At 35.5% G+C, this 71,513-nt stretch overlaps 7 protein-coding genes and 1 non-coding gene across 8 annotated transcripts; 5 read left to right on the top strand and 3 right to left on the bottom strand.

Moving 5' to 3' along the window:
- The first annotated feature begins 16,155 nt into the window (after positions 1-16,155).
- LOC116188271 (auxin response factor 23-like) lies at positions 16,156-21,251 on the top strand. Its single transcript, XM_031517515.1, has 14 exons — positions 16,156-16,416; positions 17,417-17,532; positions 17,687-17,782; positions 17,883-17,939; positions 18,079-18,231; positions 18,570-18,654; positions 19,001-19,091; positions 19,192-19,353; positions 19,436-19,555; positions 19,649-19,724; positions 19,821-19,995; positions 20,074-20,501; positions 20,608-20,798; positions 20,912-21,251. Exons 1-14 carry the CDS (start codon positions 16,353-16,355, stop codon positions 20,988-20,990), a joined length of 1,893 nt encoding a protein of 630 aa, XP_031373375.1. The 5' UTR covers positions 16,156-16,352; the 3' UTR covers positions 20,991-21,251.
- Positions 21,252-21,521: 270 nt separating this feature from the next.
- On the top strand, positions 21,522-22,807 carry LOC116188273. The gene is made up of 2 exons (XM_031517517.1): positions 21,522-21,904; positions 22,392-22,807. The coding sequence occupies exons 1-2, from the start codon at positions 21,608-21,610 to the stop codon at positions 22,650-22,652; spliced, it is 558 nt and encodes a 185-aa protein (XP_031373377.1). The 5' UTR covers positions 21,522-21,607; the 3' UTR covers positions 22,653-22,807.
- Positions 22,808-22,879: 72 nt separating this feature from the next.
- LOC116188272 (secoisolariciresinol dehydrogenase-like) lies at positions 22,880-26,718 on the bottom strand. Its single transcript, XM_031517516.1, has 3 exons — positions 26,366-26,718; positions 26,182-26,262; positions 22,880-23,817 (listed from the first exon to the last, which is right to left on the bottom strand). The coding sequence occupies exons 1-3, from the start codon at positions 26,410-26,412 to the stop codon at positions 23,013-23,015; spliced, it is 933 nt and encodes a 310-aa protein (XP_031373376.1). The 5' UTR covers positions 26,413-26,718; the 3' UTR covers positions 22,880-23,012.
- Positions 26,719-34,216: 7,498 nt separating this feature from the next.
- On the bottom strand, positions 34,217-34,288 carry TRNAP-UGG. The gene has a single exon. It is a non-coding gene; the product is annotated as a tRNA-Pro (tRNA).
- A 412-nt stretch (positions 34,289-34,700) lies between these two features.
- Positions 34,701-38,906, top strand: LOC116187196. The gene is made up of 8 exons (XM_031515830.1): positions 34,701-35,007; positions 35,433-37,037; positions 37,128-37,240; positions 37,323-37,592; positions 37,734-37,814; positions 37,921-38,032; positions 38,122-38,188; positions 38,333-38,906. The coding sequence occupies exons 1-8, from the start codon at positions 34,956-34,958 to the stop codon at positions 38,376-38,378; spliced, it is 2,346 nt and encodes a 781-aa protein (XP_031371690.1). The 5' UTR covers positions 34,701-34,955; the 3' UTR covers positions 38,379-38,906.
- Positions 38,907-42,099: 3,193 nt separating this feature from the next.
- LOC116188834 lies at positions 42,100-42,549 on the top strand. The gene has a single exon (XM_031518298.1). The coding sequence runs from the start codon at positions 42,100-42,102 to the stop codon at positions 42,547-42,549; it is 450 nt and encodes a 149-aa protein (XP_031374158.1).
- Positions 42,550-43,609: 1,060 nt separating this feature from the next.
- On the bottom strand, positions 43,610-47,256 carry LOC116189485 (rho GTPase-activating protein 2). The gene is made up of 4 exons (XM_031519166.1): positions 46,616-47,256; positions 45,540-45,660; positions 45,093-45,443; positions 43,610-44,649 (listed from the first exon to the last, which is right to left on the bottom strand). Exons 1-4 carry the CDS (start codon positions 46,954-46,956, stop codon positions 44,017-44,019), a joined length of 1,446 nt encoding a protein of 481 aa, XP_031375026.1. The 5' UTR covers positions 46,957-47,256; the 3' UTR covers positions 43,610-44,016.
- A 19,931-nt stretch (positions 47,257-67,187) lies between these two features.
- LOC116188936 (peroxidase 39-like) lies at positions 67,188-69,150 on the top strand. Its single transcript, XM_031518389.1, has 4 exons — positions 67,188-67,510; positions 67,603-67,794; positions 67,909-68,074; positions 68,477-69,150. The coding sequence occupies exons 1-4, from the start codon at positions 67,298-67,300 to the stop codon at positions 68,875-68,877; spliced, it is 972 nt and encodes a 323-aa protein (XP_031374249.1). The 5' UTR covers positions 67,188-67,297; the 3' UTR covers positions 68,878-69,150.
- The last annotated feature ends 2,363 nt before the right edge of the window (positions 69,151-71,513 follow it).

Below are 71,513 nucleotides of genomic sequence, written 5' to 3'. Positions count from 1 at the left end.
AGTCCTGAAACTTTTCCGATGATTTAAAATCACCCTTCACTTAGATCTTATTCAAAGATTCAAAGGTAACCGTTTTCCTTGCTTCTCTAATTTTAGCGCTTGCTGCCTTCCGGACCTTTTATTGGTATTTACGAATATCAATATCCGCTTCTCATAGGAGGGCATGTTATGCTTGAGAACTGGATGGATTTCACGCTTCGGAATTTGCAGGATATTAATATGGTGCTCCAAAATTGCTTGAAGGGTTTTCAGCTTTTCGAGCCGCTCAGGCGTCAGCTGTTGGGGAAGGGAATCATCCTGCCAGGAGCATAACGATAGAAGGCAATAAACATCACAAACAAAAAACGCGACCGATCGAGTAAAATATATAATATCTCGTGGAAACTATGTCGGCTTATGTTGTTAGCTACGTTGTAATTTTCGTTTCAATCGTAATTTGTAATTTCTATTTTAATCGAACGGTGTATCATTGTAATCTTATCTATTTAATGAAATTTAAATTTCACTAATAACATGTCTTATTGAAAATTATTAATTAATTTAAATTTGAAAAAAACTAGCCATTGAGAACTAAATGTTGGAAACTAGCCATTTCTATCACTTCCTATCTATAAAATGCTATCAAACTCGTATCATATTCACCCACTTACATCCTCTCATTTCTACTCATTCACATCCTCTAAAACCACTTCAAGAACATCCATCCTCTAAACATGACCGGAAGCCCTGATGAATCTAACTTCTCTTTGGATCCCTCTTATTGGATGGAAGAGGACTTCTTCAACGATACGGTAGAGCAATGCCTTGAAATACTGAAGATGATCCAGCGGGGGGAGTATGGAAGCTCTTCCTCGAGACCTAAAAAGAATATAGTAAATAGAAGACGCGTTGCAGGTCACAATCAACTTGTAAAGACTACTTCCCTGAGGAGCCTATGTTCTCTCTTCAGTAATTCCGACGAAGATTCCGAATGGGACGGCCTTTGTTCCTTTGCATTGTCAAGGGCCTCTCAAATCATGATCCATATTTCCAACAGAGGTCTGATGCGGTAGGCAACAAGGCTTTCTCCCGCTGCAAAAGTGCACGACCGCCATGTGTATGTTGGCGTATGGAGTTGGAGCTGACGTCGTTGACGAGTATCTCCAGATGGCTCACTGCAACTGAATGCTTGGAAAAGTTCGTCTTCAACGTCGTTGCGATTTTTGGGGATGAATACTTGCGAAGGCCTAACACAGCTGATGTCCAATGCCTAAGGCCGGCATCTTCCTCTGTATGATGGGCATCATTGACTACATGCACTGGAAGTTGAGAAATTGCCCAAAACCTTGGCACGGTACGTATTCGAATGGTTTTCATGGTGATCCAAGCTTAATACTTGAAGCAATTGCAAGACCTGACTTGTGGATATGGCATGCCTTTTTTGGAGTAGTCGGGTCCAACAACAACATCAACGTTTTAGATCAGTCACTGGTCTTTGATGATGTGCTACAAGGTCGTGCTCTTGAGGTAAATTTCACTATCAATGGCAACAACTATAACATGGGATATTATTTAGCGAATGATATATCCCTCAATGGGCAACATTCGTCAAAACAATCCCCTCACCACAGTTAGAAAAGAGCAAGTTGTTTGCCAAAACTCAAGAATCAGCATGGAAAAGACATAGAGCATGCATTCGGAGTGTTGAAGACTCACTTTACAATTATACGTGTCCCTGCTCAATCGTGGTCCCAAGAGAAGCTCAGAGTGATTATGAGAGCTTGCATCATATTGCATAATATGATTGTTGAGGATGAGCAGGAAACGTATGATGTGAATGTCGATCTGGCAACCTTGTATAATGAGCCCCCCAGTGGCGGGTTACCACTACCAAAGCTAGGAGAGTAAAATTTTGCTTAGTCACAGGAATTTTTCCAAAATAATATCAACTTTCAGGATAGAGAAATACATCATCAACTATAGACGGACTTGGAGGAACATATATGGAAACTAGGGCAAAACCACAACGGGGTGTAATTTTTTTTAAAAAAAATTGTAGTCTGTCATGTATTTTTTTTTTAGCAAGTGTGTTTTTCTTATTATGTCATGTATTTTTTTTAATGTTAGGTAATATTATTCTATTTTAATTAGTTAACATATATTTTATTATTAATTTAAATATTTTTTTTGTATTTTTAATTATGTTTAATTAATTAAATTAATTAAAACTATTAAGAATATATATTAATTATATAGAATAGTAGTTATATTCATTTAATTAATATAATATATCTGTGGGACTGGATCAGAGACACCAAAATCAAAGACACGATTAGAGTAGGTGTCTCTCTTTTTCTTAAGAGTTTGTCTATGTCTGATGTGATATCTATGTGGCAATGTGTGGAGCCCAGTTCAAAAACAAGGGAGAGAGAAATCCATTAGAGATAGGCTTACCATGAGCAACGAAATGTGGAATGTAATTGTTTCTGAGCCCCGATATCAAAATTTTCACAGAATACTCTCACCCTTGTGGGATCATATATGATCTTATTATATAAAGAGAAGTGAATTATAAATTCCATAGGAAAAAAAAATTCAGCCGAGCAAGGAAATAAAAGGTCGGCCAAATCTGATTCTAATTAGCAAGATCTCAGGAATTCTGCGTCTTTCTATAGCGGACTGCCCGCGGTATTGCACTTGGTTGTCTGTAGTCTTGCTCTTTCTAGTTGCTCGTCCATTGGGTCAGCAAGTCCCCTGGTCCCAATTCGAGCCAAACTAAACAGTTCTTTTGATCATCTGATGTTTCATTGCTGCTGCAGAACGTGAGAATTCGGAGCATATACAATACAATTTCATGCAAAAATTAGGACAAAGCCCTTTCAATTTCATTCATTTAGCTATCATACATTATCGCTTAATTTCAAGAAGCATTTGCTACTATATGTTTTCCTCGTCAATCAGTTTGTTGGTCACAATCATTGTTAACATTAGACTGAGTGTCTGCTCTAAAGTTTCCACCCAGCTGCTCCATTTTCGACTGCAAATCCACAATTCGCTGTTTATCATAAATCAAGCTGGAAATTGGCAGGTGGAAATAAAAGAAACCAAGAAGAGCACATTAGATCCTCGTCTATGATATACCTGTGCAGGAGGTCCAAATGCCTCCAGTCAAATTCCAGAATCTGATTTGGATCAAGAAACCCCATACATCACCCAACCCGGCAGCGCCTAGGGTTGTAAGTTTAATTTCGTTGAATTTATTACTTTCCTTTCATTTTTCTAATTCTTTTTAAGAAATAGGTTGTTCAGTCCATGCATTGCACGGATTTTGTTTAGAAAATTCCATAATAGGAAATTAAGTATGAAAATAATAATTAATATAGTTTGTGAGGTTTGTATTACATTACAATCCCATTTTATCCTACGAATTTGGATATGGCAAATTTTATATTACAATGATAAATATTTAATTCAAGAATTGTGAGAGAAGATTCATGCATGTTCATCATTTCACTTGTCAAAGAAATTTCTAATAGAATAATTTTAAAATTCTGTTAAGTCAAAATCCTTAATTTTCTTCGGTAAAAGAATAATAATTACAAAGTCTGTAAACTTTTAAACGTCTATATTCCCTAATGAATTTTTCTTACTTATAAATTATAATTTATATAGTAACTGTTTGTGAATTTGAATAGATTTAAGTAATTTCTGATAATTTTTTATGAGTAATTTTTTATAATTTTTTACAATCTATATATATATATATATATGAAAATAAGGTAAAACTCAATTCTCACGCTGCCACATCATTAAAAATAAGAAACAGAGCTCTCTTATTTTGTCACGTATCACTTATGTATTAAGGAAATTTTTATCATTAATTACATAGTAGGATATATATATATATATATATTAATTATTTGCATATAACCCAACAAAATATATACAAGAGAACAAAATATGCAGTAGACTATATAATTTAACTATTATTCAAGAATTTTTTATACTGCAGCAATTTATATATATACCCTACATGAGTTGAACAAAGGGAGGCAATGCTATATTAATCAATGAAATGCTATATATTATGGTGATCACATTATATCAAATATATATATATATATAGATCGCATATTCTATATAAAAAAATGGGGTTAATAATCAAATAAAGCACAAATTTTTCTCATTTTAACAATTCTAGCATGAACTTTTTCTTTATCCTAAAAATACATAAACGTTCAATCTGATAACAATTCTAACACAGCATCAAGTTTTCCATTAATTTGGATGGAATTGAGGTCATAGAGGGCACTGACGACCCCAATAAGGGGGGATAGCACTGGCGACCCCAATCTGGGAGGCGATGGCCGAAATCGAGGCCCCCATCCCCCCGGAATCGGGAGAATCGGATTCTCCCGATTCCAGCAGGTGGAGCCACGACCCCGGTCATCACCCTCCCCCCCCCCCCCCCCCCCGATTAGGGTCGTCGTCACTCTTTTTGACTTCGATTCCGTTCAAATTAACAAAAAAATTGACGACGTACTAGAATTATTATCAAATGGAAAGTTTATGCATTTTTAAGTTAAGGAAAAAAGTTCGTACTAGAATTGTTAAAATGTGAAAGGTTTTTTTTTTTTTTGTTATTAACCCTAAGAAATATATTGCAATGCTATATTAGTCCGTGAGTCTAAGTGTATTTTTATTACGTTATAAGGTAAACCATAGAATTGGAAATTGTGCGTCTATTTAATTATAAAATCCCAACTCCAAGTGGCCCTACATTCACCCCAAAATAAATCCCTACAACATTCAAATATTCTTGCCTCTCCTCCAAGCTTTATGCAAACGATCCTCTTTGCCTTGTAAGCTTTATTAGTTATTTATTATACACAATCTTATTAATTTTATTTTGATGAGTATTACCATATTTACATTAAAGAGTAGTTAAGTAGGTTTAAATGTTTTAGATAATATATGTTGTTCGATTGAAAATTTATGTGGTTAGCTTTATACTATTTGATGAACAAATTAGGGAAGATTGATGGAGGTTAGCATTAGCTAATCATAAGAAGAAGGCCAAGTCCATCACGGTATATATCAATTTTTATATTTTCAATTTTCTTTTTTATATTTTTAAGAATATTTCTCTCAATATTAACAAATTTTTGCCCAGTTTATATAGTTTTATGATTTCTCTAGAAAATTCTTGGAACAAAGAATTCATAATACAACTTAAGCCTTTTACATCACTCTCCATTGTAGATTGTGCCTTTGAAATAGTTTAGATGTCAATAAATCTTTTCCTCTAAAGTTTCAATTAAAAAATGATATACAATATAAACTTTGTATAATTAATCTAATCTTACATGATTAATTTTTAATATTATTTTTTCCTATTACTATATATTATGTCTTTTTATAATTTTATATTAGGTATTATTTATTAGACAGATCTTCGAATTATTATATTGCCATAGTATTTTATCTTCACCACATGTTAGTTATACATGGAAATTATATGCTAATTCATCTATGAGAAAAGTATACTTTCTAATCATTTTTCTCTCCTAAGATAATTATCTTAAATAATATGTATGCCTTTAATATTGAGAAAAGATATATTCATGTATATGTGACTTAAATATAATCTATATGTATGTCAATGAGTATTTAGAAAATATACTTTGTATCTCATATTCTATATCTATATATGTAAGAATTAAACTTAATAATCATAGATTATAAATATATATATATATATATATTAGGTCGATTTTTCATTAAATTTTTAGATTATTATAATAAAAATTTAAATTGAAAGAAATAGTACAGAATTACTTTTACGCTTTCAATTCTTTTTCCGATTTTTCAACTTATATAAATCTCAATAAACTATTTACGTGTAATAACCATTTCATTACTTGAAGATTTCTCTTTATAATCAAAACTTGTAAAAATAATATCGTCGAAAGATTTTATTTTTGTACAGACAAACTTCAGATATATATATATATATATTATAAAAATATCAAGAATATCGGTTTTCTTTTTCGATAGGAAGAAAATCCTTTTTTATAGATATTACAATATTTCCTTATTATTTTTATGAATATAATATATATGGCTAATAGATGTAAAGGAAAGTGAAGTTTCCCTCACTCAAAAAATTCCTAATTTTCTTTCTCTAATAAAATTTGATTTTATCTACATTTTTTCGCTTTATTTGTTTATTTATAGCATAGGAAATTTTGAGGTGTTATTTTTCTACTCGATCGTCTATAATTGTAAGTATATTTTCCATCTTCTCTTTTCCTTACTTTTCAATTTTGCATTAAAATTTTACTTTTATTTAAAAATCAGTGATCCTCCAATAATTTCATTTAATTTTCAATTAAAACAATTTCTAAATCGATATTTTTAAAAATTTTATGATATATTTATTTTAAATATTACTTTCTATCAAAAAATATTAATCATTCTAGTGCAACGTGCGGATTTTCATCTAGGATATTATAAAAAGCAAACGATTTGTCCGTATCTAACGCAGCCACCTTCCAAAGTTGAAACGTCGAGAAGCCACGTCATCAAATTACAACCTCTCAATGTCATCAAATTACAATCTCTTGCGAAGTCACATAGGTCCCTCTCACGAAGCCATGTCGTTGTTTTAATTATGTAAATATTATATATAGTGGAATATTCGATACTCAATAAAATATATAAATGTATTGATTGCTTTTGATAACGTAAAAAAATTATATTGTAGAAAGAAATATATTTCATTGTATTCATAAATATATTCTATTAGCATTTTTTTGATAGTATACATAACAGATTAAAGTACCACCTTTCTTATTAAAGAGAAAAGAATATTTCATTATTAGCCTCGTTAGGAAGATAATAAAAGTATTCTTTAATTAATAGAAATGGAATGACAAAACGACAATCAAAATATATTAGTAACATTCTTCCGATCGTATATATACAATGACAGGCCAACCACTTTTCTTATATATATTTGATATATATGAATCATATAATAGAATCTAAAGATAACATGTAATCTTGCATCATAGGAAAACATATATATTTTGATACAGTGAAATATGTATTGTAATTTTTATTTTGGCAGCTATATAATATATATATATATAGTTGCTTGATGTATTACAGGAACATGTATATGTATAGTTGAAGATATATATTGCACATACAAAGTTACATTATATATTGGAGCTATATATAGACGTTGTGTACACAAAACCTTTATTATTATATTTTCGTTTGCAAATACATATCGGTGTCTTTGCAGACTTTATGTGTATATTGTGTTGTACGCTCATCCACAACCAACACCAATCATTCTATGTTAATTTAATCATTTCAAAAAGAATTCGTCAAGTTTTCTATTCACTTACTTTATTATGATATTTTGCTTGAAGAAATTATTATTTTCTATCGTTGATATATTTGCTAGCATATTTTCATTCAATTCATCTTTTCACACATTTGTATGATAATTTTTTATTTTCTTTTGATTGATATATTTGCTCGCAGATTTTAATTCAATTCTATTCTTTTCGTGTATGTCTTAATTTTCTTTAATGATTTTTAAATTCATGTATATATTTATAAAAATTTTCTCTACCAAAATACTTAAGAGATTATTTGTATAGACCTTGTGCAATGCATAGGTATTCAACTAGTTTACATAATGAAACTTTACTTTCCTTTTTCTCTTGAAATTTGAACGAATAATTATCTTCGCTGTGGTCATTACCCAAGTCATATTCATTTTAACTATCTTTGCTTAAAAAAGGTCATTGTATTCGTAATATTGAACAAAAATTCAGATGCTACATAATTACAGAAAAAAAATTAACATTTTTAATTACGAATATTTATTTACAAATAGAATAAGTGATTGAAATCATTCTTCTTCGACCATTTTATTATATTATTATTACTTATTATAATAAACTATTATCATATAGTTTCTTTATAATATATTAATATATGAACTAATGAGACTTTTACTATTTTACCCCCATTTATTATGTTGGTAGTCAAGTTATATATTATATAGATTTGTGTCACGTCAGCTAGAAGGAAAAAAACTGCCCTGTGAGATAGAAGACCGAAAAATTGAAGTCACGATAAATCTAAGACTAAAATTAAAGTTCACGATTTTATGTTTAAATACTATTTTTTTATAGATCGGATAAAAAGTGAAAGTTCAAGTTTTTTTCAGTTATAAGAGAGGATTATAGGTCCAGTGCAGTGAAATAAAAATGCTTATAAATAATAGAGCATGGACAATTCCAAAGCAAATATCGAATCTAGAATCTTTTGAGTACCAAACGAAGATGTTTTGATAAAGTTTATGTTTTTAGACATAAATGTACCCTTTCGTTTTTAAATGATTCAATAAATGCAGCTGTTGTGATCTTGGCTTATTTGTCTTCTGTCATCATGCACATTATTCATGCAACAACTTCTCGTTCACATTATAAATGTTCAGAGAAACCGTTGGATTATAGGACGAGGCATCCATAGTTACTTGACAAGAAAAAATATAACTATATGTTGGCCAACGCGTTGCACGAGTGTGAAAAAGTTAATTAAATTTCATTTTTTGATATTTGTGGAGAAATTGTTGTTAATAAGGTAATCGGAAAAAAATGTTTTATGTTTAAAGAAATTATTTAATATTTATTAGCGAATTAAGAAGTCTTTTACATTTTTAAATACTAGTAAATATACACGTGCATTACATGTGAAATGTTTCTCGATTAAGTAATAAGATGTAATAATTATAAAATGCTAGAAAATATTAAAGAAAAACTTAAATTTCATTTGAAAAATATATAGTTAATTATATAACATTATTAATTATCTTATTGGTCAATTTAGAAATACCAAATTAAAATTATGGAATTATAATATCACTAAAGTATATTGATATTTAAAAAGAACATAATTCAAGTTAAAAAATTGTAAATAATTAAATCAATTTTTTTCCAGAGTCAAGTCGATTTTCCTAAAAAAGATAAGGTCAACATTGAAGTGAAGGTATGATCATTATAAGTGAAGGTATGATCTTTATGCACATTAACAAACTATTATATATATTTGTTGGACTTTTGAAGTAGTTAATCAAAACAAAAGAAAAAAAAAGAACTTCAATTCTAATATTCAATCAAAAAGAAATTGTAAGAAATATTCATTTTTGGTACATTAGTAATTTAATATTCTTATTGTATAGCACATACAATGATTTCTAAAATGCTCAAAAATAAAAAGTAAGCAATAAATTAATTAATATAAAAAAAGGCCTGGCAAAAGGTAGGAATAAAATCATGATAATCAAAAGTGAAAAGAGTGAACACTACTAAAAAAAATGAGAAAAAAAAAGCTTAATAAGAAAAACAATCGTCTCATTGTTTATAATGTAATTCTTCATAAAAGTTTGTCTCGAAAGTAACGAATAATTATTGCTAATCTCTTTTGTCTTTAACTCACATATAAATTTAATTTTCCGGTCAATTTTTTTGAGATTAGTATTAGATAAGGTCAAAACATTAAGATAATTAACACTTTCTCTTTCAAACTAAAACGTTTATTTTTGTGTAAATGGTTCATAACATTTGTTAATATTTAAATAAACTATTTTGAATGCTTTGAGTATTTTTAAGTTACAAAGTTAAACCTAAAATTTGTAAATTGTAAAAAAGTAGAAAAATTATATATGCACACATACAGAGAAAACTTGTAAGATTGAAAATGAAAGAGAAAGGCAAATCAAGCCAGTGGTCACTCATTAGAGGGCACTACTACCCAAGCTAGGTCATTGATGGGTGGTGGTTGCCGGCCAAAGGCCCCCACCCCTTAATTTCCTATTTCCTATGAAAATATGATCAAGAGTACAGAGAAAAAGTCAGAGAAAATGACAAGAGAAAATCAAATAAGATATTTGGAAACATAGAGAGAAATCTATGATATCCCAAAACGAGTAAAATCTATGAAGAACAATAGATAAAATGATCATCAAGAACTGTACATAAATATTCTATGTTAAAGAGCTATAAAGAATCTACAATTTAAAAGGGGATATATATCTTAGAAAAGATGAAATACCTTTTTGGAATATAAGAATACGACTATTGAGATTTTAGAGTAGTAACATCGAGAATCGTCTAAGACTTCTTAATGAACTATCTGGGAGAAGAGTTTTAGTTTGATAAAGAAGTTCAAATAATTTTTCATATGTCAGTTTGGAAACTGAAAGATATATATATATATATATATATATTTCTCAAATAAATGTAGCTCTTTGAATACTCACATGCCTTTACATTACAATCACATCCTTTCACCAGAAAATCATATTTTCTCAAATATGAAATAATATTGATGATTAAATTTAAATACTGATTTAACTATTAAATTATAGTTTTCTCTTTATTTATCGATACAATCTTTATAATTTTTTCTTGTTATACTTTAAAAAATAAAATTTTCTAATAAAAATGAAAAATTAAGTTATGTGCATTTTTCATTTAGCCCTAGGGGATGCAAGAGCCCCTTGAAAAATTGTCTGAAAAGTTGTTTTATTTGTATTATCAGAGTGAAGGGATATTAACCAAAAAAAATGATAATTCAAGAATTATTTTAATTTTATCAATTATGTAAAGGAGCAAATTTGTAATATCATTATTTAAGTAAGGGCAAAATGGGAAGAAATATTGGAGAAACACCTACTTTTATATATAGTACAAAAGCATTAATATAGATATAGATATAGATATAAATAATAATTAAATGCTATCATAATTTCGTTAATGTATTAATTATTCGAGCAGCCGAAAAGACAATGAAACTATAAGCTGAGGGTTGTAAAATTTGGATAACGTGGCTCAATGTCGCATTTTGGTCTTGATCTTTATCTATCATAATTGATTGATTTATCCTTTTCATTCATAAGAGAGATCTTTGGCTTTGTGCGACATAAAAGAAAGAGGACTCTAATTCTTTTCATGAATGTACACTACAATCACCATTCGATGTACCCAGACTAATTTTAATTCCGACTTCACTCTCTCAACATATCCAAATAAATTTTAATTTTATTATTGTGCATATGTAAGAAATTTATCTGTGTATAGTATAAATACTTATAGTTATCACCTAGATAAAAATCTACAACATTATATATACATGGACAAACTCATTATTCTAATATATCAGTAATTTCCATCCCTTTAAACTATTCATCGTTTTCATTTCCTACGCTAAGTTCCCTTATTAAATAAGAGATAACAGAAACAGTAATGATATGTAAAAGTTGAAGCGCGAAGTAGGACGCATCTATTTCAGAAACCCTCATCTCTTTGAATCTTCTCAATTTATAAAGTATTTTAACTGTTACGAAATTATAGCCATTAATTATTATACTGAAAATCACAAATAAATATATAAAATTTTTCAAAAAAATAAAAAAATTTCCCCATTAACACTGGGACATCTAAAGTTTTTTCAAACAATTTCTCAATAAATATCAAATCGTTATATTTTATTATTTTTCATGCACACTAGGGCAATGGTCGGCCTCTAATACATGAAATTCCCAACTTTTCAGACGTCGAATTCTTCTTCCTCGTTACCTAAGGACCACCTACATGATCTCATTTTCTTTAGTACACAAATAAAGACAATCTCCAAATTAATACTCGTCTAATACACAGGTATGGAATGGAGCGGAATGAAAATCCCATCCTTTCATTTCATTTGTTTATGTGGTGACATTTCATGAGTTCGAATAATCACTCTGCTAGCTTTGTAGCCCGCACAGTTCATATATTTATTTTTAGTTAATATTTTGTAATCTAGTTTTAGAGAATACATTTGATTCAGTACATGTACTATATTATTGAAATAGCATAGTTAAGTACATGAGTGATAATTTTTTATTTAATATTTTGTAATTTAGTTTTAGAGAGTACATTTGATTCAGTACATGTACTATATTATTGAAATAGCATAGTTAAGTACATGATTGAGAATTTTTTAGTTAATATTTTGTAATGTAGTTTTAGAGAGTACATTTGATTCAGTGCATGTACTATATGATTGAAATAGCATAGTTAAGTACATGAGTGAGAATTGCTGTGCACTGAGAAAGGATAAATTATATAGTCTTGCTTTATTTGTTACAAAGAAAATGCTACATGTATTTGAAGGAAATCATTTCAGATGAAAATGATTTCTGGATTTTTCGATGATCGGAAACATAAAAGACCTTATTCAATTGGAAAATGATTTCAATCAAATTGCAATCCAAGCTGAAGTAGAAGGAAGAGGCGGACAAAGTAAATGATTCTACTTTAAGTCATATATGGTGAAAAATACATGCAGCTAGTATTTCTATCCCGTGTATTGTACGGGTTTGTTATCACATATGTATTATCATTTTTATGGAAATTACTCACATTTTTAACAAAATATTTCTTATTAACAAAAATAATGTTTAATTTGAATTCAAAACAATTATTTTCAATAACATTGGACTAACTATAAGTAATCCAATCATAATGTTGCAACTAATTGTCTTATTCGATATGAATTATATATCCATTAAATCATTAATAGATTACAATGATTTCTCATGAATAATCCATTCATGCATTTATTGATTTGCGATTTCACTTATGCTCTAAAAACATTGATTTGTCGGCTTTTAATTTCCAAATGTTAGTTATATAATTTTTATTTTTATTAATCATAATTTCATGAAATTAGTAATTTTATTTTCAAAAGACCATAGTATCATTAAATTAGTTTGCTCAAAATAATCCTTTTATTTTAAAATTACATTAATAGTAAACTAATTGTTTCTTTTAGCGTGCTATCTATTGCAATGCAGCCTATCATTATCACAAAGTTATATAGCTTATTTAGATTTTTGAAAAGCAAACTTGCTTTAAGTCATTTAGAATTACCCATTCTGTTGATAATTTAACAATATTAATTAAAAATTATTGTATTTATGAAATTATGCATTGTCATTGATATAAATTAATTTTTAACTAATTATATATATATATATCTACATATAATATTCCATATATAATTGATTTCTACATTTATTATCACTTATTAATAATTTTCTAAATTATATTAGTTAGAAAGAGCTTGCTCTTATATACATTAAATAACGTATTTTACTATATGAATGTAGATATATGGATACTATTATTAATATGTAATTTGTAATTATCTAAGTAATTTACAATTATATATTGTATCTCGGACGTTTATTATATCTAATATAGTGGCTAAAATAATAGAGAAATATAAACTTCTCTCAAATTCTATAATAACATAAGAAAGTTTTACAAAAATTATTTATCGATAAAGCAAATTGATGATTCTAACCCCATTAAATATAATTATATTAATTGCTTTTAGGAGTCAATTTTACTTATATATATATATAGATTTTTAATGTAAATAATTACCTTGAGTTTTCACATTATCGTTCATTTATTATTTTAGAAAAACATAATTAATTAGTTTTGATCCAACCAGCTTCCTCCAGATTTATCAATTGGAAAGAGACTCTGAAGATGGCGAAGGGAGATGAATGGGAGAACCTGATGGTGAATAATTACTAGGACGTTAATATAATTTAATTGAGTTTTGTGTATCTATCTCCATAGTTAGTGAAGGAAACATGAAGAGACGCTTCACCGAGAGCAAAGAGTCTCTGAAAAATGCTAATGTCGTGCATCCTCATCAATCCAACGGGAGACTCTAATGAAAGTACTTTGAATTACTTAATATATGATAGATAAATTTGGAATATATGTTCCCTTCAATTTGATAGAATGATCCATTCCTTTGGAAAACTTAAAGAATGCTCATTCCATCATTTTTACAAAATTTTATATGCATAATAACAATTTTATATATTTAAAAATATAATGTATAAAATGGTATTTTAAAAGATAAGTTCATTCAATTAAATACTCGATATTGTTTAGCTTAACCTAAAAATCACAATTTTTCTCTCAATACAATTACATTTCATTATATGAAATTCATTCCATTATATTCCCGTGTGTCAAAATGGGACCTAAGGATAACTAATGATAAAACACTCTAGAAGTCATTTAACATTTTAAACAAAATCAATACATTGAAAGGGATAGACAACAATGAAATATGCAGATTTACTAGTTGTATTCCTACCAATGTTATTATGTACTCTAAGAATATGGACACTGGTTTAGTAAATGAGGTGCCTCTTCTATTTTTGTCGCGTCATGCATGCATGCGTTCAACGTTTACACAACATGAGGTTCCTTGCTCCACATAATGGCTAAGAAAAGTTATGACCCCTCTCGTTAATGATCCAAGAGAAATTTTTCGTTGCTCGTAACTAAAGGGCCGAGAAAGGGAACAAATTGAAGTTTCACTTCACAGTAATCATCCACACGGCACCTATTTGTCATGTTTAGCGGGTTATGCGGTAAGATTCCATGCACAATCTTCTCTTATCGGGTAGCTAGTAAAATACAAATAAACATTCAATTAAAAACCGATTAATGAAATAAGCTGAAACTAGCGCTTATGTGCAAAGAAGGCGTCGGAAAATAGAGAAGCCTTACATTCGTTAGTCGTTCCTTCTCTAACTGCATAAAATCTAGTGTACGTTGTATATCCTTGTGCATTTTATTTTAGTTCCAAAAATTTTCAAATCTTTTGTCATATATTTTCACCAGAAAAGGAATAATAATTTCTCATATTCCGACGAGGCATCATATCCCAAGGGCCCACATGTGCTATAATTAGTAAAGAAACATTTCGCAAAAACCATCTTAAACAAAAAAATGGGCTACAACATTTTGAAATTAGATCATCAATATATTCAAAATTTATTAATTTTACTGACGTGAATTGATTTAAATGGTTTGATATTTGTTTTCTTTAAAAAAAAGTCTCAGGTTCAAAGTTTGTAAATGAAAAAAATTCACGGCGAGATAATTTTACTTATCAGTAGACCGACCCACCTCGTGCTGGATCAATCGAACCCTTTGACTTTCAAGATGACCATTCAAAAAAATTATTAATTTCCCTTAGGGACCTTCTCATAATTTATTTTCCTATTTTGGGGGAGGAGACAAGTGTCTCTGTGACCTGAAATGGGGACAAAAGGAGACAAAATCAGTTGGGGTAGAGAGAGAAGGGGGCGGAGAAGCCAAAAATGTTGCCGCCAGCTACAACTGACAAATATTGCATCGACGGTAATGAAGACAATAATGCATGCATGCAATTTCCCCCTCCCTGTCTACATACTTTATCCACCAACATTGTATTTATCGGCCCCAATCACCAAACATCCTACACAAAATAGCGAAAAATTAATTATACAGACCGATTATTATCCATAGAATCGTTCATTTTAGCGTGAAATTATGTGAGATCTGTGTGTAATATAATTGTATTTTAGAACTATGTTGTAACAATAAACGAATGGGAGGAAGAGATAGAAATAGAGAAGAAGAACGCTTTCATCTATATATAAACACAGAAATAGAAAAGAACGCTTAATGAGTGAGTAAACTTCTTTCTTCTAGAAACAAGCGGTTTAGTTTGGCACATTGGTATGTATGATTGATTCTTTTCATCTACTTCTCTCATACATGATTACAGATTATCAAAGGAGTCCTGAGGATACTAGGAGAGACATAATTCTATTTAATCTTCCTATAATTTGGTCCACATTGTTGTTGGTTGTGAAAAAGTCCAATAATCTTAGAACATCGTGAGAAATATAAGCAGGAAAAACCAATGGATCCGAGGTCCAAAGAATAGATTATACACTTCGTGATGAATTTTTAATCACATTTTGATGCCTTGGCCATTGTATAATTAATCTGTATGGTTGATAGCCTCTTCTCTTGCATATGTGCTAACATGTCACATATATAAGCAGTTCCTGTAATTTTTTCCTTACGAGTATACAGTCATTTAATGTATCGAAAACACCCGGTTATAAGATAAATACAAGACCCGGAAAAACTTGCGGCTACTCGCGGAGAGAAAGCACGTGATGACAAAAATCCTTTAGTATTTATCACACCACTGCCACCCCCCATTGCATATCACGCCATAAACACCACCACCATACCCAGCAAGAGCTTCCCCCTTTTCCCTTATTTTTTTGTCCTTGCCATGGATGCTTTCACGCCCTCCTGAGCTCTCTCCCACCCCCGATATATTACGTGCATTGCCGACAGCACTGCTGTTCCTTGGTTGACGCACACTCTCTTTGCTCTCTGGTCTAGTGCTCCATTCGTGCAGGCTGCAAGATGAGCACTCGTGGGGCTGCAGAGAGCAGCAGAAGCAGAAGCCATATCAACAACAGCAGCACAGGTACCGGGTCTTTGTGGGATGAACATGTGAAATTGAAGACAAGAACTAGGTCTTTGCATAGGAGTGTAGCTTTGTTTTGTTCGTTTTAGTTTATTATCTTTCTGAACTTTCAATGAACATTGTCACTTTATTCATCAAATAGAACAAAAAAAAATCAGGTTCATCTCTTTCAACGATCATTTTCACATGAAAATGGCTGGACGCAGCTGAGATATTTTTCTATTTTCTTTTTCCCCCCCTTTTTTTGAGTGATCAAGAATGCCGTTGTCGATGTTGGCGCATTTCATTATTTATTCTACTCTGTTCAATTGTCGGCCCAAAGGAACATGGGATCCTAAAGAAACACATTCACTAGGAGTCGAACTCTTTGTTTCGCTCATAATGGAACCAAGGTCGGAACCTGAACTTGGAATGAGGCGCTGGAAATCCAAGAGCAGTTCAGAAGTTTTACGGGTGGTGATGCTACCACCAGGCCTTTTTGTCGTTCATCCTACTGTAGACGCAGTTAACCTGTTTTCTCGGTTCGGAAATTATTTTTAGATTTACTCCAAGAGATAGCTTCATAGCCCATGGAAAATGTGGGATTTTCACACCGTCATGGAAAATTTCGACCATATTTTGATGGATTTGGCATTTATTGTTATCATGACGGATGGCCGGTCCCATTCCATATACGATCCTGAGGAATTTTAGAAGAAAAAATCGGCTGCAATTGTTTTGTACAACTGATTAGCTTCTGATAGAAAATTTTTGAGGATTTTGGATCCTTCCCCGGTTCTTTTTGGACCACCAATTCCTTTTTTTCTCCTATTCGGGCAAGATTATGGATTTCGAGTTTAGTGTCTCCGTTTCGGTTCTCCACCTGTACTTGTCACTTATTTTCTGTATTTCCCTACTACGTAATTGCATATTCCACAGAATTCCCGCTTTTCTTCTCTTTTTGTCTCATTCAAATTAATCCTCCGGTCTCTGAAATTGATATTTCTCTTCTTCTGTGCAGATCTGATCAATGATGAATTGTCCAATGAACTATGGAAGTTATGTGCAGGCCGACTGTTCTACGTGCCTAAAGTCGGGGAAAAAGTTTTCTACTTCCCTCAGGGGCATATTGAGCAGGTTCTGTCCTCCCCTTCTTGTACAGAAGATTGTTTGGAGCCTAATCTAGTACCAATCCTAGTTTTCTTTTGTTTTACCACTAACTGTTTTACGGAATTTTCAATCGGTTAAATTAGTTCTGAATGCTATTTTTTTGAACTGGAACCTGGAATAGGTTCAAGCTTATACAAATCAGGTCGGCAAAATGGAAATGCCGAGATACAATGTGCCCTCGATGATACTCTGTGAAGTCATGCATGTTCTGCTCGAGGTTCGTTTTCTTTCGCACAAAACACATTAGTATGTGCCTAATCATTATTTGTGTAACCACATCTCTAAGTCTGTGTTCGATAATTTGACATGTCCTATAGGTTGAAGCCAACACAGATGAGGTCTTTGCTCAAATAACATTAGTTCCTGCGCGAACGGTCAGCAACTACCGGGATAAAGTTCTCCACAAAGTTTTAAGATATAATTTCTTTATGTTTCGAGAAAACAGGATACATCTGCTTGAGGAGCTGAATCATGATGGAGTCTTTGGCTTAACGTTCAGTATATTTGCTGCAGGATGAGCCGATTTGGATTGATGGAAACAACCCGCCTGGGCGTCCAAGGTTCCGAGGAAGCTTCTTTAGCAAGACTTTGACTCCATCAGACACAAGTACTCATGGAGGCTTCTCCATCCCCAAGCGCCACGCTGATGAGTGCTTCCCTACCTTGGTCAGACCCCTTTTCTATTAACTTATGATTTAGAAAGTTTGCTAAATGTTGATTACTTTTTTTCAAGTGTTATGCTTCAATCTTTTTTTTTTTTTTCTCTTTTTTCTTATTTTGTTATAATTGCTAACTGTTAATAGTTCATTAACTCTCAACTTACATTCGAAACAGAACAATAAAAACCACCTAAATATAGATAATTAAATTACAAGCTTGCTAAGTCTCAAACATCTGGTAAGACAGCAGGAATTGAGCTCCGCATTCAGTTCCGTTACGGAGCAATCATGGCTTGAAGTTCAGCTTGCTCTGTTTTTACTGGTGATATTTGTTATGTTTTGCAGGATATGTCTATGGAAATTCCGGCGCAATCGCTGGTCATGAAGGACTTGCAAGGGTGCAGATGGCATTTTCGTCAGATATATCGCGGTAGATTCAGCTCGCCTGTCAACATCTTTCAGATGCATAAATTCACCATCTGATATAGGCCCAAGCATTCTAATCTGAAGGCAATGTTCATTTGAAAAAAAACGTATTTTGTCTACACTACAGCCGCTCTTCCAAGACCAAACTATCATGTGCTATTCAAGCAAAAAGTTCTCTATTTTCCTTCGTCATTCTTCTGGAAAAACAAAGAAGAGGAGGAAAAATGCATTGGAAAGTGGATACAGATATCTCATGATCCAACATACCTTCAAATAAATTTTCTCCGAATCCGGACAGAGCTATGTTCTTAGTTAGTACTAATCTGCATGTTTCTGAATACCCCCTGCAGGTCAGCCCAGAAGGCACTTGCTTACTACCGGTTGGAGTGCATTCGTGACAGCAAAGAAGCTCGTCCCCGGGGACACATGCATCTTCATTAGGTCTAATCTCTCTCTCTCTCTCTCTCTCTCTCTCTCTCTCTCTCTCGTATGTTCACACTTTGGCTTTTCTACTTCGGTAGTAAGAGACTTCTTTCTGCAGGGGAGAGAACGGGGAACTTCGAGTCAGTGTCCGCCGCTCGAAGAGTCAAAAAATCATATCAACTTCTGTAATCTCAGGGGACAATATGCACCATGGAGTACTTGGCAGTGCCTTTCACGCGATTTCCGCCAGATCGATATTTACCGTCTACTGTCGTCCATGGTAAGTTCAACTTGTGATTACAACAGTGATTAAGAAGAACAACAAGAAATTAATAGGTCTACTTTGTGAACTTTGTTCTCAGGACAAGTTCCATGCCGTTCATTATTCCTGTTAGTCAATACATGAAGTCACTCGAAAATGAGATTTCAGTTGGCTTGAGGTTCCGGATGCTGTTTGAGAGTGAAGAGTGCGTAGAACAGAGGTGAGAGTCATCCTAGGTGTCTCTTCATTCAACGGCCTTATGGAGTTTTTTTCCATTATTCTTTTAATTAATATGGTTCATCGATTTTAACAGATTCACGGGTACTGTGGTTGGAGTCGAAGATTTAGATCACATCAGGTGGCCTGGTTCGAAATGGCGGTGTCTCAAGGTAATGATAATTTTCAATCTGTCCTTTCTCTGCTAAAGTTCCAGCCCTGTAAATTCTATCCGCTTTTTCATGCTTTCCTTCGCCGCATTTGTTTAGGTTCAATGGGATTCCCGATCGGATATAACTAAGCATCCTGAAAGAGTCTCTCCCTGGAGCATTGAGCTTATCGAACCTGCCAAGAGAAAACAAGATTCAGAAGTTCTACCTGCTGAGAAGAGGGCTCGCCCGCCTGATGCATCATTGCCCGGGACTTCTAATTCTGTCAAGAATGGTTAGCAGTTAGGAAGTCCCGATCCATCCTTGAGATTTTTGGCACAATCGATTCAAGTAATGTTTCGTTCTCTTGCAGGGCTTTGGTGGTTCTTGGATGGGCACCAACCCAAGCAGACAGGGGTCTTACAAGGTCAAGAAGCAAAAGGAAAAGCTGTTATAGAGCCGATACTGCAAAATTCGGTCTATAAGCTGGGTTCTGATGGAACCCTCCCGATATCAGAATCGAGGAAACAAGTTAGCTACTCAATGCATGAGATGTTTCAAGTACTGAATCCTTATAACGGGAAATATGTTAACCATGGAACCACTGGGAAGCCAAGTTGCAACAAGCTGAGGACATTCAGGCTTTTTGGCATCGACCTGTTCGAGTATAACCCAGTGGAGCTCCCTTCACTACAACTTGCCAATTCTAATGGAACTCCAAGCCCTTCATCTTCTTTGGTCCACCCAGGATCTCTGTCCAGCGTTTCCGATCTTCCCCCAAAGTCTAAGAGCTGCATAAAGGTATTATCTTCCTAAAACCGTTCTGCATAACAATTTGCATTCGAGATGACAAAATGTCTTAGGAGATAGCTGATCAAGAGGTTAAATCATAATTCTCTTTTCAAAGGTGTTCAAGCGTGGAACTAGTCCTGGAAGGTCAGTCGATCTCACAAGAATGAATGGGTACAATGAGCTGGTCCGAGAGCTGGACGGGCTGTTTGGTTTCAAAGGAAGTTTAATCGATGGAAACAGCGGGTGGCATGTGACTTACACAGACAATGAAGGGGACGTGATGCTGATCGGAGATGACCCATGGCAGTTAAGTACCGTTAGACCTTATGTTATTAGCACCATGGCTTATACAGGCAACCGATGAATGGGCATTTTTTCGATGTAGTCTTGACTAATCACTCACCATTATACATTTGCAGTGAGTTTGTGGCCTTGGTACAGAGGTTGCTGATCTGCCCTAATGAAGAGCCCCTGAGGACTGCATCCGGGCCGCCGTGACTTAACTGCTGCATTACTCATAGTTTTGCCGCTAGTATTGTCCCGCATAATTATCTGGAGACAAACTCATTGTCTTTCCTGTGTGGATGTGTACGTCTATGTGTCCGTCCGTGTCTGTATGCGCTGAGACTTTTGTAATCGAACTTCATTATGGAGTTGTCGAAGTACGTCTTATGTACGACTTCTATGTCTTACTAGTGGCAATGCCCGCTCGATGCGCGGGTTTTAGTAACTTATTAATGAGAATATGAGTCTTATATATGGTGCTTGTGCTTCACTGTCTTCTTTCACTTTCTCAGGTTTTGGAGCTAATATAATCAAACTGATTCATTTACAACTTGAATTCAAAATTCAGCATAAGATTTACGCTGTAATTATTCTCTATACATAATATGACTAATATTGAATGAATCCAACTAATGTAAATTCATTTTTTTTTTCATGGAATTTCTTTTTTAAATAAATAAAAGATAAAGAAAGAAATCTCAACCTACCAGCTGAACGACGTCGCTCCTTGTTCCTCCTTATCCAGTGCGCGTCCCTGCATCAGTTCGTCGGGTTCTCATCATCATCGTCTCATCTCCTACCATCTCTGTCCTCAGCTGTTCCCGCCATTGATGGGTTCTGCAACTCTCCACTCCTCAAGGATCATACTTCCCCAAAGAAGACCCAATGGCTTCCCTCCTCCTAATTTCTCCGCCAACGCTTCTCTTCTCCCAATTGGCACCCGCAACCCTTCCCTTTCTTTAGCTTTTCTCTCTCGGTTTTCTCCTGGAAAGTCTCCCAATCCCTTCTCCCCTGTATACTCTCTGCCTCCATTGAACCCCCACAGCAGCGAAGAACAAGACGAAGAAGAAGAAATTCAAGGCCTTCGGGTTCCCGACAGCTGGTCGGTCCCCTCCAAGGCTCTAGAGGTGTAACGTCGCTTCCATTCCTCAGTCTGATTATTTGGCTTTCTCGATTCGTGGTAAAAGGGGCTTCCTTTTCAGTGCAGTTGAATGATTGATGAGATTAACATTTCTTAATCTCCTCGGAACTGCAAAATTTTTCCTTGTTAAAGTTTCAGTGCTGTCGGTCGGTGTAGTTGTCCGACGTTCTGCAGTTGTTGTCGACAGCTAATTCTTAATGTTGCGCAGCAGTCAATTCATGAGATGCTTGTGCTATGTCACCTTAGAATGTTGAGGTTCTTTCTAAATCGAGACAGGCTTAATTCGGTTTCAGATTCTTGGGAATGTTCCTCACCCGACTTCCGGTAAAATTGGAAATTCAGGGATGTTTATGTATGCATACTCGTCATATGGAATTCGGAAGCTTTTTGTATCAGAAAGAAAAATGCCGTTCGCCTTCATGATTATTCGGGTTTCCGGTAATATGAGCTTCGTTGTTTGGTCCGATCATCAGGAATCTGAGTGGCTGAGACTTTCTCTGCACAAATGGTTGGACGATGAGTACTGCCCCGAGGAAACCAATGTAGAGGTCAGCAAGGTCGCAGCGACCTCGTACTACAAGTCGTTGCTGGAGAAACGAACCGACTTGGGGGAGATCTTGCTGAAGATGGCCAAAGAGTTGGAGTCCATCTCCTATCAGGACAGTTTTCATGGAGCGTTCTCATCTGCAAACGCAGCAGTCGATCTAATCGCTAGACGAATCGAGCAGGTCTAAGGTTTGGACTCATAACTCTTGTGAAAATTGCTGAAGCTATCAGAACAGCCTGCTTGAGTGCATGATAAATGATGTAAAAGAATTCTCGAGGCTCTCTGATCTTAATAAGAGAGCACTGAATTAACATTTTAACTTTATAAGACGAATCGTTATCATTATATCGTACCATAAAACTGATTCTTGATTGAGCCAGATTAAGCTTTTCGAAAAATCGACAACGTTTAACATCCACGACAAGTATCCTCGATTATTTGGCTAAATTTATTGAATTTTCACCTTGTGTAGAGTGTTGAAAACTCTGTACAGTTGCGATTGAGAAGGTCGAGTCTCTTGCAAATTGCGTTCAGATTAGAAGAGTTCTCAATTCACTTGGTCTGGTGCGGGGAAACCTAGACTTTTGAATACTGTAAATCCTCCGTCGACCACTAAATTATGCCCGCTCACATACTTCGCACCATCCGAAGCAAGGTAGAGCGCTGCATTGGCTATATCGATGGGCTCACAGCTCGTCCCCTCCAAAGCGCCAGCACCATGGATAATATCGACGATCCGTTGATTCCCGACCCCGGTGTAGTGATGGTTCATTTCATCCATTACAAGCCGGGTCGGGATCGCAAAAGGAGATATGCAGTTGATCCTAATCCCGTGCCTGCCGAGCTCTGGTGAAGCTGACCTTACTATTCCAATCACAGAAGACTTTGACAAGGAGTAGGTGAGCTGGGCCATCCCTCCAAGTATCCCGACGACACTGGCAGTGCACAGGATTGAGCCGGCTCTGTTCGGGATCATGACTCGGGATGCGTGCTTGATTCCCGCCACGACTCCCCGGACATTGATGGCCATGACGCGGTCAAACCGGTCCAAGTCCAGGTCAACGATGCTGGCAGGAGTGGTGCATGCTATGCCAGCATTGTTGAACATGATGTCCAGGCGTCCATGCTGTGAGACGGTGAAGTCGACCGCATTCGACACGTCCAGCTCCTTGCTGACGTCACAGGGTGTGAAGCGGGCATCAGGACCGAGCTCCTCGGCTGCTTCCTGGCCCAACTCGTGGTTGACGTCAGCGATCACAACCTTGGCACCATTGGCAATGAACTTGGCTGCAGTCGCCTTCCCGATTCCGCTGGCTGCTCCGGTGATCAAGGCTATCTTGCCCTCGAGTGTTCTACAACAATTTTCATGATAACACGCCGCAATTATCAAATGATAAATCCGGTAAACGGACAGTAAAGGCGCGTATGACAGCTTCAAGCGTATAGCAATTCAACATAAACCGAGAATCGATCTATATGTTGCAATTAGGAGGTTCCCTTTTTTGAATTTCGATGACTTTTCTATTGGGAGTAAAAAAAGGGTAGTAATGAGTAATGAGCAAATTACACACGGGCCAGGACCACATGACACAATTACAACTCGATTCGCAAACTTCCATGCAGTAATGTAGAGAAAAAAGATATTCTTCGATGAAAATCTTAAATGGTATGCCAATAATAAGAACCAACACAATTCTTTTATAACTGATATACAAAATGATGCGATTTTACAGTTATGTCCATGTTTAATATTCATGACGTGTTAAAAACACATAAGAAGTTGCCCAGCAAAGTGGGAGGGATAGTCTTATCAATTACAATAAGCTTATACGAACTAACAGGTTATCGTTTTCTTTTATTTTCTTTTTTTGATAGGTTAAGAGGTTATCTATTATAAATTTCGAATTACAGTTATATGTGTAAGAATATATTGTATATCTACATAATTACGAAAATAATCTCTCAATTGGGGGCCATCATATCACAATATATTTCGTGATTTGAATGAGATAATACACATCTTGTGAATTGCAATTAACATCGTTTTAAAAAGGGGTCCCTAATTCCATCATTTAAAAAGGGCATGTGTCTCAATTTAAACATCCTCTATATAAAGGTTAAAAGCTTGAAAACACTCTCGATTAAAGTCATCAAGTAATGGTATGAGATCATTTTATTCTGTTGCGTAATCTATTATTAATATATTTAAAATTAATCTTACAATATGTAGTCACAAATTAGAGTCATTTTTTTACAACTTTAGGAGTGATAAAGGAAGATAAAGAAAGCCTCATTTATCGGGTTGTGGTACTTTTTTTAGATTAGATCCCTACTTTTTCTACTTGACACATTAACAAAACCACTTCTCAAAGTGAATTCACATTACTTGTCCCTTGGATCTTTTCCCCATGACAAACCCATTTCTGTGAATCAATTCTACCTCGCTCGTGAAATAAAACTGATTAGAATGCAATAAATTCGTGGATGGGCTGTTAATCACATGGACAATCGCTATAATCGTTGCTGATCGCAAAAATCGTGTCGGTTCTTTTCCATCACATTATTTGGAGGTATGATGATAAGAATTTCTCCATTTCTGTTACTTATGATTTGCCAGATGTAAGAAAAATCGTGGGAAACCTCGAGGAATCACGAAAATTCAAGAAAAATTCTACGAGGAAAACAATCTCTTAACGTATTCGGAAACTTGGAGGCTGTAACTTTTCTTAAAGAAGTTTAGATCTGAAAGGGACCTTGCCGTCCCAGGCCTGTTCTGTTCCATCACCATCACTAGAATGACGCAACCATTCACTACATTATTCTCTATAAGATTTTATGGAAATCATTCACACTGAAAATGACAAACACCTTTATCTTACTATAGAAAGAAAAACGCAATTAATCCTCTGACAAACATCAGTAATTAAGGTTTTTCCTTGCTTACCCAAAAAAATTTTAAGGTTTGCCCTTTTTTCTTATCCTTACATATAATAAAATTGACTTCCGGAATAATAAATGTACTTCAAAGTTCAAACAATATATAATAGTAAATGTTATTTTTAAAATTAATTTAAAATAATACAAAAAGTAATACAAATTAAGATAATGAAATATTTGGAAAGTACAATATTCTTTTAACTGAAAATAAGTAGTAATAAATCATTAAAGTTATGAAAAAAATTATAATTTTACCAAAAATAGATATTATTGGATTGTTTTATTTCAGTAGAATCCATATGCATTTTATACACATGTTTGATGATTATGTTAAAACATTGAGTGAGTTAATAATATATTCCTCCTTTGTAATCCAAAAAAAAATTGTATAAAATTAATATCAGATTGTAACATTATAATCCAGTGAATATAATATTAGATAACTAAATAAAATAAATTCATGCATGGGTAGTAGACTAGTGATAAGTGAAATAGTATCTGGATTTTAAATCGAAATTGCATCTCTTTATATTCCAACAAACTCAAAAATAAATTCACTTATCCAAATATATATATATATATGTATGTATGTATAATTGTATATATATTCCGAGCAGTAGCATTTATCTCTGCTCTATCTCAGAATCAATTATATGCATAGATGAATTATTTGACCTGAGTGTGTGGAATTAACAGTGAAGTTGTCTCTGTCCAATCAAGCAGGGTGATATAGGAGAAGATTGAGTGCACGGAGTAAACACAATCATGGATGTGTTTACCTTTCAGGACGACTGCAGAATCTCCGGTCGATGGCGCCACAAGTCCGAGGAATAACCGGAGCATTGTTGCCGAAAAGGGTCCTGCAGATCAACCGATTAATACGCAACCGATGATTGATCCATCGATTCCACCGGGCAAACAAGAAGAGGAGGAGGAAGAAGAAGAAGAAGAAGAAGAAAGAACCTCAACCCAGTTCTGGCCATGGCAGCTCCTGCTCTTCTGCAAAGCATTTTGTTGGGATAGAAGGGGAGAGAGAGAGAGAAAGAGAGACAGAGAGAGAAAGGCTTTGCCGAGTTTTATGGAGGTGGATGATCTCACCCTGACAGAGGGGGGAGTGGTGGTGGGGCTGGGCGGGGGGTGAAGGAAGAGGAGAAAGGCAGGCAGCAACAAAGGGGACAGGACAAGGGCGGTTCCAACCACAGACAGTGTCTTATGGAAAAATACGATGCTCTCTGCAATTTGCCATATTGGCTTTTATGCTGGTGGTGTGTTTTGCTCTTTGCATCTTCTAATTTATAAAGCGAGCTACAGTGGCCATTTCGTCTTAATTTTCGTAAAAATAAAACTGCAACCAATATTTACTTCAAATTATTCAGCACTTATTTCCTTATAATAAGGGTTCGGTATTCAAATCGTGTAAATGGAGAATATTTCCAATACTGCGTACTCCAAAAAAATTTAAAATTACAAGGAGGGAAAAATTATAGTGATACTCGTGCTCAGCTGCAGAGCAAGAAATTTAAAGATCTATTATGAGAATGGGAGTGTTTGATATTGAGACATAGTTTCACCGTGAAACGAGAGATTTAGGGTTCCATTCTCGTCAATGAAACTTTACATGCCCATTTATCACATCTTTATGTCCCTTTATTCAGTCCATGTGCTCACTAAATAAAAAATATAAGTTTTATTTGTGAATTATGTTTCTCAAATTAGTTTTGATATGATACGGATTGAACCTGTCGAGCTCAAAGAGCGAAATTCGGGCATTGTTTTATGTAATTTAGCTATATATGTATTATATTCCCTTAATTTGTATCTTCATCAATTTAAAATGAGTAACAAAATCATGCATTGCAGTACAACACCAACAAAAGTCAAAATGCTTGGGCTTCCTACCTGAATTTTCTGTCACGGTCCGAATACAAAATATTGACTCTTATTGTAGAAGAGTTTTGAGTTTTATACAAAAACCTCTTGTACAAGCTGTACAATCTGTTTTTATACAAAATCCAAAACTCTTCTACAGTTTTGTACTAAGTCAATTCAGCCACGAGACCCAAGAATTTCTCCTAAACTCAATGTAATTAATTAATTGTGATAAAAAGAATTAATTAATTAATTGATTAATTAATCATCTATATAATTATTGATCAGGGTCACCAGTTAAGGCGGATTAGGAGGATTCCTAAAGCCAGTCTTAGTTGAATTCGCCACCGCTACATCTTTTATTCTCCTTTCCATAGAATGTAATATCTCATAACAGTCTCGTTTGATTGGGCGGAGGGGAATATCTTTTTCTTTTTCTTAAAGAAAATTTTAAAGTGAAAAGTCAAACAAGAGATAAGTTAAAAGAAGATGTACATCTTAGAAACGAAGTGCTAACTGAGTGATAAGTACATTCGATCCCGATAAGGAGGATAATGTAATTTCGAGTCGGAAAAAGTGTATTTATTGAGAGAATGAGTAACTTTTATCCGAAATATAAGAACAATGTCCCCATAATTTTTCTCACTGAGAAGAATATGTATGTTGATCGGAAAGAGTTCACAACCAACAAGTGCACCAGTGTTGTACTTATCAAAAAAAAAGTCCGCCCGTCTTCTGTACAGCCGATAGTGGGAAAATCTTCGGGCCCTGGAAACCCAAAAAGGGGATTACCGGGGCCGAAGTGGTGTAAGCTTGGGTGTAAAGTTCAGATTTTTCCTATAAAATCCAACTTTTACACTGGGGGTGTTTGGTTCAGTCTAATTTAGGGGAATCTCGGATTTTCCCTTAGATTATACACTCGAGCTTCCTGAGTTTGGCAGGAAATTTGGGCCCGAGAATCTCAGTTTTAGATTCCCGAGCTCTACCAGATTACACCATACAGTGTAAATATTATATATTTATATAAATATTTGTATATTATATAAATATAAATATTAAATATATTTACTCTATATATATTATATTTATATTTAATATAAATTTTTTGTGTAATTTTTTTATAAATATTAATATAAACATATAACAAATACTTATATTTAAATATATTTAAAATAAAAAAAGAATAATAAAAATAAACTTTTGGCATAATAACCATACGAATAAGGGGCATATTTGTAAAATTACTTTACTTTCTCATCGATTTATTTAGTATAACAAACATAGCAATTTGGCATTACCTTATACTTTTTCAAATATATAAGAACTTACCAAACACAATGATGTCACATTCTTCGTAATGACATAACAGAAAAATTGAATTTTCAACGCTTAGTTGAGTTAAGCTTGTTTCATAACACAAAAGAAAATTTGACTTAATTTAATGATTCAGTCAAAAAGTATTTAATGATTAAGTAGATGGAAACATACTTTTTTTCCATTACACAATATATGCAGCGATGTTTACACAACATATGCAGCAAAGCTCCTAAACTTTTACATTCTTTGCAATTTAGTCCACCCAATTTTGGGACAGAGAACGAGAGAGGAGAGCGCTGAGGGGTGGTAGGGGGTAGGGAAAGGGAAGGGCGACGCCAGGGCAGTGGTGGCCCTCAATCTCGATCACCACCACCATAATAGAGGTCGCCAACCACATCAGACGTTGTCGGTGATCTCGTTTGGGCGGTGGTGACCAAGAACGAGGACCACTACCGCTCAAAATTCCTCTCTCTCTCTCTCTTCGATTCAAAATCAAAGAGAGAGAGAATGGAAAAATCAGAGTCGGTGGGGGCCAATCGCCGGCCCCTACTAGCATAAAAGAGCTCGCTGATGACCTACTATGTATCAGTGGAGGCTGGCAATGGAGCCTCCTCTGGCTCTAATTTGAGTCCCTCTCTCTCTTGAGAGAGATTAGAGGCGGTGGCGGCCTCGATCCCGGCCATCGCCACCCAAACGAGGTTACTAGCGACCTTTGACATCATCGGCGACCTCGATTAGGGCGATAGTGGCCGGGATCGAAAGCCACCGGCGCCCCTCTCCCCTTTCCCTACAATTTGATCAAAGCTTTTTTTTTTTTGAAAAAATAAAATATATATACTGGGGCGAAAGTTAAAGGAAGAAAAGTTTTGTGGCCTTTCTGTAACTAAGATATCTAATGATATAAATTTTCAAAACTGATCCCACCGAGCAAAATTTGCTGAATTACTTAAACACTTAAATTTTATGCAATTAAATTTAGCACTTAATTTAAGTCCTAACAAGCACAACCTAACATTCCATGTAATCTAACAATTCGCGAATCAAAGCACCCTTTAATTAATCTAACATTCCCCGTAAACAAGCCTTCTGTTAAATTTCAAGCAAATTCTCCTTTTTTTTCAATTATATATTTTTTTGGTAATTGCTGCTTCTATATTACTCAAACTTAAAAAATATATATTTACAATAGTTCGGAAAACAAAACAGACTTACATTACATAAGCTCTGTAAGCCGAAAAGAAACAGAAAGATCAGAGTTTACAGCCTTCTGAGAAAAATGGGGCAAAGAATAATTATTAAGTTTTGAAAAAGCATATATTTATAAAATCTATTCATTTTATTTACAAAGCATGCAAATTATTTTTTTATCTAAAAGTACTTATAAATACCTGTTATTATTGATATATATGATTTATGAATAAATTGTTATTATTTTTTATCTACAAGTGCTTATGAATTATAAATGAAATAATAGTTTATTCATATATAAAGTTGATAAAAGGAATTCTAGGGTGTTATTTTAAATTTTAAATCCAAAATTTTCCATAAAAATATCAATTAGTTACTTACCCATACATTAATATATATAATGTGGAGATTCTACCACGATTGTCTAACAAAAACAACCACCGCGATTTATTTCTTTCCTAGCCGTTAGATCCTCTTACATAAGATCTTGATCGTATATGTGTCCAAGATTTTTAACCTCAAGATTCATCGTTTATAGTTTGACTATTGATATTTTTTATCACGCATCTTCTCGTCAACGCTAAGTCACGCCCATGAACGAGCCGGATCCACTTCAATATTAAACCAAATTTAAATGTACCGGTTTAATAAAATAAAAAATAATTAATTACTTTAAAAAAAGAAATAATAAACAAACACTAAAAACCATCTTATGTTCATACACTCCCAATTGAATAAGAACCAAATCCCTCAAATAAAAAAAAATAAATCAATCTTGTCAAATTCTTAAAATTGAAAGAAAAATTCAATCTAGTAGTAGCTTTACGGAATTAGTTCACAAATTGCTCATCAGCCCGTTTTGGACGTCGTGATCACTCATGTCATTTGTGAAAAATCCATTTTTATATGAGCTGGCATTTTTTCCCCTATTCATTTTCGTGATCATAGAGGTTGTCTCGGTTATTAAGAGGCAGACAGATGCAAATCAAATTGACTATGTTATTTTAGACGCTCCTGGCCAGATCGAGCTATTTAATTGGTCTGCTTCTAGAGCTATTATCACAGACGCCTTTGCCTCTATCTTTCCATCTGTGATTACTTCTAGAGATATTTACCCTGTTCATAAATTAGGCGACGAGATTGTATTTCTTTCAATTGTGGGGATTTTACATCATTCTTGGGCGAGACCGAACGTCGACGAGAAGACATATGGCCGAAAGTATAGATTGTCAAAATATCAAGGGTGAATCTTAAAGTAAAAAATATAGAACATTTGTACGGTCATAATCGCGTGTCATGAAATCTGACAGTCACGAATAAAACAACTATAGTAATTATTTTTTGGTATCAACCGCTGTAGCATCACCCATATGTAACGAGGAAAATGAAGATGTTACCGTAAAATAACATATCTTTACCATCAATGTACTTTTTTTAACCAAATATTGAAATATTACAATACCGTCTACTATCAAGCATAGTAATGTAAAAGAGGTTAAGGTGAGGGTAAAACTCACTTTTTTATGAGTTTTTTTTTTCCTTGGCTAAAACTTTCATTTTTGTTCCCCTTCAGTGCTCTGTTTCTTTCATCATCAAATCAGAAGGGAAATAACAACTATCTGAGGCACAAATACCCACTTGACCATATTGGAGCATTATAAGCACGGATGCAGCTTGGACCAGTAGTAGAGCGCGCCTTTCGGGAATCATCCAACGACCAAACAGCCCGCTGTTTCTATCTTGGGTCCAGATCTCCAATGAGGAAAAGCCACTCCAAGCAGAAGCTCGAGCCGCCCTTCTCGCCCTTTCAATAGCGACGGATAGAGGAATGACAAAGATTTGGCTGCGAAGTGACGCCTTGATTCTTGTAGATGCCATTTTGCACCCGCATAATACACCATGGGAAATTAGGACCTTAGTTGCGGATATTACTTCTAGCCTTAACTACTTCTCGGATTGGTTTTGCTCGTGGATCCCTAGGGAAGACAATACACTTGCCCATGACTTGAGCCAATTTGGCTCTAAGTCAAATTTTCACTCTCTTTGTACTTTCGAATGGTACCCTATCCTAGATCCATCGAACTTTGTACCTTTTCCTTATTAATGAATTATCTTATTCAGCAAAAAAAAATAAGAAGGGAAAAAAGGGGGTCATATGTTAAATAATTTTATTTTATGCAAAAGGATTAATTATTATTCTTTTCCTTAAGAATTATTGTACCAAAAACGTTACAAATTTTTACCTTTTTTTCTAAAACTATTAAGAATCTTTTCGATCACGGACTTTCACTTTTATTTCAAATCAACATGATTTATTTCTTTAACCTACAAATTTGTGAACTTTCATTTGCCCCTTACAATTCACATGTACCTTAGTTTTATTTCATCAAATGATGATGTGGCACCATTAAATGTTGAGGTAACAGCACCACATCAATGAGTAGCACCTAAACTTCTAAAAATTCTTTAAAAAAAGTAAAATGCATCTTCCTTGTTCTTCTTCTTCCTCGTCATTTTATTCCTGAAGCACATGAGCTGAAGCACCCAAACCACACCTAAACATGTAAATGGATGAAAAATGTTAACGGCGTTGGATGGTTGGTCGTATCTGAATGAAGAAAAATGATATTATTATGAGACAAAACTTAAATTTGACTAAATTTGAGATAAACATGATAAGTTTGTTTTTTTGTGTACCGCAATTAAAATTTCGATCATGAAAAATGTTCTTAAATAAACTTCTTAATAATATATTGTCTGGAGAGAAATGATTATTGGCTCACCGATCTCTCCCCATCTCTCTCTCTCTTCGAAAAAATATAGAGAGAAGATATATATTAATGGTGGGACATGATGACATATCCACCGCCCCTCGATCATTCGAGTTCTTTGGGTTTTTCTTTTTCAAAAATTGTTTTTTATTTTCTGAAATTAAGGAAAAATCAAGAGAATACAAAAATGTTGGGCCCAAAAGTTAAAAAAAGAAGTGAAGGATTGGGCTATCAAGTAGTGAACACTTAAATACATATTCCATTAACTTTATCTTTAGTACTTACATTTAAGTCTAATCAAACCCCACTTGGTAAACAACTGAATTTTTATTCTGGTTACAAGGGAGATCCATGACGTAACACAATAAAATAAAGCAACAACTGGCTTTTGATTGTGAGGACCGGAACACAAGGATGTCTCTTGTGACATCCCCCATTTTGAGTAATTAGTTCTAAGCAGTTACCAAAGTTGTTGGTGTCATACTTTAGATAATGCTTAGAAATTTTATTTCTGACCCCGTATTTTACCCAAAAAAAAATGACCTCCTAATAATCAGGCGAAAAAAAAAAAAGACTTCTGAGTAACCGTTTCAATGAAATAATTCGTGACCTTTTAGACATTGATGGATTGTGGATGAAGTCCCAAGGCGACATATCCTTTCAAGATTGAGGCCAGCGGTTTAAACCCCCGAATAACTCATTAAGGGGCAGAAAATTGCTCCGGCCTCCATGCTAAATTAGATAGATCACTGGCCTAAAGATTAAAGAGATGTTAGCCCGTGTCACTCACAATCGATAAATTTTCAGTCACGCATATATCCTAGTTTTTTAGTGTATGTAGTTTTGCTCGATAGTATCGATGGGTTGAACCAGGTATTTTAAGATTTTAATGAAGTCATCGCGATAGATACAATGTAAACGATGACAATTGATAAGTCCAATGCCGTCGTACTCAAAGGTGACTTCCAAGTTCAAAATCAATATCATGGCCACTACACTAATATATGCTCCAGCACTAAAGAAAGGGTAGGGGAAAAAAGCAGTTTGTTCAAACATTTGAAGAACATATTTTTCAGTTTATTAACACTTCCAGATACTGAAAAATAAATTAATTATTTCTCAGAATTTATTTTTTGAAAAATTATTTTTCCTCTTAAACTTAATTTTCCTTGAAACAAACGAAGTTAATAAAGTCGAAAGCGTTCCATTAAATCTAAATCAACAAAAAGGTCCGGTATAGTCTTATTACTTGTCTAATATCAAACTACCAGTTAAAAGGCAAAGTTATTCATTAAGAGTCAAGTTTGACCGCTGATAACGTAGTTTCAGTCCGTTCTCCGACATTCTGCCCATAAACAAGGCTCCGTACAATATTAGTTACGCGAAAAGAATTAATTAAAGAACCAGCAAATAGGGCGGGGCTTCCAGTTAAGTCGGTTCGAGTAATCAATCCGACTCTTAAAACTATTACCTATCTTCAGAAGAAGATCGCTGTTCTTGCAACATCTTCCTTTGACACAAGTTGATAGCTTTAATAAAAGGAGGACAGAAACTACACTTGAGGGCCCAAACAAAAGGCCGTGACAGTTTTTAGTGGGCCTGGATTGGGCCTCTAAACGAAAAGCCCAAATCTTTGGGTGAGGGCAAAAAGATAAAATAAAAGAGAAGAGGGGCATTCCGAGAATCGAACTCGGGACCTCTCGCACCCAAAGCGAGAATCATACCACTAGACCAAATGCCCTCTTTTGACGTCTCTTTATGGAAAGAATATATAAATATAATATTAACAATTCACTGGTTGGAAATAGTTTTCCTGTTGCTCGCTATAGAGAAAACGATTTCTTATTTCTGAAAACATTTCCCATCTCCACTTTCCCGCCCTCGATTTCATTTTCCTTTCTAAGGCCTAAAAGGGGGAAAGGTGGCGGAAAAGTCAGTCATCAGCTTTTGATCGATTCTGTACGGACGATTCACTGCCGCCTCTCCACTCAGTCGATCGCCGATCATCCCGCCGATTTCTCAGTCTCCGTCGTCGATCATCGGCCGGTAAGTCCCTCAACTCCCCCCTCTGACTCCCAGTCCCAACCATCGATTTCATTGTTGACTGTACGCTGTAGGAATCGCTGTTTTTTGGACATAATGTTGGAGATGAATGCGACACTGAGGTCGCCAGTGATGGTCCCTTCAGTGATACGGAACCGCTCGATTTAGGCTTCGAGACTGAACTGGTGGACGAGCTCGAAAATTCCGTGGAGAATGTGTCTGAGTGCGGAGCAGCGCTGGAGTTCCAGGAAGAAGTGGTGCTCGATAGTGAAGATGAGATTATCAATGATACAGAGCAGGTGGATGATGTCAAGGCCTCGTTTCGTGCTGGAATCGATGGAGGAGTTTGTCTCAATGAAGCGGAGATGAACCAGAGGACACAGTTTGATGCGATTCCTGCCGATGAATGCAATGCCGGTGAGTATTAATGCAAATGTGTCATTAGCCCTTTGTAGTACTGTGGAATCGTAAGTTACTGTTGCTTTTGATGATGCATTTATTGCTACTTGATGCAGCATAGCGGCTAATGCTTAGAGCTTTCTCTGTGAATTCAAATTATCCTGCATGAAAAATGCTGTGCTTAATTGTTTGCCTTTGGAGGTCCGCATCCGGGGAAAAGCTCCAGTCTTTGTTGCTGTATTCGGTCCAGCTCTTATCTCAACATGCATCATTTGATCGAGTGCCTTCAGAAATGGGAATTTTTTGTGATGCTGTCAATGCATGAGAGAATTTGTCTCATATGTTCGGCTTTTCACGACCAGTTTGGGACTTCTTTTTTTCATTCTTTTTCTCTTGAAACCTGTGTTGCTATGAGAGAATATTTTCTGTTTATGTGCTTGAAGGGGAGATAGCTCAACCTCAAGCGCCTGGGAACGAGCAAGACGTGGTACGGCCAAGTTATATTGGATCTTGTGAACCTGCGGAGTTATCAGAAGAGAATGCTCTCAACTTTGTGGAAAACTTCCTGATTTTTAATAACTTAAATTTGTCCCCTGAAGTTCATTGTGCTAAGAGAGTCAAGGAGGGATCCCCTTTTTTTCCGGGGGCCAAAGGTATCAGAGATGTTGCCAAGAGAATTAGCTTGAGCAGCTCGAATCAAGGTACAGAAATCTTTGAGTGGGCAGATACTCCTCAAGTTGTGAAGCATTGGGATATAATGAAGTCTCGAAGAAAAGAAGCTGTTGCTTCAGCCAATGATTCAGAATCTGTTGATCGTCATTCAGAATCTGTTAGACATGTCGCGGAAGTGCACAGACAGAAGGTTAATCATGAACATATAGTGGATGTCAATCAGCATGTGAATGAGGAAACATCTGAGCAGCTGTTGAGTTCATCAGTTTTGGGCGGAGAAATAGCAGAAACATTTGATGTAGGCTTTTGCACTCAGATGGCAGCAGAAGCCATGGAAGCCTTGTCACGTGTAGCTTATTCTAGCAGTCCACTCTTCTATCAAGACCCACAGAGTACCTACAGTACATCCCCGGAAGACGAAAGAGATAAAGTAGCTTGTCTCGATAAATCTCCCAAGAAGGTTTATGCTCGTTCACTCTCAAAGCAGAGACAACTTTCAACTAGACGGCAAGGAACTTCGGCATCATCGCCGAAACACCCAGAAAGGCAGAAGTCAGATTCTAAATCAGTCACACAGAAGAAAGTAAAGAGTGGAAGTTCACTGGTGGAGAAGTCTGCTTTAGAAGAAAGTATTTCAAGATCTAAGAGAATATTAGGAAGTTCGATTGCACCGATGAGGCAAAGGAGGGATGTGGGGACTTTACAATCCAATAACAGAAAAGAGGTAGACGGTCATGTTGGGCTATCTCTACGACCTAACAATTTCTCTTCCCGAAAAAGACGGTCTCAAAACAATATGGTTGACATAAACTCCGTATGTCCTACAGCCAGGCAATTGACATCAAGGGCTAGACCAAACATGGCTAAGGATTCAAAAAGGAGGAGAAGTGATATTAAGGATATTTATATGCCCAAATCCAAAATGGTTAAATCTACCTCCCATCACGATAGGTTCAAAAATAGTAGCAGAAGCGAACAAAGTATAGTAATTTCAGACGCATCTGAGGTGGCCAAGAATGGGGAAGTCAACAGACAAGAGCAAATTGGTCTTACGATTGATTTTTCAGGTGTCCTTTCAGGGATGGCTACATGGAAATACCCAAGGGGGAAGAGATCTAATAGGAACTTACGAAGAATCCAAAATGGTGACATTAATTTGGAAACTGCAACTAAAGGGATGCGAAATGGAAGCAGTTCAAGAAAATTCATATCCAGTACCAATTTCTCTTTCTCCAATAATGGTGTGAGCATTAAAGCCAATCAGTTTGCACGGAATAGTAGTCCCCTGCCTTCAGAAAATAAAGTAGAAAATAAAGTGGAAGGTGGCTTGACGATGCAGAAGAGCATATCAAAGTCTGTCATGCCTGGCTATAAAGGCAAGCACATGCTGGTTTCTGTACTTTGATTTATTATTCTTAATAAACAACTTTATATGTTTAAAGAGCTAATGAAATTGGGGATCACAGAGTCACTTCCTGATCTCCCATGGAAAGAATTGAGAAATAGGAGACATATGGCATCAGTTCGGGTCTTATTCAGCTTACATTTGGATCATGACATAATCATGCAGCAAAAGAAGGTAGTTATCCCACCCTTTTCATTTAAGTGATCAATTTACATTTTATGGTCTATTAATATTTCCAGTCTCTGCACCTATACAGATCCTGAAACGACTTGGTATTTCTGCTGCATCTTCTTCTGAGGATGCAACACATTTTGTAGCAGATACATTTGCACGGACAAGAAACATGCTCGAAGCAATTGCTCTTGGCAAACCAGTGGTCACACACTTATGGCTCGAGAGTTGTGCACAGGCAGGCTGTCTAATTGACGAGAGGAATTTTATTCTCAGAGATGCTAGAAAGGAAAAGGAATTGAGTTTTAACATGGCTGCCTCATTGGCTAATGCGAGGCAGTATCCAATCCTAAAGGTAACTGGAAGAGGATACTTTTTGTGGGGGGTGAGATAGATGCCTATAGTCCTTATTTCTTGCTTTGAAGAAGCTACATTTGCATTATGCTGGATCATGTGCCTCCTCACAAAAACATGGGTTCGCTTTCTTTCGTTGCAGGGTAGGAAAGTTTTCATCACCCAAAGAGTTAAACCCAGTACAGAAATGCTCACGAGTTTAGTCAAGGCCGTCCATGGCCAGGTACATATCGAAATAGATATCTGCACCTATGCTAGAAAGTTGCCTTTTCTCTTGTTATGACAGCAAAGCATTTTTAACTAATGACGCGTGATTAAATCCTTGCCAGGTAATAGAGAAAAATCAGATTCCTACTACAATTGATGGGAAAATCCCTGATGAGGTTCTAATTATTTCCTGTGAAGAAGATCAGACAGATTGTGCTCCTCTCTTGAATAAAGGTGGTGGAATTGACGATTTCCTACCTCCATAAATAAAAAAACATAAAAATTGATGACCGAACTGAACTCTTGTCTATAATAAATGGCAGGAGCCATGGTTGGCAGTTCAGAGCTCATCTTAAGTGGCGTTGTGACCCAGAAGCTTGATTATAAGAGGTGAGGTCCACTTTTCTGATAGTACTCTCATTTTGAAATGCTCATATACGTGCACCAATATGTCAATCACAGAACTGACGTGCTGAAACATAAGAACAAGAACATATAAAAATTTCATGATGGTTACCTCTCTCAAAATGACAGGCATGATCTGTTCAAAGCCAATGTTCGGACGAGTGGAATCACTTAATTTATTCCAGAAAAAGGACAGCTCGAAGCCCTCGGCTGTACATGGTATGTAGTGTACATTTTGGACAGAGCTCTCTTCAAAAAGTCTATTTTAGAATCAGAATTTGATAGTCGTGATCTCCGATGGTCATTTTGCGCTCATTAAGCCTCCAAAGGTATGTAATTCGTTCAGTAAGCATGTTCTTAACCAAAATACAAGCATCAAAGTAAGTATCTCGTCGTATCCATCATCAAAGCTCCGTAAAGCCTCATCCGCTTGAGAACACTGAAGTCTGCCCATTTTAATGTTATTAATGAAGCTTCACTGGCAATCTTGAAATCGGTTCCTAATTAATTTGATGTCTTTGTCGATCAGGCACTTGACTTAGAAACTTTGCCTAATATTTGGTCTGCACCAGTAGTGGAGGTAGTCACAACTTTGAATAGACGATTGACATTGGATAGTTGCGTTCGTCAGATTGCACCGATGCCGGTTTGGTCACCGATATAAATGCCTAGTCATCCATCTTATTATGAGTGAGTTTTTGTTCTAGTTGGGCATAGAAATTGAAAGATGACTGAGAAAGGTCGAGGGTGTGCTGATAAAAGTCAAAGTTCATGTATCCTTTGCTGATACTGTGTGCTATCTGTCCTCACTTTTCAACCATCTCTTCCCCCTTTTACGCCACTTGGATTTCATTCCTGTGGTAAAGAAAAAAAACGGACTTTGAGGAAATTTCACGTTTTGAATGTGTCTCATGTGCTCTTAAGAGGAAAATTGTTAGGTGAAGTCGAATTCTAGTATACACCCGATCTATTTCATTGGATCAATCACAAACAACAGTTGATTACTGAAACTTTAAAAGGTAATGCTATGTCTCATTCCGATCCCATCGCATGAACCATGGGGTTGTTATTGACGATGGCCATGGTTCAGTTCTGCTCAATTTTCTAGACTCTACATTAGGCCAGACTGGAAGCTGATTATACTATGAAGAGTCAAGGTTAAGAAATACCGGTACTCCCTTATGCTCTATTCCTTTCGTCTTGAACGACCGTGTTCGGTTTTATAGCTCTTTCTCTGGTTGTGATGGGCAAGGTTTGTCTCGCTTCTTCCGTTCGAGTCCAAATCGGTGCCAATTCATGTCTCAAGGTTGGTTGGCTTCTGCATTTTGGTATTACGGCATTTGCCCTTGGGGGTTAGGCACAGTTGACAGTTCAAATCCGAAAAGCTCGATGATGAAATTGTATTTTAGTTAATATATTACATTAGAGGGGTAGTTTGGAAATTTAATTAAATAGCAATTCGTTGATTATTAAACAAGGAATTAATATGCTCCCATTCCATACTCCAATGCCCAATTTTCAAAGTCAATTCTACCCAATTATAATTTTGTACCATTTGATGAGGATGCTATTTAAGACTACTACCAGCAGCAGCTCGATGTTGACTGAAAATTTTGGAAAATTGGTACCTTCATCCGAATAATTTCTTGTGATAAGACCCAGTAAAATTTTGACAAATACAATGCCTAAAATTTCCCATTCAACAACCTCACACACTTTTTACGTATCACTTCCATCTTCACTCTATAAATCGTGGGTTCATATCTGATCTTGATCTTAAGTAATTAATTTTCCCATTTGACTACCCTAATCATCTTATAAAGTTTCTAAGATAGAGTTCGAAATAGGGCATGATACCGACTGACAAATAAATAAAAGACGAGACACATTCGTTCTTTTGAAAAAAAACTCCAACAGGTTTACTTGAAATATAAGTAAATTAGTTGGATTCAAGTTACTTGCTTGAACAAACTCGAGTAGTTTCCTTGAAGGTGTTGTATATTATTTATTTTTTAACTTATTGTATTCTGGACAAACCCGATCATCTCAACCATAAGATCATTTATCATAAATATTTCTAGTTTGGTACGACTCCGCAAACTCCATCCCTCGTTTCTAAAAGGCAATTATCCGGTATTGTCCTGTTGTGCACCTCTCCGGAGCCCTAATCGGGATTCTATTTGTTACTAAGTATGCATCCCGTGTTGAATGTGAATTTCTTTTTTTTTTTTTTTTGTGTATTCTGGTATTCGAAAGGCTATTATGATTTCTGACTGATTCAATTCGAACCGATTCTTTCAACGTGAATTTTATCCATTCATAGAACTCGAATCCGAGATCTTATTTAAGGAAAATAAACGTCGAAACATTTAGACCAACCCGTGTTAGTATTGAGTGTGAAATAAGATGGCTCAAAACACTCACTCTCGTAGGCAGAACAGTTGAACCGTTACAAAGGCTCCTCGTGATTTCTTTCGGCATCGTCTTTTCATTCTTTGCCAACAGAACAAGCAGTACGGCACTAGGACAACCTTGTCTGGCTGTGACCATGTTCTCGTTTTCCTGATTTTATGATGTGATGCGTTCAGATTCAATAGTTGCGATTCAGTCTAATCCATTAAATCCGGTCTTTAACGCATGCAGTGCGTCTATGTTAGTCCTACACCACGGTGAATTAACTTTATCTCGTAAACTTTGGACCGTAAAAGCGAGTTTTGGAATATGCGACCCACCAATCATTTTTTTCTACAACATATTACCAGGTTAGAGATTCTCGATAGTGGAGGAATGGCCTTGTCAAGGATGATGTCTTAAAATGGATAAAGTTTTCGGTGATTTTTGTGACTTGGAGAAATATTAATCAGATTTCAATAAACAGTAAAATGACTACGAAATAATGGCCATAAACCTTTTTAAATTGTGAGATGTATTATTTTCGTAATTCGAGAAAATCGATTATTACTCCTCTCAATAGGTGCATCATAAACCTTTTTAGTTGAACTAATTTTATTAGTTATTTCTTACCTCATTATTATAAGGTAAATTCATTTAAAATTATTTTGAGGAATGAGATTTCTGTACACTCAATCAAATCGTTATCGTTGATAATGCATATCGAAGTTATCTCACATGGAGCCTCGACACCTACTGCCTTATTTCTCAACTGCAAAGGGACTCATCACCGAAACACCCGACTAATTCTCGCTCCTGCAATGCAACAAATCCAACTCTAGAAACACTGGAGATTTTGGAAAATTCCGATAGAGCTTCCACCTTTCATGCCAAGGAAAACTTTACGGTCGGTCTCAGGCTCTGGGGTAGTTGGACGGGAGAAGATCCGCCCGCTAGATGGCACCCCAATCGTGAGGTCGCGAGAACTCTGGGACGGTCCGATCCCGAGACTATAGGGGCTGTCAAAAAAATTCTTAAAACTGTGCCGATTACATGAGACGTGCATGCTAAAACATCCCCAATTCACTCTGGTGAATCAACTTAGCAGCTTCTTGTGATATATATAAATCAAATGATTGCCCATTGGCTGTCTCCTTCTAGAAGCCGTGCCCATTGAAAAACGTTTCATATGCCAAAGTTGACTCATTTCTAGAAGGAAGAGAGAGAGGACCCCCACATCTGAGTAGGTTGGGTCATTTTCATTTCCTTTTTTCTTGCACCTAAACAATATAAAAGTCATAATTAATTAAGAAAAAAAAAACTGAGGCTGCCCACCACAAAATCCCATTTATAACGATGTGTCAGACAGGACAGCCCGCACTATTAAACTCGACATCATGTGTTCCCGTCCTCATCATCATAAAACATCGTATTAGTATTAGTACTGTGACAGACATGTCCATTTGCGGAAGGAATCCACCACTCCCTCGGTCGGCTTGAACGATATGGAGAACCCGAATGCTGCCGGTCAGTCCCCTTTCTTCCTCGTGGAAGTGATCGGTGACTCTGAGGCTGCATCAGATCCTGCGTGGAATGCCGATGGCTGTGAGGCTGAAGAAGCGGATCACGACGATGATGACGCCGAGTCCAGCAGCTGCGATTCGTCCGATCACCGTGATCTCAATCCCGGCTTTGACTCTGAGGGCTGCAGAGATGATGAAGCGGAAGCTGCAGCGGGAATGAGCGGGGATGAGCTGCAGATAGATCGGTTCCCAACGTACCGAGCAGGACTGTTCAGTCAGGATCTGCAGGTTCCGATGGCGGAGCAGAAGTCCTGCGTATCCGTTGATTCGGCTTCTCCGACGAATGAGCTCATGAATGAGATGGAGAGGAGCAGGCTGTTTTGGGAGGCCTGCTTAGCATCATCCTGGTTTTATTTTATTTGTTCTTTTTAACATTTTTTAGTGCCTTCCCTGTTTATCTAATTTCAACCCTTTTGCTTCGTATTTTCTTGGGATAAGTTTCAATTTGGCCACCACATTTGCATGCTTTTCTTTTTAAAGCCAAAATGTTAGTTTTTACCTGGATAAAGTCATTATATTTTATAAAAAAATATTTTTATAAGATCATTTCTTAATAGTTTATCTTATATCTTTTTAAATTCAAAAATTGAAAAATAATTTTAATAGTTAATTTCAAAAATTAATTAAAAAGAAAGAAATTAGAACGGAGAGAAAGGACAAAAGGGAAAGAGGCGGTGGTGGTTGCTACCCGGCACCGCCACCCCAAGTATGATCGACAACGATCGCTAAGGACACTGAAGTTTGAGGCTATGGTATTTGAAATGAGGAGAAGTGGTGGCTCACGCGCCACCCCAAATCTAGTCACAGGAGACTGTTCATGCCCTTGAGGTTATTGGCGACCTTGCTCGGGGTAGTGTGGCCAGCATCAACCACCACCACCGTGCCCTCTCTCCCCTTATTTCTTTCTTTCTTTTTGTTTAATTTTCTGGATTGATTTTTAAGATTATTTTTCCTATTTTGGAATTGCATAAATGCGAGAGATACTATAAAAGGCCTTATAGAAATACTTTATGAAAAATAATGACCTTATTTAAGCAAAAACAACACTTATGGCCTTAAAACGAAAAGGCCAAATGTTGTACCCCAAGCTACTTATCCCTCGTTTCTTCTACCAAAACAGCAATTTATTTTTATTCATGCACTTGTACTTGATATTCTCTATATATGTATGAATGTGAACATGTATAATTGTATATAGTGAAGCTTCAAAAGAAAGAATTTACTTATGCAACCAGAGTTTCGTATTTTACTTATAACGAGTTATCGTTGATCGATTGAATCCTGTATCGTTCAATGGTTATTACTGGCACGATCCAAAAAAGACTTGAGTCTAGGACAAAGAGATCAGCATTTGTACGAATTTTCTTCTTCCCTGTCCAATATTTGTAAGATCATCTTCATTTGCACAGATTTTGTCATCTGTAAACACAAATTTCTTCATTTAACTACTTCCCCGAAGCATTAAATTATAAACTAAAAATATGCCAATGAAGCACCAAGAGTTGCATCGGTGATTTCAAATATCAACAGACGCAAACAATGAGCTGGCCTCACGCCAATTAGTTCAGCAAGTACACGCGCAACAAAAGAGTACAATTCGAGACCTAAGTTAAATCATGTTCCTAAGATAAGAGGGGTTCAGACGCTTCCCCGACATGGACAAACACACAACAAAACCACAAGTTCAACCCCGAGCTGAACTCGTTCTTTGCTACCCGACATGCACGACAAGGCACTGCCTGTCACAGTTGAACTCTCATGCTATGAATTATATAACGATGTACAGATGCAGGATAAAAAAATCTAGCAGCAATCAATCTTCAGTCAGCTAAGTATTTATCAGACGAGTATTGGAACGGGAGAGGAAGATTCTACCATCTGCTCATCACGAATCACCTCGGGCTCCTTCATCTGGGTCTTCAAATCAACTATTCTCGATTCGGAGATGAGCCTACTCGTCCCTGAGTCTTCTTCTCCATCACTTGTGGTGGTTAATAAAGAAGTCCCGTTCTGGGCACTATCAGTCAATGAGATACCTGACTCGGCATTAACTGCCGAGCAACTCTCCAGGCTCTGAGAATCTTCACTCGTCTGTTTCTTCAAGAAACTATTCCCTGAAGGGGCAGTAGTCTCAGTCTCATCTAATCGCCTTAAGAAACATTCTTCTACTTCGCCCAATGACCCGATTTCCTCTTCTTCTACTTCTTCTTCTTCTTCAGTAGAGCAGTAATTGTCGGCTTGATCATCCTCGTAATCTGATGCTGGCCCCCCTCTCAGCTCACAGCTGGTGTCCATCTCTTCTTGCTGGGAATCGTAATTGTATTCAGATCGCTGATTGGATGAACGAGATGACATGGGTGAGTATCCTCCACTTGCAGCCTCTTCGCGCTCTCGCAATGTTTTCATGATCAGGGTCTTGAGCAAGTTCATCACTTGGACAGCATGCATCAGTGCAGTCAATGGATCGGACATCTTCACAGAAAGAATGAAAAAGAAAAATCATCAAATTCATGAATGGAAATCGAAATATAATTGCATGATTTCTTTGTAGTATGAGAGATGATTATAAACAATGTGATATATAGTGAAAGGTTGAGCATTGGCCTTCGCTTGGTCCTGGAAAATTGTTTAGATGAAATCCGAGAAAACTTTTCAATTTTTCGTTTTCCAAGTGGGGCATAGAACAAAACAAGAAAGAATGGGTTCAAATTGCAACGGGACACAGTTTCTCTCAACTTTTTGGTCTTTTTCAAGAGAAGGAAAACGGAGAATTCAAAACTGGAATAGTTTTCCAGAATCAATCATTCCAAAGAAAAGTATCTCCTAACCTATCGTTTGTTCCGCCTCTCATTCAATAAAAATTAGCAATATATGATATTGACCCAACAATCAATTCAGACATGGAGTTTAAATACCTGAGTCATATTCGGGGCGAAGACCATAGCAATGTTCCTTGCATTCATCTTGTTGGACTCCTCTTCCTCAACCACATCTGCCATGAGCTCGACCGCCCAATTGAGGAGTGCCGCGTCGGTTGGCTTTAGTTGCTTCACAAGCTCAACCGACTCCTCCTCAGTGTTACATTGCAAGACTTGTTCAGGCGAAAGCCCATCGAGAACCCCAGAAGGCAGCTCCCGGAACCAAGCCTTGATCAGGCCAGCCAGGCAGTGCACATCGATGTCATCGGGAAGGATTCCTCGGTTAAGCTGGTCCCTGAGGTGCTCCTCCTGGCTATTCTCAGGATTTATGCGGAAAATTCCTTCAGCCTGCAAAGATTGGGAGCTGAAATTAATTTGATGAAAACCTCTCGCCAGCTTGAACTGTAACCAGGAAGCGGCAATATCAGAACATAAAGTCAGCACCTTTAGACCGCCTTGTGAGTACAAACGCTCCTGCATTAGCAAGAGGATGGAAGGGACGCTGTTTCCTTTCGAGTCAAAGGAACACTGCATTGATTCTGCCGAGACACCGAAAACGCTGACACTGCAAGAAGAACCAAGTTGCTAAATCAGGTATAGACCCAAAAGGGAGAGAGGAATACTGGGTCGGGCTGGGGATATAGATTCCAAAATTTTTTCAAACAAAAAAAGGAACTTTTTTGAATCACTGGAAAAGTAGCTCAATGCTGCAAAAGGCATTGCAACGGCATAGACAATCAAATTCTGCTGTTCCTTTTTGTGGTACATTTTGCACAAAGAAGATCCCTCCTTTTCTCCACCCGGTTTAAAACCTTTGCCAAAATCCCCTTTTAGGCCTCAAAACTTTCAATTAGCCGTTACCTGCTGAAACATGTAAGATAGCAGAAGCTACAGTTTTTAAAACTCAGTCACAAGCGAAGACGTAATCTCTGCAATACCGATTCATGGTATAGTGCCGTCAAAGCTCTTGCAGGAAATGGATTTCCATGAAGATCTTTTATTTTCTAGTTATCCTTAAGAAACTATAAGAGGTTGTAGAAAACCGTTTTCTTTGCTTTCCGAGTAAAATGATTCGAAAAAAACGAGCTTTAGAGGGCTGTTCGGTTCCCTTTCTGGGTTTCGTCGGCCAGCAAATGGAAAAACTGTGATTATGGAGCAAAAGCCATACATCCGAGAAGAGATTCCCCAAAACGGAGAAATGGGAAAATGAGGCCAATTCTACAGAAAATGAAAAACCAGAAAAAGGAAACTGCTGCATTAAACTTCCTAACTGACTATTACATACCATTAATAAGCTAAAAAAATGGAGCTTTTTGAAATTAATTTCAGCTCAAATCTCTGGTCAGATCAAAAAGCATTAAATCCACCCCAAGCATTTAAATGCATTCTGTCACTTCAGTTTCAAATTCACACTTCAACCCTTCATTTCAATCCACAAATCCATTAATTTCATAATTAGTTCGTCTCCCAAAAAATAAATAAATAATCCCAAGAAACAATAAATTTGAGTTGGGTACTACCTAGCACTGGGTGCCCGACTGGGGACCTCGACCTCGAACTCGACAGGGAGGCCGAGGAAGCCTTGGAAGCGGTCGAAGGTGACGTGGGTGATATGGCGGACGTTGGTGGGCCACCCGATCTCCATGTGGTGCTGATGGACCGCCGGGACGACCCCATCATCGCCCCGCTCGACCCGGCACGAGGCCATCGACTTCCGGAGCGCCGACAGCAGGACCTCCACCACCGACACCTGGCCCTCCTCCTCCTCCTCCATGCTGCTCGGCCCGGCCGTCTTGGCCCTCTTGGCGCTCCCCCCGCCTCCGCAGCCCCCGCCCTTCGTCACCATCACTAGCCCCGTCATCGTAGTCTTTCTCTGCTTTAGCTCCTCCGCTCTCCCCTGTCGACCCCGACTCTGTTCACTTATTCAACGGAGCAGAGGTTGAACGAACAGACGCAGAGGTTGCTTCCAGATGGGGTTTGTGAGTGAGTGAGAGAGAGAGAGAGAGAGAGAGAGAGAGAGAGGAAGATGGGGATAGAGAGAGAGAGAGAGAGAGTGATGCATTGAAGGAGGAGCGAAGCAGAGGGGTTTATGAAGTTGGGACGGGGAGAAAGTTTCTATCTTTATTGTCTTTCGTTGGAGTTTGAGAGCTTCAAACGGCCACTTGTGGTTTTTCAAATTCCTGTCCGATGAGAATTTCTTTACTTTATCTGGGAGACGTACTGTCTTTCGACACGGCTTTCGCCCTTATTTACGGCTCTGCCACTGTATTCTTGTACCGGTTAGGCTATTGAACCTTTGATGTTACTCCTCCCTACACAACCGATGCGGGATTACGGGTGTGATAGATCTCCATTTTTAGTCGTCCTCGCTGGGCTCTTGGGCCGAGGTTCAGACAATCCCGAGTCCCAACTGTTCCGGCTAGTTAGCAGCTACCGAATACAATCTATTTGTAATTCATCATGATCGTGTGACAGAATGTCGATTCTGATACCATTATCATATGCAATACCACGGAGACTTCACTTAAAAAATGATGGCTTCTAATAAGATCATTTGATTTTACATATAAATTTCAAATCTCCCCCTAATAAGCTATGCGGTATTGTAGGACGTGACCAATAATGTAATAAATAATCGGCTTAGATAGTCTGAGGTTTGTCTCTAGTTTTTAATATGTTTGAGTGCATTTGAGAGCTTAGACCAAGGGGAGAAGGAAACCTGACTACCATGGGATTGGTTGAATGCAAGCACTTGACAATTGACACAAGTCACTTATAACCTTTCAGCTAAGAGTAATTAAATTCTATACGCAAAATGCTAATTACTTAACATATATGCACCGTCGCAAGATCAAGCTGTTAGTGCATAAGCTTATATACATTATACATATCTATCCACATTCAATCCCCAATTCCAGCAACCCGATCTGACGCAATAGAACTGAAAATTCGGTATTTATATAATAATTAATGTTGATTTCTGTCGAGATGGATCGGATCAGTTTTCGAATACCTTAATTCATGAAAGGCCATATATATTTCCTTTCCTTCTGGTTCAAATATTTCAATCTTACCCCCACCAGTTTAGTTAAGCTTAGATTTGTTCAGTGGCTCGATCTAATCCAAGCAAACTCAAATCTTAGAGTAGAAACTCAAATGATGACACACAACTTTATAAAAAATATTATTAGAAAAATTCCGGAGAATAACATGCAAAAGTGATAGTATGTTATTATCAAGTAATTTACGAAAAAAATAAAGTAAAACTGTTCAAAAACCATTTAATTAGAATCTAAGTAAAATTCGACGAAATTTGTGTAATTAACGTATCTTGCCAGTGATTTATTAGAAATTTAACTAATTTACTATCAAATAATTTATTTCAAATATGTGCTACTTTATCGATCTATACATAATTAGTTTATATCGAGGCGTTTTACTACATTAAATGATATAATTTACTTGGTCATTTTGAAGGAGATTGTCCCCTACATCTTCTCAGTTGAGTCAGTGATCTTTTCAATTATATTGGGGTCATGAATTCAATATAAGGAAATATATATCAAACTAAATAAAGTAACACATATAGTTTCACTAATAAGAATTAATCTTAAAGTAATAAAGGCACATGTAACGTACTATGCCTATTTGTCATAGTCAGCGTATTATTTAAGCAAGTCTTTCCTTGGTCATGGATGGCCTAAATCATGTGGTTGCATGGACTACGTCGAGTTTGTTACATTCTTCTCCTGAAAAAGATTCTTTTTTTTTTTTTTTCCTTTTTTTGGGCCGCCCCGGGGGGAGGTTGGGTTGGGTTTTAAATTCTCTTTAAAGATAAAACCAGGAGAAGGGAAAAGGGAAATTAGGTTTAAGAGTTGGCCAACCAAAATTAAAGGATTTGCTTTAAAGTTAACAAAAATTTAAGTGAAATCATGACGGGGGAAGACCCATGTCACTTCCAATTTCATGATGTTTATATGGACATGATAATTGTCATTTTCCATTAAGAACTTTCTAATTTCCTATTTAATGATATGACCTTTGGCCATATGGATACATACATAGACACACATATTATTTGATTTTTATATAAGATTCATTAGTCCCTGAGGTAAGACAACCAATTCGATGTTTCCAATAAAGATGGCTCCTCTTCATGGTAAGATTCAACTTAGTTTAACTATTCACCCCTAAAGAAACTTTTTTTTTTAACTAATCTCATGGACTGAGCCTACTGTTGACATAGGCCGACGTGGTGAACTGAGCCTATTGTTGGCCTACAAAAATAAAAGAAATGTTTTTTTCATTTTGTATTAAATGGGTCAATGGAATGACTAGATTTGGATGACACAAGAGAAGCGTCTGCCTAATTCTTTTTTACGTATATTATGGTATTAAAAAGTTTTCATTTGCCTTGACTGATCTAGTTTGAGTCTGATCGATTCACTGAAAAATAAAACTCACTCAGCATGAATTTTTTTTATTCATGAGACTCGAATCCAAAAAATTTTATTTAAAATAAATAAGTACTAAGCCATTTAAACCAATTAACGCCAGTTCTGCTTTTATTTTCGTTGGGGGTTGAAACTTTACCCTCCAAGAAAATGTAAAACCTGTGTTGGACAATGGATTCATAAGCTTCGGGTAAGGCAGATTATCAGTGTGCTGTCTCTAGGTAGATCATATTAAAGAATTATTTTGCGTGCTTTTATGCAAAAACACTAAGCAGGGAAACTTAAGTTTAAGGGATGCTTTTTCCAATTGAAGGAAAGAATAATTGTCTGGCCCATGTTTGATAATTCACACGTCTCTACATATTTCCACGAAGTTTCTACTCACACGACAAAGTTATGCTACTCCAAAGGGAGAAGGGAATATATGGATTTTGTTTCCTTGGGAACTTCTTTTTTCAGTTTGCACTTGGATCTAATAGAATCAATGAAGATTTATTTTGAGAAATCCTATATGCACGAAGGTCTCATATGATAGGTGGAAATGGAATGAAATGAAGATTGTTTTGCTCTATCTGCTTTTATATATATATATATATATATATTAGTTTAATGAACTATCCTTCTGAGTTATTTGCTTTATATGTTAACACTTTAATGAGTTAGAACGATCATTCCATTTAAAAATATTTTTCTTTCAACTTGATGGAATGTTAGTTTCTTAAAAAAAAACTTAAACTACCCCATTCCATCATTTCTTCTAGTATGTTTTATATGCATCATATATTTTCTTTTGATATTTTGTAATCTAAAAATATAATATTTAGAATTATATCTTAAAAAATAAGTTCTTCTAATGAAACATATTTCATATTTTCTAATTCAACCTAGAAATCAATGTTTTCTGTCATTATAATCACATTCTAATATACAAAATTCCGTCATTTCTTCTAGTATGTTTTATATGCATCATATATTTTCTTTTGATATTTTGTAATCTAAAAATATAATATTTAGAATTATATCTTAAAAAATAAGTTCTTCTAATGAAACATATTTCATATTTTCTAATTCAACCTAGAAATCAATGTTTTCTGTCATTATAATCACATTCTAATATACAAAATTCCGTCATTTCTTCTAGTATGTTTTATATGCATCATATATTTTCTTTTGATATTTTGTAATCTAAAAATATAATATTTAGAATTATATCTTAAAAAATAAGTTCTTCTAATGAAACATATTTCATATTTTCTAATTCAACCTAGAAATCAATGTTTTCTGTCATTATAATCACATTCTAATATACAAATTCATTTCCATTCTCGTGCATCAAACTGGACCTAAAGGATTCACAGAATGGAATTAGTGTAGAATAGAATTAGTTGTGAACAAAATCGTAGGAGAATATATATAGTTAAAAATCTGATATAACTATTTTTTGTGGTTGTAGATAATATTCTTTTTCGGATAAAATGGTATTAAAGACCGTAAACTTTTATATATATATATATATATATATTCGGTAAGTAAAACTTTTATATTTAATTGACCAAAGAATTCGGAAAATGCAACTGAATTGAAAATCAAAAGACGATTATACTCCTATGTAAAATATTAATTTTAATAATCCATAATACAAAAACTTAAAAGAAAAAAGAAAAAAAGAAAATGTAAAAAAAAAAAAGAATACAAAATGTAACTATAAAATTACGATTTTAAAAGAGGGTGTAACATAATAGGGCATTCGTTCACCTAATAATAAAAAACTTTTAGATTTGATATGCATTATAAGACTGCCATACTCCTTTATTAGTTATTATGATTTTTATTTCATTATATATATTAAGCCCACGCCCCTTGTAACTTAAAAAGAAATGATTTTAATCTTACAAAAATAATTTGTGACGGATGAGAGCTGGTCGAGCCATTTGTGAGGGAGTTCGAGTTAGTGTTTAGAACTGATGAAGCGCGATAACAATTAAGAGATTTGTCAAAGTTACGCTATCACCTCCTCTACGGATGAGAACCCCTATGTAGTATTTCTAAACCTTCAACACGATAACAGTCGAGACGCAACAAATTCCATTATACGTGTTCGACGCAACAAATCAATTAGACCCCTTGCAAGTCCTCAACCATGGAAAATAAGAAAAGAAATTGCTATCTTCTTATTAGCAAACACGGAACAATAATTCATATTCAGTTTTATTCGCATACTCAATCCGTTTCCGTCCGGATCCACTTCACATTAATATAATCCGATCACTGACACATGAAACAATAACTTTAATTAAAACGTCAACCAACTGCATGGGCCCAAACACTGTGTTTCAATGTGTTTAATTTCCTTGGCTTAATGATATCTAATAGTTATGTACGAACGAAGTAAGGTGAAAAGAGGTTGGTGTCATGTGTGTTTTCTGTCAGTTGATCCTTCTGGCATTAAATTGATTCTCATACTTATGCGGTTTCTGCTTGGATCCATTAGAAAACCCATCGGAAAATTACCCTTGAACTCCTATACAATTACCCTTGCGATTTTTTTAACTTTAAACTATCTTTCGGGCACATTTACCAATTAATTTTCAACGAGGAAAAATGCACCCCATCCAATTAAATTTTCTGTCAAGTTAACTGCACTTGCATATGTATCATCCAACTAGCAATACAATATCCAAAGAAAAAGGAAAAGTTTAGATGAAAGAACAAACTATAGATATACCACGTTGGGAAATTGAAAAGAGAACGAGCCCACCTACCAAATGCCAAGGCGGTCATGGTGGCCGACTTGGATCTCTGACTTGGGGTAAAATTCTTAGGACCAGTTGACTACAAAATCAATCGTATGAAAAAATTTTATACTTGAAAAATAATGTTTTGTACGAGAAGAATAATATTTTGTAGACCGATTATTTTGTAAGAAACGTTAGTCTCCTTATATAAAATATTATTTTTCAATTACGAAAACTTTTCGTATGACTAATTTTTCAATCAACTCGTCCTACAAAATACTCCTGAATTGGGCTGAGGGAACAAGTTGAACAGCTCCGACCGTTCCCTTGTCAAATCTTTTCTTTTTCTTTTTATTTATTTTTTGCTTTTTTCTTTTTCTAATTTTTTCTCATCCCCGATCTTGCACTGGTGAGCGAGATACGCTCAAGTGCTGTTAAGTCGGACGGAAAATTTAAACGGAAGGTATCTCTCTCTTGATGATAGTTGATGGGTTAAATCTATCCAAAAAAAAAAAAGTTTAAAAATGTGTGTGTGAGAGAGAGAGAACCTATTCTTGCTATTAAATTCAATGAGACAACCTAATAAAACATTTTGTTCTTTGGCCCCGTCCATCACAAGGAGTAGGAGAGTATCCAATGTTTGCATGGACAGATCCAAGATGGATCCTTCAAATTTTGTTTTCTGTCTTTATTGACAAACTAATGGAAGAGCCCCGCTTGGTCGAGGCAATACCTACTTTTACGACTCTATCACTCCGTATGGTTTCAGAGTCGCGGTTTAAAATTTTAACTTTAACTTTAAGTCAATGCACTACACAACAAAACATACTTTTCCAAAATCAAACTGATGGACCCCATATATTATTCAATATACAATCACAGACACTACCCAATACACTACACAACAAAACTGGTGGAGTCCACAGGTCCTATATTTTTTTTTGTCTTTTTCCATAATCAAAATCAAAGTTACAAATTCAAAACTTTAACTCTGAAATCAAATGCACTGTATATATTCTCATAATGAAAGTTGTTTAAGGTCTCATAAATCATCTAATATTAATATTTAGTTCGATAGTTTTATTCGTAACGAGGACATAAGTAAAAATGAAAACAAAAGAAAACAATAAAGGATAAAGAAGAAAAGGAATAATAAAAATGAGAAAAGTTGAATGGAGGATTTCGAACACAAGATAATAGACGCAATTTAATCATATCCCTCCCACTACAGCATCAACGAACTTATGTTCACTTCTTACCTTTTAAAATTTTTACAATCACTTTTGGAGTCTAAAAATTAAATGTAGAAATATGAAAAGTCCATTGTTGAGATGATATCAAACTTCTGAAATTGCCGATGTGGTACAACATCAATAGCTCGACCACTACCACCTATAGCCCCTTATGCCCTGGTCGACGGACGTGCTACCTTCATCATCTGAATTGAAGCCTCCGACTGCACGATATTGAGGAGCCAAAATTAAATATCTAGTAGATAAAAGATGTGCTCATAAATTGGATTTCTTTTTTTTTTCCTATTATTTTGCTAAGCTAGTGGAGCAATTCTTTTTTTTTTTTAGTGGGAAATTAATGGAACAAGTACTTTTGGGAGGAACTAGTGAGACTGAAATTTAGAATTTTAAACCGAACATATAGAGACCACACCCACTATTAAAGTTGAATTATGTTTCAGTTGGCAAAGAAGAAAATGGTCCAATGTATATGGTTCTCCATCTAATTTATTAGCCCCCTATATAAAATCACTTGCTGGAACCATAACCCATATACTTCCGAGTTTATTTCAATGTGATTCGAGATGGAAATAAACAGGAAGACAATGCTCTGTGAATTATTCCCCGAGATTTTTATTGGATATATCCATCAATGAATATGCATCCATCGAATAGAACAGTATTGGGTAAATAATGCTACAATCAGAGAAGAACATTTCAGGGGAAAAAAAAAGGGAACCGATAAAAAAAAGAGTATGAAGAGTATGTTTTGCTAATATCGTTACTACCTGATTGATATAGAGGTCGGAGAGTATGATCAGTACCAATAGCCGACCCATGAATTCGGCTAAGTCATGTAAAACATGGAAAAACAAATCTGGATCGAGAATAACATGAAATCTAGTAATAAAATCTCACTTATCAGTTGGGGGGTTTGGAAGGTGGGGGGGACAGGCAAGATAAACTTCAGGGGGCGAAATGAAATTAAGCTAAAGTTATGACAGCCGTTCGATTCGATCTGCCTGCATCGCAGGGAGAAACGGGTGAAGGAAGGGAGCGGACGGGGCTGATCTCACCCCTGTGGGGCCCCAAGGTGGGGTGTGACATCACAAGAAGACAAGGCGACAGCTGGCGGGCCCCACCCACCAGAAACAGATCGCACACTCCCAACAGCTCCCTCCAAAAAGTTTCTCACTATTCAAAATTCAAACCTCTCTCTCTCTCGTTCTCGTCTCGTCTCGTCTCGGGACAGATCAGGTGTCGTTGGGTATCGTATTTGATCGTTGTAGAAAGTTCATTTGCGCCCCTCTTTTTCCAACGATAACACATAAAAGGGGGGCAAAGAAATCCAACTTTATTTATAATTATTAGCAAATACCGAAATTTCTCGTCGAGTATGTTTCGATCAATCGCATCTTGTTACGACGACTTACGGTAGAAGGACTTTCTTCTATGGTTTCATTACTTTAACAAAGTTTATAAGTGATGGCAGTAGAGTCAGCGTGGAGAACCTTAGCAAGTGTTGCTTTAATAATCTATCGTGCGAGGATTATGTGATGAATCGTAGAATGTCCTCTTAGGAAAGTGTTTCTTTGCATCTTCCATGGAAATCACTTGAAATAGTACTAAAGTAAGTGGTAATAATATGATTTAAGTTTATAATGATAGTATTCGATCAATAATAGTCAAGCATGACACTTCGAGTCCCTCGCAAGTGGTCATAATATGATTTCTTGATGAGTATGTCTTTTGCAGCTTGTTAGAATGACTTTTGATAGATGGACTGATCTTATCGAAAGAATATGATAGACGGACTCAATGGCCGTTGAATAAACATGGAGAACATGAGCAACTGTTGCTTTAATAGTCTTTATAGCATCATGCAAGGATTATGTGATGATAATGTGGAATGCCCTCCTAAGAAAGTGTTTCGTTGCTTCTTCAACCACTCGAAATAGTAATATAAGATTTTAAGTTTAGTACGACAGTATTCGATAGTCAAGCATGACACTTCAAATCCTCTGCGAGAGGTTTAAGTGGTTCCAGGCATCATGTCCTAAATACCCGTATTGCGGGAAGAATCTTACTTATATATATCCTTTTCGGTTTGAAAGTTACTGATTCATAGTTATGGAAGGCCCTAGCGCTAGCATGGAACTTTTGGTGATTCATGGAGTAGGGGTGGTTTGTCCATGATGGCTCTCGTGCCCGTTTTTTAGAGGATCCTTCGATGTCGGGATGCTATCCCGTTCTCTTAAACTATGATACTGATACACATCTTTACATCTTGAAATTTTTTTTTAATGAAAACTTGACACCCTTATATAGTTTCGAAAAGCATTATGCACGTTGCATGAAGGCGGCTCATTATCCTTTTCTGAAACTTGTAAGATCTGTCAGAGTCCATAAAGAGAGAGGGTATCATTATCTTGTTTCAAAACTATATGATGTCTATTCTTCTCTCAACTACAGAGCATGTTTGTCGAATTTACTATTTAGCCTTAAGAAAAGCACTATATAAACACATAGATCGAATTAGATTAGTTGAAACCCGTTGAATTTTCGAATATCAAGGCACACACAAAAAAAAAAGGAAAATAAAAAAAAGAGAGAGAAACACAAGAGATTCAAAGGCGGCTAATTGGGTTGTATTGATTTTCAAGGGGGCAAAGCTGATCTTCGATATGTAAGCCCAAATTTGTCTGTTGTGTCAGGCCCAAAAATCAATCTTGGGCGGAAGCCTATGGAAATTTTTATTCATTATGGGCCAAAAGACGCCTCTTGCTTTGCCCTATTATTATTATTATTATTATTATTATTATTTTGGGTTCTCGCTTAAAATCAGAGATCTTCAATGCAGAGATGAATATACAGCAGAAAGATTTCTTTGAAACTGAACCCCAAAACATCCCTAAAAAAAAAAAAAGAGGAGGGGAAACTTGAAAGGGATTTTAACACTATACATATCCCATGGTTTGATTTTTTTGTAAAATTATCCCATGGTATAAAAAATACATAAAAAGCTAATGATTTGTATTTTGTTCTAAATCTATCCCGACGTTAAATTTTTCCATCAATCATTGACAGAATTGCTGACATGCGTTAGCAATATTTCCACGTAAGCGCCGTTAGACATAAAGCCTAGCCACGTCAACAACTCCATCAATCATTGATGAAAAATTTAACACCGAGATAAATTTAGAAAAGAATGCAAATCATGTGCCCTTCTACGTATTTTTTAAACCATGGAATAAATTTGCGAAAAATGTCAAATCATGAGATTCGTGTTAAAATCTCAACTTCAAAGACAATCCCAACTTCAAAGACAAATTCCACAATGGAACGCCAAATTATGCTCCATATTGACACGTTAGTTTTTTTCAGTCTTTTTAATATTAAAGACAACATTTTGACCCAGAGATCTTTCAAACCACATGTAAGTATAATAAAATTGGAGAGTCGCTTACATGTCGATAGCATAACGTTGACGTGTTCATAAATTAAAACATGCTTACATGTTCATGACGTGTCGCTAACATGCCTGGCTTATATTAGACTAATCTAATATAACGTTGATGTATTTTTATGGTCCAGTTCGGTGATGTGGCCATGATGGGTGATGTGGCGAAATATGATTAGTACATGAGGTGGGAAGATTCGTACACATTGATATAGTATTATAGGTGAAATATGAAAGACTAAAAATATCATGGGTAAAGTATATAAATAATGGACGGATAAAATTAAAAGTTGGTGGGATTTAATAGTTGAAATTAATGTTTTATCATCGAATATAAGTAGGTGTTTCATGGTAAAATCTATCAAATTTAAAAGTAGGAAGCCCATAAAACTTATTGAATTTTATCTAAGAGAACGGTTCCATCTTTGAAACTCACACACACACACCCTCGTTTCCATTTCTCAGGTAAAGTCTTGAATGTCTTGTCGGTATTGGAATTGATTTCCGGCAATTGGTATGGTTTAGTCCTTTTTCTCACCATTTCGGCCTATTCATAAGGTGTTATGACTCGGTTTGCAAGAATATTTTTTAATAATTGGTAAAGAGTGCGGGGCAAATAAGCTGAGGAGATAATTTCGTCTCCCGAGATGCTTTTATTAAGTTTTAAACCTCTATACTATATATATAAAAACCTCCCCACATAAAATATAATTTATCAGTTATGTCACATCTTATTGATTTTTAACTTTTAAGTAATCTAATGTAACGAACTAAATCTTCTTTTTCTTCTTTTCCCGCTGGTCTCTCTCTCCCTCCCCATACACAAATCTCTCGCTCTTCAAATCTCTCTCATGCCTGTACTGGCGAAAGCTCATTTTGAATTTTCATGGTCATTTTTATTTACCATGGCAAGCTTAATCATCATACCCAAAAGCAATTTGGCGCAACTAGACCCCGTACCAGCACGATGCACAATTAGTTCGTTTCTGTTTTTGTCTTTCATTTCCGTATAAACTATTATTATTGTTATAATTTTATCGATAAATACATAATTTTACATAAGTTAAAAAGAAGATGATCATTAATTGCAATATTGAATAAATTACTCAATAAAAATACAAGTAAAATTTGCAGAAAAAGTCCCAAAGTTTTCAACAATTTGACTATCGATCCCCATATTCTAATTGTTGCGAAAAAAGGCATGTGGTTTCAAAACATTGCTAAAATGGGACTCCTAAATAGTTATTTGTTTTCCTTGACTCCGATATGTCAGATTCATATATTTGATAGCTGAGATGAGACACATCTAACCACCCTAAACTTCGTCTGTGGAGGCCACAGTCAAGGTCCCCGGCTCTTGGACTCCTTTTCTCCAGGTCTGGGTGCCTAGTAATTCATACAATCGTTCCCTATGTCACATGCTGTAGTGATGCATAATGCCAAATTTTTATATTTTCATAGTCATAAAATTGTTCTACAATGCATTGTCATGTAATGTTTAAATATGGAAAAATGGCAAAAAATGACTAGATGATTAACACAGATCCATATTGGTTAAATTTGGAAACCATGGTCCTTTTGTTTTTTTAATCATCGAAATGTCAGGATAAATCTTAAATGAAGACCAATCATCAAGACCTTTCATGCAATTATAAAGAATGTCTATGGTCAAGTACTTTTAGGTTTCGTTTGGGAGTGCAGTGACAGTTATATATACGTGTTTTTTTCTATTGATTTTTAAGCAGAAGCAATGTTTGGTGAACTATTTTAAAATCATAATTTGGTTAATTTTAGCGGTTGAAAATGTGATTTTCTCAGTATATATAGGTGTATATAAAAACTGTTTCTGCTTATTCTCATTCTCGATATTAAGTATTAATTTTAATTTCAGAAGCCCTAAAATTGTTACTGCCCAAAAACTTTTACTAATTCTAAAATTATTACTTATTTTTCAGCACTTTTATTTTAGCAACATCACTTTCAAAAGAAAGTTTTAAAGTGATTGCACCATACATATAAGTAAATTATTTGAAATTACAGTAAAATAGCATAATTTTAAGTAAATTACTCGTTTTTCGAGTAAAGTACATGTTTTGTGATACATTAGCTAGGTAAATTACTCAAACTTCTTAGTAAGTTACTTACATTTGAAGCAAAACGGATTTCGAAGAATATTACTTAAATTATTAGTAAATTACATGGATTTTAAAGGAGTTTCACATAAACTTTTTCTAAAATATTTGAGTGTATCATGTCACCAATTTTGATGATTGCACCATATAATTTCTCTACAATTATATCCTAGAATAAAATGTTTTGACTGGAGAGAGAAAAGGTAAAGCATGGTGAGGGTAGAGAGAGCGGAGAGAGAAGGGATAGAGGGACGGAGAAAACAATAGAAGAGGCGAAAAAGTTTTTTGGTATTTAGTAAAAATCTGAATTTACTCCATTATCATTTTCATTTGACAGTATTTAGTGATTATTAATATAGTAAGATTATTTTGTAGAGGAAAAAGACACTTTTGATTCTCAACATTTCTCGCTTTAGTCATTTTAGTGCTAAACCTTTATTTGTTGCTATTGCTTTCCTTAACCTTTTGCATTTTCGCCACTTTGATCCAATAGTTACATTTTCCATTAACTTTGTTGACGTCGTAATTTTTAAAATTTTAAAATTAATTTTTAATGTTTCAATAAAAATAAAGCAATTGATACTAAAAAAAGAAGGGTAAATTGCACCGGTAGTCCAAAAGATTTCATGAATATTTCAAGTTGGTCAAAAATATTTTTTTGGTAACTTGTTGGTACAAAAAGTTTCAAAACCGTTTTAACGTAGTACATTCCGTCAATTGCCTTTGACGCCGTTAACATTTTGTTGATGTGGTGCATCCTATGTGTCACTTTTGTTACGTGGAACCAATCATAGTGCGCCACGTCATTTAAGAAAAAATAAAATTTGAAAAAAGTCCAATAAAATACAGAAAATAAAACATAAAAAAATAGAAAAAATTTAGAACAAAATAAAAACTTATTTTAAATTATTTTAAAAAGTTTTTAAAAATAATTTTAAATTTAATATTAAAATTATTTTATTTTAAAATTTAAAATAATAAAAATTATTTTTTGAATTATTTTTAAAAGTTTTTAAATTTTTATTCATTTTTTTATTATTTTTCTAAATTTTTATTATTTTATATTTTCTTTTATTATTTTCCGTATTTTTATTAGACTTTTTCAAATTTTATTTCATCTTAAATGACGTGGCACACTACGATTAGTTCCATGAACAAAAATGACAAATAAGACGCGCCACATCAGCAAAATGTTAACGACGTCAGGGGCAATTGACGGAATGTACTATACTGAAACAGTTTTGAAACTTTTTGTACCAATAAGTTACCAAAAAAACATTTTGGACCAACTTGAAACATTCATGAAACTTTTTGGACCACCGATACAATTAATCCAAAAAAGAAAGAAAATAATAATAAGGAGAGAGACACTAGAGCCAGCCCCACCAGCCACTCACCCTTCGACGATGGTTGACGGCGAGTTTCGACTTTGCTAGTGACCACCATTGGGAGTGGGTAGCCGGTGGGGGGCCCACACCCATGACTTCTCCCGATTTGGGAGAGGATCTCCCAGATCAGGAGAAATCGTGGGTTTGGGGTCGTCTTAGTCTGCCATACTTATCACCGACGATGATCTTCGGTGAGTTTAGATTTCACCGATGACCCCGTTCAGGGATGGATGGCTGACGGCCCCCCTCCAGATTCTTTTTTTTTTAATTATTTGTTTTATTTTAATTTGAATTTAAGAAAATTATTTTTAAATTTCATGTCAGCAAAGTTATTAACTAAAAAAATGTAATCGCGAGACTAAAATGGTTATAACGTGAAAGGTTGAGGACAAGATTAGAAACAAAAAGATTTATGACCAAAAATAATAAAAAAAGGTTAAAGGTGGATGAGCAAAAGTGTCTTTTTACTTTTTGTAAAATGTAAAAGTGTATTATTAGGAGAAGAGAAATTACAAAATATCTTACTTCTCTAGTTTAAAACACATAACAGAACATATAGATGACACTAACATTTGAAATTGACACAATCTTTCTAAAGTTCAAATTTTATTTTTTAACCTAGCTGGGTTCAATTCTTGCTAATGAAAGTTTCGTCCATTCTAATCACTTAGCAGGCCATTAGCCTTTTTTAAAAGGAAAAAGGAATTAATTTCGAATAAATGCATGGATTTTTAAAAAAATATGGTCTGTTAAATTTCTTTTTAATACATGCATGTATTTTGTGGTTAAGACAATTTGATGAGGAAGTGGAGATTAATGTCGATAAAAATAAGTTAAGAATTTCTCCTGATCTTATCGAAAGAAACTTATAATTACATTTTTTATGCACAATTTATGAACTAAGGGCTAATTTCTACCCGCTGCTCTTAAAATATCTAGCATGTTACTTGTTGCGTGCACTGTTAAAGAAGAGGACCAGAGAGTAGAACCAGAATGTGGTCATAGGCATGAAGATCACTTTCCTTAAGGTGATTATCGCTCTCACTATGAAGAGTTTGTTGCGGGAACTTCAATTGCAATATCCCCTTTAGGATACAATACGAAGATCTCTTATTGAGACTTCTCTGAAATATTGTGAAGGGAGAAAAACAGAGAGAAAAAGAAAAGAGGAGTTTTATAACCCCTCTTGTGTTTGTTTATATAAGGAGATTCGTGCTCTTTTGCATGAGTTATATCATTCCACACACCTTCACAACTTTTCAGAAAAATGAACGTAGCAGTGTTGCAACATTCAAAAACTGAAATTGCAACTCCGAGTATACTGACTATGGGCAGTAGATTCAGTGTTGCAATGTGTGAAACCGAAGTTGTAACTCCGAGTATATTGGCTTTAGGCAGTACGCTCCGTGTTGCAACGCTCAAAAACTTGGAGTTCCAACTCCGAGCATTTTGACTTTCTTGTGCGAATTCCGAATTACTCGTTCCTCTCACAAGTCACAATCTACAATGATAACGTGCCAAAATAGAGACATGGCATACTTGCATACTATATACGCACAGCTCTGCAATTGCCAGAATCATTTTACTCATTATGATTCTAATCAAATCATCTTCGGGTAATCTACTCTTTTTTTTTTTTGGCCTGATTCGGGTAATCTACTTCAAAGTTAAAAATCCCAACCATCCCAGCCTATGTGACATTGCCGTGCCAATTCCTTCTTTTGCCGTGATAACATAGGCGGCGGCTGGGCTCTAACTGTATAGCCTTGAGGCATTCAACAATGGAGGGCTTGTGCTGGCCAATGGTCGATTCGGTCAAATGGTTGACCTCGTAAGGGCCGGTAAAATAGAATCTTGGAGGTGATTAATAATTACTTGAGCGACATTATATATATATATATACACACACACACACACACTTTTGTCTACAATACTCAGCAAAAAAAATAAAAAAAAACTTTTGTCTCCTAGAGATAATCAATTGACTTTGCCTTTTTTTTTTTGCGACTTTGCTTGGTTTTAGGCAGCTTAGCTTGTTAATAACCACATTTGAAAAGTTAGAGCATCGGTCAACCTAATTTTAGTATCTCGAGGAAAGAAACTAATTAAATTAATCACCGGAAAACCTCATAGTTGATCATGCATTATAAGCGAAGAATATATTCTTCTTGACCCAATTCTATGTAGGATATACATGACACACACACACATATATATATATATATATTACTGGCTATATTCTAACATCTTGTTTGGATTGAAAATTATGAAAGATTATAAAGGGATGATTTACGGAGGGATTATGATAATTCATGTTTGGCTTTTAAAATTTTTAAGAGGGGGAGAGTCATGGAGGAATAACTAATCACACCATAACCCTTCATAACTTTTATATTCTAATCACATTAATTAGGGTTATTATAGAGGGATAAGAAGATAAACCATTGAGATAATATTATAAAAAATAATCAAGGGTCAGGATCTTTTTCAAATTCACACACTATTCCACCTCACCCTTTAATGAAAGTTTATCTAAACATAGGTTATGGAGAATTAAATAACTCCTCTATAACCCACCCCATCCCATTTCTCCATAACTCTTGGATCCCCGAACTTGGAGTATCCTACTTTCACGCAATTCACAGGGTTCAATAAGCAATCGATATTTCACAATTAAGGGTGTAGTACCCATCCCACCCCACCGTTCCATAACCTTTCATAAGATACTATCCAAACAAAGTGTAAATTATGACTAGTTCACGATATATATATATATATATATATATATATATATTATGAATTAAAAAATAAAGGGTCGTCGGCAGAAACTACAATATTATTGGTAATGAAGTTAATATTGAAACCTTGCATCATGTGCATGGAAAGATACTGGCTTTTTGAAGCCAGAATATCCGATTATAACGCCGATTGTCGTGTTAACTTAATTGCACCCAATAATACTGGTATTCTTAAATATTAATCTGTCTGACTTTTGAGATGTAGGTACATTTCTTTTAGAGATCAGTGTGCGCATCATACAAGGAACGAAGCTGCGTTGAACTTTTCCCTGGAGGAAGGCTTATCCCTTCCTTTTTTTTTTTTTAATTCACAAATTAGGGGAGCGTGGACTATGCATGGAGTAATCCATATCACATAATTTACGGATAACTATTTTATTCTTTGGTTATAAATGAGATGCGTGGTTTTGCTGATATAGGTTGGTTCATGTGACCACAAGCACGATAGCCTTGTGGTTAAAATCCAAGTGCTCCACTTGAACATCACGAGTTCGAACCTCACTGAGAACGTAGAGCTCGTCACTATGTGGGTGTATTATGGGATGACGTTGGCCGGCCTATAATACTTGATCTAGTAGGCCTTGGACTTAATCCATTAGTGTGTTGGTGGAGCTGCGGTAACCAAGTTGGGCTAAAGTTTTAGTGAGCTACGGCGAAAGGAACATTCCGTGGTGGTTAGGTTTCCTTAGTTGAGACAGTCACAGCGGGTTACCTAGCCTTTTTATCCAGCAAAAAAAACAAAGATTGGTTCATGTAATTCACTACCTGTTCCTTTTAAGCAAAATTAGTTTTAGATTCGAATATTGTAAATTGATAAAATCCACGAATTAGGAGAGCTTCGCCCTAGCAATCCGACTTGGTCGAATATGGAATATTAGTTAGGACCCACTAGGTATCAAAATACCAAATGGTGCAGGCTCAAAAACAGGAATGGAAAAATAAAAAAATACGAAAATTCTCACCAATAAATTGAATCTAAAAGTTCTAGTGAGACTTTAGGTCGAATGCGAGAGGGACTGCACCGATTGCTCCTTCTATATGATGGTGAGGTAGGTTGGGCCATAATTACGTTTCTACTATATTATTTCCAAGTAAGTGGTGCTCAAGACGTGAATGAGTATATGAAAGTAAAATGATTCTTTTAATTGCAACAGGAACCAATGCGGCAGTTGTTTTATAACTTGTTTGAATTGCGGGTTATGGAGAGTTATGGATAGATGGATTACAATACAAATTTGTATAATAATTCCCTATAACCATCCTTAACTTGCAATCCAAATATGCAAAGCAGCAATAATCCTTCAACATCGTATTGCGGTGCAAAGTATAGAGATGGTATATACGTACTCATACGAAGACCTAAATATATATTGATTTCTGGCGGTGGCACTTCAAAGTTCAAAATATCTTAAGACAATAACTTATTACAATCTCGATCCTAACAAGATTCGAACACTACAAGAAAACTGTTTATGCTGGAGAATTGAGATGGAACTTTTTCGTCTCTAGCTAGTTTGAGACAGAGTTGCGGAATAAGGTCGACGAACTATGAGGTCTTGATCAGAGGAGCAAATTTACTTACTATCTAATCCAACATCTTATTAGTCGATGGTTCATATCTCACCATGACTTTCAGTGATATATTCGCTTCTAATAATTTATTCTGTAGAGAAAGGAGGTTTAATACAGTGGCACAAATTGTCAACTTAAAATTAAGAGATCTCGGATTCAATCCTCATTAGTGAAACTTCCATGTCCTTTATTTTGGCCTTAGTACTCTCTTATAAGAAATTAAAAGAGTTATTTCCTGCAAAGTTCTAAAATGCATACGATAAGAAAGTAAATTATCCTAAAATGCAATTGTATCATTTTAATTATTATCGATTAAAGTACATATTTATTGACTTTTCAAATAAATTTACATTCATATCAATGATTGCCCCTTAGGAAATCATAGAGAAAACTCCAACCTATAAAAGCAATTTTGAATTCGGTCACCAGGGAGGAAAAAGAAGAAGAAGCTGTTTTTAATTTTTATTTATTCTTTTTTCAGTTTTTTGCCCCTTACCAAACTCATTTTTTCTGTACTTAATTATCTAAGTAAAAGTGATGAAAATGGCCAGAAAGAATCCATGGGGAATTAATTATTTTAATTTATCTGACAACTGTGACAACATATTTGATCGGTAGTCTTTGACTGTTGAGAGAATAAGATGCCCTAGCATTTTAATACTTCAAATTTCATTTTAAACATAAACCTGTCAATATATATAATATAACATTTCAAATTTCATTTAAGTACAAGAAATCGACAAATACATATTCCACTATATAAGTTTTACAAGAAAAAGACATCTCTCGGATGGATCTGTCGAATTCATTTTCATCAGCTACAGTGCACCCATCTCCTCCTTCTCTAAGTTTTTATGTTATTTATATTTGGTCCGGCCTTTCCTCTATTCTCCTCATATGTTTTTCCATTATCCATATGATTAAGGGTAAACAGATAAAATACTATGGAATTCTTATCATCAGAAAATAAAGAAAATAGATACATGCGATGGAATATATTAATATTTTGACAACAGTAGTAAATATGATTAAATTGATTTACTAATGAGATTATATGTACATGGCAAAGCATGAGCTGTGACTTAAGTCGCATTAGGTGTATGAGTTTTAAAAGGATTATCAAGTAAAACACTTTTAATGATTTGTAACCCAAAAAAAAAATTAAAGGGGTAGGAGTTGTCCTATTGATGTAAACCGAACATAAAATCTCCTACTTTTATATCGAGAGACAGCATCACTTCCTATTATCACTATCACTGTACTGAATAATTACGCACCTTTCACTATGAAAACACGGTTTAGTAAAGAAACATATTATTAGCATGTACAATCAATTCTATTACTGCATTTGCAATAAATAATTAATATGATGAAGGATATACATGAGTAGACTATACAAAGAGGCAAAAAATGTAAGATTTTATTAGTGATGAACATGCAATCATGGTGGCAAAGTGGTGCTGTTCTTTATTTCTTTGTCTAGGTATATTACATTCATTCAAAATAAACTGCATGGTTAGATTCACAAGATCTTGTTCTACATCAGATAATTAAATAAGAAACAACATATATTTAATTGCAGAGTAATTAAAATCGCATATAACTAGGCACGAGGTCGGATGACTTGCCTCGAATTCTTGTCCCTCTTTCATATGTGTTAATTTGGAAAAATGATCCTTTATTTAATATTTTCCTCAGTCACCATCACCAGATTTTTTAAGAATAAGCTTCAGTTCTTTTGAGTGTATATGCAATTTTGCCTTACATCCCAACATATAGTACGCGCAATTTTTCACCAAATAGAACATTAACTCTCATATAAATTAACTATATATATATATATATATATCAAAACTACTATTTATATTGCATAGAAGAACTTAAGTTCCATAAACCAAAACCCTATACATGATTTATAGAAACATGACTTAAAATGAAGTGTGATATGTTCTCGCCTGGTAATTTTAGAAGTTGAAAATTTAATTTCGTAGTGGGACTGCCATGCGCTTTTATTAGGCTTTTTATTCCCTTTGAAGCTCCGAAATTGCAAATTTATTTTGTCTATAGACAATGCAATTTGTTAATTGTACTACTTATAGTTTGTAAGAATACACGGGGACTAAGTCCTGTTGGTAATAGGTACAACTCATCCCATGAAATGTTCCCGAGCCATCGTCAAAATCGAATCTCTCATTTTATGATTTTAAAAATGTTTCGTTATGGAGGATTAGTGCGGATTAATTAATTGATTAACTAATCAATTTTCCTTTGATTCCTTCTCGTATAAATAGACGCCTGTCCCAGAAGCCAATTCACTCGTGCCTTGAACAGACACAAAATTGTATAAGGAGAAGGCATCAAAGAGAAACTTTACTGCAAGTTCTCCTTGATTTATTTTCTTCTTTTTTTCTCAGATTTTCTTTCGTAAAATATGACGAGAATGCGTTCGAGAGTTCTTGTGCTGGTGTTGGTGGCAGTTCTCGTTGGGGTTTGTAAGGGAGGCGAGTTGAGGAAGAACTTCTATCGAAAGACCTGTCCCGATGCCGAGTTCATAGTAAAGAATGTCACTTGGAAACACGTCTCCAACAATGCAAACATCGCTGCAAAGCTCCTCCGCATGCACTTCCATGACTGCTTCGTCAGGGTGAGTGCGTAAGATATATATCTCCTTCATTTTCGTGATATATTTATACCTAGAGTTCACTTTCATACACGTAGTAATGTTACATTTTCCAGGGGTGCGACGGCTCAATCCTGATAAACTCAACCGCTAGCAATACTGCCGAGAAAGACGCTGGTCCGAACCTGAGCCTGGCAGGATATGACGTCATCGAGGACATAAAAGCAACCCTTGAAAGTACTTGTCCCGGGATTGTATCTTGTGCAGATATCCTGACTCTGGCTGCTCGAGATTCAGTCTCCTTCCAAGTAAGTTTTGTTTATCCTAAAGAACAGAGTGAACAAAGAATTACACAACTGCAACTGATGTAGTTTTCTGGGCTCTGCGATTGCTCAATGTAACGAAAATGTCGATGTTTTCAGTTTAAGAAATCAATGTGGGAAGTTCTGACTGGCCGAAGAGATGGGACGGTGTCTAGAGCTTCTGAAACACGCGGCAACCTTCCTCCACCATCCTCCAACTTCACCGCTCTCAAGAGCAGCTTCAAGAACAAAAAACTCACTGTTCACGATCTCGTGGTCTTATCAGGTATATGTGCCTTTATTCGTACATATCCCATGATCCGTTTCGTATTTTGTTTTGATAAACGGATGTACCCTAGAGCCTCCAGGGACACCGGTCGATCAATAACTCGATCATTAATAGTAACTGGTCTATATTAGAACCTGGTTGAAAAGGTAGGGCAGGACATCAATTTCATGCATGGGAATTATATTTATACCTGCTGATTAATTATGGGTTCTGAATCTTCTGATAGCGGAAGGGGGTCTATTGTGGTGGCACGAGTCACCAATTCAAAATCAAAATGCTTCGGATTTGATTTTATCTATTGGAACCTGTCGTGTTCCCCTTTATCGCTTTTCCTATATTTTTGAACTTTCTTATAGCCGGAATGATGGGTTCTAACTGTCTACTCAAAACTATATATAGGAGGGCACACGATTGGACTTTCTCATTGCAACTCGTTCAGCACCCGCCTCTACAACTTCACTGGGAAGGGCGACCAGGACCCAACTATCGATGCTGAGTACGCCAAAACCTTAAAAAATATCTGCAGTCCCACTGACACCACCACAACCCTCGACATGGACCCGGGCAGTGGCACCGACTTTGACAGCGACTTCTACACTGGGCTCCTGAAAAACAAGGGCTTGTTCACCTCGGATGCCGCCCTCCTTACCAACAAGGGCGCCCGTAATATCGTGAATGAGTTGACCAGCCAGGCCAAGTTCTTCACTGAGTTTGGGCAGTCGATGAAGCGGATGGGGGCGATCGAGGTTCTCACGGGGAGCGCCGGGGAGATTAGGAAGGTCTGTGGCAAGATCAATTAATAATTTGTTCTACAAGAATTTTATAATGTCAATTGTTTTCTTCATGGGACTTATTGTTGATTGTTAGAGAGAATAAGAGTAGGAGGCTGTACTATGTCTCTCTTAGGGTGTGTTTATTTCAAATAAGTATCTAGGTCTTCGTATTAGGTGCTTATGAGTTTGTTTAGACCTAAGGTGCTTAGGTCTTCACCTTATTCTTTGTTGAGAGTTCTAATTTCTCCTTGTAATGGTACCATTTTTCAGCTCAATGTCATATATGTATGTGTTTGTATTTGTTTATAATGTGAATATGTTAATGGATGGATTCAGTAAGGTCTCTCCCTTATCTCTGCAAGTCTCTCTATTATCCTTTTCCTCTGATCAATAAAAGTTCATGGGGATATATCTACATACTTCGAGTTTGCCGATGATTGTTAAGTGGTTTCACCGTACAACGTATGGTAAAAGAAAGATAGATTAAATTGCAATAAACAGAGGGATGAGTGTTAATCACTTGAGTAATGTTCATAATTTTACTAACGGGGTTTTTACCTAAAATGACCCATGGTTTGTCCGTTTTGTCAAATCTATCCCATGTTTTTTTTTTGTCAAATCTATCCCATGGTTTACTTTTTGCATCAAATCTATTCCGGCGTTATCTTTTCCGTCGACATCTAACGGCCATGCTGACGTGGCACGTGGAGAGATAGTGGGCCACACTTGCCACGTAGGCGCCACGTCAGCACGTCCGTTAGATGTCGACGGAAAAGATAACGCCGAGATAAATTTGATATAAAAAGTAAACCATGGGATATATTTGACAAAAAAAAAGTATGAGATAGATTTGACAAAACGGGCAAACCATGGATCATTTTAGGTAAATACCCTTTTACTAACCGTAGCAGTCATTACCGCATGCTTATGAGGTAGTTTCTTTTATGCTTTATATAGTTGGCAAAATGGATGGATATAATGCAATGTAGAAACCTATGACCGAATTAATATGCTGGAATGAGCCAACGACCATGACCATGACTAAATTTCCAAATTTTCTAAAGTAAATTAGGGTATACTAAACATGAAAAGTGTCATACTGGGATTGCTTTGAAACTTAAGCTTGATAATTTGGTACAACAAATAACAAAGAGTGTATTATCCAATTAAGAGATGGAAATACCCTCAACCTAAATAAATTGTTACAAATCAAAGTATATATAGATTCAACTTTGTAACTACCACCTTATTCATAAGATGTGATTAAAAAATGGAAATATCCCTTATTTTTAGTTTAAATATGATACGATACGATTTTAAATAGAAGAGAGAAGTTCAAGTACAATAACAATATTGTCTATTTGATTATCCGCTATCTCGTTGTCTCTTCCTAATCTGTTAATCTCACGTTCAATCACTTTATATTTTTTTTCATTTCTCTTTCAAATTTTATCTGCAGTTCTACCCTTAATTCTTTTTCTTCCTCTTTCAAGTTAATCCATTTTATATGCATATTGGAAAATATCATTATAGTTGGACGGGTATTTTTAGTATTTATATATTTGGAAATTCTAGTGTGCTTGGATTACCACCGTGGTATTATGCCCACGGACCTCTCTTGTAAGTGGAGGAAAAAGAAATATCTTTGTACACGTGACGACATTTCTATAGAATAACAATCTTATACCCCTATTTTATATTTTATGCTTTGGCGTATACATATTTCATCTAGAGCCATGATCGCATCGCTCAGGCCTCTCTGCTCGGCCACGGAACTCCTTCTCTTCGGGTAGCGCATCAGCTCTCTCCCAGTACTCGTCCTTTGTCGTACCATCCTTTCTTACCAATCTGATGCAATCTACTCGCCCACAGATTTATGCCCACTATATCTTCAGTGGAGGCTCTGTCTTTGCAGAGAAGAAGATGACGGTGTTCTCGAGGCACATTTGGGTGCCTTAGTGCCTGGGTATATATGTAATTATCATGTATTTATCTATATATACTATAGCCTTCTCTTTATTTATATATTTATTTATTTCATTTTCTTATTCTGCATCGGAGATGAGAGGTTGGGCAAGGGAGTAGAGGCAAGCGGGTGGAAGGATGTGAGAGATTTCGATTGGGGGGAAATATTAACTGCGTTTGGTTTCAAAGTGAGATTTTAAAATCAGATTTTGATTTTGAAAAAGAGTAGTATAAATGGGGCCTATCATTTAACTTTGTATGAGTTATTTTGTTTTGTTATGAAAAAAAGTGATATAAATGCGGCCCACTCTTAAACTTTGTATGAGTTATTTTGTTTTGTTGTGTGTATAATTAGGTTAAAGTTGTGATTTTAAAATCACATTTGCAAATCAAATAAGCTAGATTGATTATGGTTTTTGATCATTGAACCTTTTTTAGCCTTTTGTTTTGAAACCTTTATAATGTGTTTGGTTTTAGAGTTGAGTTGAGTTAAATTTTGATTTTAATTGGTTTGTAATGATTGTGATATTGAATAATAAGAAAATGTGTGAAAAAGTAATGAATTGTTGAAAAATAATAATGATTGTATTGTTAAATTATAGAAAAAGTAATAAATAATTGAGAGAATTTATTATTAAAAATTAAATTGAATGGTTAAAAAAATCGAAGAAAAATGAAAAAGTAATAATTGTGTTATT

This window comes from Punica granatum, chromosome 8, assembly GCF_007655135.1.
Source record: "Punica granatum isolate Tunisia-2019 chromosome 8, ASM765513v2, whole genome shotgun sequence".
Lineage (NCBI taxonomy): Eukaryota > Viridiplantae > Streptophyta > Magnoliopsida > Myrtales > Lythraceae > Punica > Punica granatum.
This window is presented reverse-complemented; position numbering and strand designations above follow the sequence as displayed.

Excerpts from the sequence above, each read along its gene's own strand:
- LOC116189485 (XM_031519166.1), bottom strand. The coding sequence starts at position 46,956 with ATGACGGGGCTAGTGATGGTGACGAAGGGCGGGGGCTGCGGAGGCGGG. Across the intron at positions 45,444-45,539 it reads ACTCACAAGGCGGTCTAAAG|GCTGAAGGAATTTTCCGCAT; the intron begins GTGCTGACTTTA and ends CAATCTTTGCAG. Across the intron at positions 44,650-45,092 it reads TCGCCCCGAATATGACTCAG|ATGTCCGATCCATTGACTGC; the intron begins GTATTTAAACTC and ends CTTTCTGTGAAG.
- LOC116188271 (XM_031517515.1), top strand. The coding sequence starts at position 16,353 with ATGAGCACTCGTGGGGCTGCAGAGAGCAGCAGAAGCAGAAGCCATATC. Across the intron at positions 17,940-18,078 it reads CATTAGTTCCTGCGCGAACG|GATGAGCCGATTTGGATTGA; the intron begins GTCAGCAACTAC and ends TATTTGCTGCAG. Across the intron at positions 19,996-20,073 it reads TTCTAATTCTGTCAAGAATG|GGCTTTGGTGGTTCTTGGAT; the intron begins GTTAGCAGTTAG and ends GTTCTCTTGCAG.
- LOC116187196 (XM_031515830.1), top strand. The coding sequence starts at position 34,956 with ATGAACCAGAGGACACAGTTTGATGCGATTCCTGCCGATGAATGCAAT. Across the intron at positions 37,038-37,127 it reads TGTCATGCCTGGCTATAAAG|AGTCACTTCCTGATCTCCCA; the intron begins GCAAGCACATGC and ends TGGGGATCACAG. Across the intron at positions 38,033-38,121 it reads TGCTCCTCTCTTGAATAAAG|GAGCCATGGTTGGCAGTTCA; the intron begins GTGGTGGAATTG and ends AATAAATGGCAG.
- LOC116188272 (XM_031517516.1), bottom strand. The coding sequence starts at position 26,412 with ATGCTTTGCAGAAGAGCAGGAGCTGCCATGGCCAGAACTGGGTTGAG. Across the intron at positions 26,263-26,365 it reads ATGGCCAGAACTGGGTTGAG|GACCCTTTTCGGCAACAATG; the intron begins GTTCTTTCTTCT and ends GTTGATCTGCAG. Across the intron at positions 23,818-26,181 it reads TTCTGCAGTCGTCCTGAAAG|AACACTCGAGGGCAAGATAG; the intron begins GTAAACACATCC and ends AAATTGTTGTAG.
- LOC116188273 (XM_031517517.1), top strand. The coding sequence starts at position 21,608 with ATGGGTTCTGCAACTCTCCACTCCTCAAGGATCATACTTCCCCAAAGA. Across the intron at positions 21,905-22,391 it reads TCCCCTCCAAGGCTCTAGAG|GAATCTGAGTGGCTGAGACT; the intron begins GTGTAACGTCGC and ends TCCGATCATCAG.
- LOC116188936 (XM_031518389.1), top strand. The coding sequence starts at position 67,298 with ATGACGAGAATGCGTTCGAGAGTTCTTGTGCTGGTGTTGGTGGCAGTT. Across the intron at positions 67,795-67,908 it reads GAGATTCAGTCTCCTTCCAA|TTTAAGAAATCAATGTGGGA; the intron begins GTAAGTTTTGTT and ends CGATGTTTTCAG. Across the intron at positions 68,075-68,476 it reads CGATCTCGTGGTCTTATCAG|GAGGGCACACGATTGGACTT; the intron begins GTATATGTGCCT and ends AACTATATATAG.
- LOC116188834 (XM_031518298.1), top strand. The coding sequence starts at position 42,100 with ATGGAGAACCCGAATGCTGCCGGTCAGTCCCCTTTCTTCCTCGTGGAA.